General features: G+C 44.4%; 2 protein-coding genes across 3 annotated transcripts in view; both read right to left on the minus strand.

Moving 5' to 3' along the window:
• The window catches only part of col6a2 (collagen, type VI, alpha 2), a 16,888-nt gene extending 9,832 nt beyond the window's left edge, over positions 1–7,056 (minus strand). For both annotated transcript variants that reach the window (XM_077024811.1, XM_077024812.1), the window contains exons 1-5: positions 6,870–7,056; positions 3,900–3,988; positions 954–1,561; positions 733–753; positions 286–351 (exon numbers count right to left, since the gene is read on the minus strand). In XM_077024811.1, coding sequence (XP_076880926.1) covers positions 286–351; positions 733–753; positions 954–1,561; positions 3,900–3,975 — 771 coding nt within the window. In that variant the 5' untranslated portion in view covers positions 3,976–3,988; positions 6,870–7,056. The remainder of the gene's footprint in view (positions 1–285; positions 352–732; positions 754–953; positions 1,562–3,899; positions 3,989–6,869) is intronic.
• A 12,810-nt stretch (positions 7,057–19,866) lies between these two features.
• Positions 19,867–52,830, minus strand: col6a1 (collagen, type VI, alpha 1). The gene is made up of 35 exons (XM_077024816.1): positions 52,563–52,830; positions 51,210–51,339; positions 48,100–48,300; positions 47,597–47,756; positions 47,192–47,305; positions 46,774–46,794; positions 46,639–46,659; positions 46,486–46,530; positions 46,144–46,197; positions 44,495–44,539; positions 44,297–44,323; positions 44,163–44,189; positions 44,021–44,065; positions 43,300–43,353; positions 42,258–42,320; positions 41,942–42,004; positions 41,608–41,661; positions 41,026–41,061; positions 40,804–40,866; positions 40,372–40,434; positions 36,601–36,663; positions 36,435–36,497; positions 36,272–36,322; positions 36,090–36,125; positions 35,863–35,925; positions 26,748–26,813; positions 25,656–25,691; positions 24,888–24,924; positions 23,955–23,963; positions 23,646–23,779; positions 23,426–23,535; positions 23,141–23,327; positions 21,641–21,812; positions 21,470–21,499; positions 19,867–21,156 (listed from the first exon to the last, which is right to left on the minus strand). Exons 1-35 carry the CDS (start codon positions 52,654–52,656, stop codon positions 20,561–20,563), a joined length of 3,033 nt encoding a protein of 1,010 aa, XP_076880931.1. The 5' UTR covers positions 52,657–52,830; the 3' UTR covers positions 19,867–20,560.
• Positions 52,831–72,089: the final 19,259 nt, after the last annotated feature.

Consider the following 72,089-nt stretch of genomic DNA (forward strand, 5'->3'; position numbering starts at 1 on the left):
ATGTATAGTGGAGTATAATGTATATTAATGAAGTGTAATGGAATATTATGGAATATGGTGATGTATAGTGGAGTATAATGTAAATTAATGAAGTGTAATGGAATATAATGGAATATGGTGATGTATAGTGGAGTATAATGAATATTAAATAAGTGTAATGGAATATAATGGATTATGGTGATGTATAGTGGAGTATGATGGATATTAATGAAGTGTAATATAATGGAATATGGTGGTGTATAATGGAGTATAGTGGAGTTTAATGAAGTATGATGGAAGACTCACTTTTTGTCCTCTATATCCCTGAGGCCCCGGTGGTCCAGGAGTCTCCAAGCATCTCAGACTGTAGCACTGTCATTATAAACAAGAGCAAACACATTTTTTTCATAACCAGTTTCTTTACACTCATCCAATAAACTACTGTTCAAAGATATTGGTGGTGGGTGGTGTTCTCATTAACACGGGACCTGTGTTCTTACCCATCACTTAGTACAGCTCAACACCTAGTGGTCTAAAGTGTTATTTACACATATCTATCAAGATAACTACACTGGCTCCTACAGACATGAAAGCCCTCAATATGTAATCAAAGTATATTATCCATGTATGTATAATACTTTGAACATTTGTACTTTTGTATGATAATCCATTACTAATAAATACTCTTTGACACTATGAAGTGTTTTGCTGCTGTGAATGAGAGCATGAGAAATACTGTAGATTGGGTCTTACCTCTTGGTAAGCCAGATGAAGCTGGAGAGATAAAGACACACAGAGAACATCACACACTGTTCACACTAACAAAACAAAACATAAAACAAAAACACCAGCATGCTATGGTAGCTTAGAAGACCCCTTGATCTCAGCTCTGACCAGCTGCACTAACATTTCCCTTGAGCTTGCATGTTGGAAGAGCACGCTACAAAACCATGCTGTTCAGAGAATAACCTTACCATAGTGTCGTAGATGCGGTCAATAGTCTCGGTTAGAATGACAGGACGAGCTCCAGAGAGATCGACAGCCATGTATTTGCTGCGGTAAACCCCGGCTGGGGAATTCGCGATCTCTCTGAGGCCGGTTTCATCGAGGTTCATGGACGACGCCACTGAAAACAGCTTGATGGAGTTGTCCCGCGCCCGTTCTGCTGCCACCTTGATCCCGCCGCACGGGCTTCCTGTCACATGACCATCCGTGATGACGATGGCAAAGCGCTTGACGTTGGTCTTCGGCGGGGAGCTGAGCATCTCCTTGGTCATGTTGGTGATGGCGCAGTCTATGAAGGTGCCCTTGCCCAGGTACTTGATTGGTCTCAGTTTCTGGATGAAGTCATTCTTGTTGGTGACAGAGCTGATGATCTCTTGCTTCATGGAGAAGTGAAGACCACCCACTGACCAGCTGATCTTCACCAGCCCCCTGTAGTCCACATCCTCCAACTTCCGAGCGAAGGCGGTGGTGAATTCCTTGATGCTCTCTACCAGGCTACCTGGAGGGTTTTCCTGCAGAGCAATAGTCTCCGACGTATCGATGAGGAAGAACAGCTCGATCGGACACTCCGGCTTTTCTGAAGGACAGACAAACAGAGAAGAGATGATATTTGAAATGACACAAAATCCACAATGTCATGAAAAGGCATTTTTTGCTTATAGTACAGAATATTCGTATTTGCAGTACTGCAAATATTGTGTTTCAGTCCTTACTGCATGGAAAAATTACATTTTCATGTAATGTATGTCCTTCAGGCTGTACAAGTGTTTATAATATTATGAGATTACAGTCATTCCAGAATAGAGTGGAGTCAAAGCAATTAAAATATATTTTTCCTAAGACATCCTAATTTCACTGCCATAGTAATTTAAATAAATATCTTTAAGTGACAATAACCTGTTGCTGAACACCCAGAAGACAGTAGAGATTGCTGTGGACTTTAGGAAGCACACAGCCCCTCTCCCCTCCATCACCCTGACTGACACTCCCATCACCACAGTGAACTCTTTTTGCTTCCTGGGAACTACCATCACCCAGGACCTCAAGTGGAAGCCCACCATCACCTCTGTCCTCAAGAAGGCTCAGCAGAGGATATATTTCCTGCGGCAGCTGAAAAAATTCAACTTGCCAACTGGATCCACCACTAGGGACGAACTACGGCGCATTGTGTGCTCTGCCGAGAAGGTGAAGATGACCACCACCCTCCACAAACACTCATGACCCTATGGTTATGCACCTGCCATCTTCAATTATCTGACTACAGTTTACATATTATTTCTATGATCACTTATCATGTCACTTTAACATTCACCTGCTGGTTTATGCTTTGCACTAAATGTTTACAACTCATCTCAGTCAAACTGTCACTGAACAGCTCCGGACCCCTTCTTTTGGGCGTGTGTTTATGTCGTCTGCGTGTGGTTATGCCCGTGTATGTATTTCCGTGGGTGCGGTTGTGAGCGTGTTCATTGGTCTCACCTGTGGCTCGTCTCGTGAACACTTGGGGCTTATGTAGTTTGTCTATTTAATGTGCGTTCGCGCAATGTCCCGTTCTCGTCTTTGTTTGAAGCTTAAGGCGACGTCTGTGTATCGTTCAGTGTTATATGTTGCAGTGCGCTATTCGCGCAGACTCTATATGTTAATAAAAGTTGTGTATGTTTTCACAACGCACACGCCTCGTCCTGCCTGCCTCCCCAGCGTTACACAAACTACGCACTGTATATTTTGTAATAGTGTTATAGTGTCTTATTGAAGTATTATTCCTTTTTATTTTGTTTTTATTTTATTTTGTATTTATTACATGTTTTAACTTATTTATTTTTATGTTAGCACCAAGTACTGCAGCAATTTCCTAATGTTGTGAACCTGTTCACTTTTATGGCAATAAAAACCTTCTGATTCTAATTCTGATGGCATTGTTAAATGCCATTGTGGTAAATGCAAAAATTAAATTTCATATAAGGGTGCTACCATGAGATCTACAGTTGAATCTGTACGTGACATTTACATTTGCTAGTGTTATGCATCAGCTGAAGATCAAAAGAAGTGTTAAAGTCAGTAGAACACGCTATTACATGCCTCAACGTCCAAATAAACCAGTCAGACACACAGAAAAGTCCATAAATGTTTCACAAAATCATCTGCAGCTCAGGGACTGAGCTCACAGCAGTGGACGACTGGAAAACCATGAAAGAAAACCTATTTGCTCTTGTTCAGTAACAAGCAGTTTCAGGAGAACATCCAGGATGTGAACATAGACGTGTCAGAGAGCTTCATAAGGAGCAGGAACACATGAACATTACTTCACCAAGATGTAAACCAGCTGAACCCAGAGGTGGTTCTTCACCGTTCAGAAGCACAATGACACCAAATATAGTCCTTAGACAACTGGGGCTTTTCTGGACCAAAACGTGAGATGTTTAATGGAGCCCACTGTGAAGACCTTTCACTTGGTGAAGACAAGGTTCAATGTCTTGTCACAAGGTTCATTGTCACGTGACAAAACACAATTACTTGTGTTGCCCTGAAACTGGGAGGCAGTTTATAAAATATGTGATACCTGTTCGATTCAATATAAACTAACATCCTCGTATCAATGAATCCCAATACTGACATTCTGCACTTTAAGCATCCACAGGCTTTTCTTCTTCTCAAATCCAGTGTGCAGGAGTTCACTGTCAGTGTCCAATTACTTATTAATTCCACTGTATGATTTGTGTTGCAGATTACAGTCCTGTCACATTTTTCATGGTTCATGAGAATTTAATTAATGATTTAATATATTTCAGACAATATGTGTTCAGTAAGAGAACAGTTTCTTCTAAATGCTGTTAATGTAAACAGACTGAGCATATAAGAAACTAGCAATACTTCAAAAAGGCAGTGTAACTGTTAAAGAGGTGCAGTCCACTCACGATGGCAAGGGAGAACCTGGCCATGGACCGATGCTCCATACAGGAAGCACAGGAACAGAACTCCTGACAGCATCATCCTTCTCTTCCTCCTTTTGAAGAAAAACACAAGTTCAGTGACCATTCAAACCATTCTTTCAGAATGTTATAACCCCCAATCATCAAGAAGCCTTAAAATGATGGTGTCATACATTGTGCTAGGTTTTCTTATTCTCAAACCAGAAGCAAAAAAAAAAGATGTTTGATGAGAGGTTCATATTAATCATAATCATTTTTCCTTAATGCACCCTCATGTCAATTTCCTTTCAATTTAGTTTATTAATAGTTTAAAACCATTTTTGTCCTGGACACTGCTATTTTACCATTGATTGGTTTACCAAAGTAAAGGAGAGGTTTAATAAAATGGGCATTTTCTAAAGTTGTATAATGATCACTGATAATTATCAATTTACTTTACTCTACTAGACACTATTACATTGACATTAGTCAATATGTATTAGCTTATGTTTACTCTTTCCAGACATGAGTAAGAGACAACTAGTTTACGTTTGTAAAAGATCTAAGACAGATGAAATGCCTTTATTGGTCCATATATGCATATGGACATTAAATTGAAATACTTCTCTTCACATATATTTGCTTTTTTGAGCTGGGGTCAGAGCACAGGGTCAGCGACTGTACAGCACCCCTGGAGCAGAGAGGACCTTCCTCAAGGGCACAACAGCACCCCCTGGTGGAGTGAGGGTTAAGGGAATAACAATAGCTGAATGGCAGAGCTGGGATTTGAACCCAGAACCTTCTGACTGATGGCCACTAGGCTAACAAATCTCAAACTACAACAGAAAGAAAAATAATCACTAAGAATATTTAGCTGAATATTTAGCTGAATCTCTTTGCTGAAAGCCACACATTGCCCTGCATGCAGAGACAGAGGTCATAATGTGTCTCAGTTTGGAGCGCTTCTGCTGATTGGCCGACCAGTGGAAGAAGAGCAGAAAAAAGTAAAGAGGTAACCAGGTAACCATCCATTGGAAAACCAGCAGCACATCCAGTTGTATCCAGTAAGAGGTCACATGGCTGCAAATTTAATTCCCACCAAGGAGGCCAACAGATTAGAAATGTGGAATCGTGTGGAATCCATGAACACGTGAGCCTGTAAGATCTACAGTCCCGTAAGATCTACAGTCCCGTAAGATCTACAGTCCTGTAAGATCTATATTCCTGTAAGATCTACAGTCCCGTAAGATCTACAGTCCTGTACGATCTACAGTGGCCAGCTGACTTACATTTTCTGCCATCACCAAAGTTGTTGTAATTTCATTTTCAAGAGTGACGTAAGCCGTTTATTAATAATACTTTGTCCTTTAACAAGTTGTTAGCAAAAGGGAACCACGTGGTAGCTATTATTCCTGGCTATGAGTGCAGAAGCCCTCTCTCTCTCCTGGCAAAGAACTAGTTTATTCAACTAGAATGTATTGTCTAATCATGTTTCCCAAGTGCTCTATGTTTTCCTCTTGGTGTAGCAGTGGAGTTTGGCAACAGGGGGCAAGATGGTGTTTTCATGGTGTTATCACCTGATATGATATACACCTATATATCATATCACCTGATGTGGGGCACTTCCCAATACACCTATAAACACTTTATATTTTTTGAAGCTAATAAGTTTTGTGGTTGCAATTTATGGCTAGTGTGACATTGTTACTTGCAAAGGAGCTTATAACATAGGTTACCAGCATCAACCTATTTCTCTAAAGGTGGTTCACCAAAAGCATTACTTAACTTTTCCGTCTTGGACAGCTGCAATCCAAAGGCCTAATCTATGATCTCTTTTTTTGCTAGTGGGCCACCTACTTTGCTAAAAGCAAACTCAAGCCTTTGAACCCACGTTTCCATCATGCACAAGTCTACCGTGCTACTGAAAAACCTCAGGACTTTAAAATTAAAAATGAAACTGAACGTAATTATCTCACAGATGGCGCTGCTGTCCGTGCTGGAACTATTGGAAAATGTGCCGTAATGATGTTATATCACGGTGCACAGACTGGGTCGAACCCGGGATCGTCCTCTTCTCGCGATACACTTAAGGCCTGTGTGATTTTTACAAGACACTATTTGTGATCAGAATCATGATACCTTTAAGAATCAGACTGAAAATGAGTGGAATATTACTGTTCCGCTCACTTAATAAGAATAACCTCCGTACAGTCCACCGACATTCCGCCTCCTATCGGCAGCACCGTGAACTGCACCTCTGCTCACAGGCGTGTTTGAATTTGATGATAAACTCAAAATACTTGTAGTCACAAGTAGCTGAAATGATTAAGGCTTGTAGCTAGCTAACAGATCACTGCAAACGACTGCATGACTACTACGCCTATTTAATACATTTGTTTTAATACCATGAACAAACCATAAAAATATCCATAATACCATTCTTCTGTCTTATGATGTACCTAGTGCAAAGGGCATATTATAAGCTATATTTTACCCCTTTATAATGTGTATTTTAGGCTTTAGGCCTAACAGCTGGTTTTGATCATAAAATGCTGTTAGTATGTGTGCAGAAGTGAAGGAGCTGAATCTAAAGCGAAGGACGGAGCGAGGAGTGCAGGACTATATAACCATCACTCACAAGTCTAAGATTAGAGATCAGAGATTAGAGATTAGAGATCAGAGATTAGAGATTAGACTTGGAGCAGTAGGCCTGTAAGCTGTTTCCTATCACACGTACAGGGTGAAAACATCATTTTAGGTGCTTATTGATGTATTATTGATTATTTATATCACTCTGAATGATATAAATTTTGTGTTTGCAGCCAGAAAATCGCCTCTTTGTCAAAATCACCCGACTAACTGTGCAGATGAAAGCTGACAGACGCTCTGAATCCTCATAATCACAACTGCGCTGTCACACCGACTCCTGCACGCACACGGACGACCAAAGCCAAGTTTGACAAAGTTCCGACTTACCCCGGGAAATCTTCGGGATTTGACAGCTTAGTGTTGAATAGTTTGAAAGTACATCAAGCGTACATCCCGAAAAAAAGAAGCACGGGTGAGAAATAAGAGGATTATTTCCAGACAAAAGGAGTGTGTGAGGAGTCCGGCCGTGGGAGCAGGAGCCTCTGAGCGTCTCCTCTGCAGCTGGCTGGCTCGCGCGCCCCCGTGGTCCCTCCTCCGTGCGCGCGAGGAGCGCCTACTGCTTTAGCGCGCGCCAGCCGCTACTTCTTCTGACCGCGTGGCGACGCTGCGCATCTATACAGAGAGAGGATTTCCCCCCCCCCCTTACGATTCTGCAGCCGTTTGGGTTCGAGGAGTGGTGGTTGTGAGGAGGGCTGTCGTCGATGTTCGTGTTGTTGCGTATTTTTAAAAGTGTAGATACGCGTGTAAGGGTTTATTTGGAGAGTTTTAGACCATTTGTTCTGGACAGCAGCGTCCACCACGAAAGTGCAACGGACTTGGGTTGGCACTTGGGTTGGCACGAGCCAGCTGCTGCCATAAACGAGGATCCGTTTGGTTCAGCATTGCCAGCCACATCATTCCTGCTCTGAACAGCAGAACCGAAGCCTCGTTAGTATTCTGGGAACACGTGAAAAAACGAGATTACTCTTGTCTTGGTCATTATTTAGATAGCGCGCATTTTCCAGCATAGGTTGGACGGTGATTATAAAGCTGCTTTAAAACAAACGGTATAAACGGTAACGGCGATGACAACCTCATAATGTCAGTATGGTGAAATCAGTACAATGCATGTGTTCAATGCATGTGCTCTTTCAAATATCAAATATTCAGAAAGGTGTCACAACTGTAGAAGATATTGTTTTTCACTCTATTAGGGTTCACGCGTCACACATGATTAGAGAACTTGCCTAAATAGTCAGTGTTTGGGTTTTGTTGATGGATATGTCTTAGCAGGCCGTCACCATGGCACATACGACCATATGTTTCCATCACCGTTGCCATGGAGAACAGAAAAGCAGTGTGTATGCAGTGGGCGTTCCTTAGTCGGAGCTACAGTTCAACTAAAGTATTAAACAGTTAATAAATTAACAAATATTCAACAGATATAAAAAATAAGACTCTGCAGAGATTTTACATGCACTACAAAGACCTGGTTGCATCTGTTTAAGCACAAAAATGTCTATAGACCAAAAAATGTGTATATGCTGGATCCTAAAATTTGTGATGTCAGCAGGGACAGTAAACAGTGAAGTGTCTTACATTCAGCAGACCCTTTGTTAGGGGTCTGTCATCATACGCCTAAGGTTGTTCAAATAGTCCTAGCTGTCCTCTGCGTTTCTGGACGTTTGTACAGGATGTGTGTATAAGTTTCAGTGAAAAGATTAAATCGCTATAAAAGCTCTTCCATTTCATCCATGCGTAGAGGGTAGAAATTTCCTGGGAAATTCTTTGCAAAACCAATGAATGTGGAATAAAAGAATCTGAAGGTTTTTTTCTTCACACTGTTCTGTATTTGTGGAACAGTTTGAGACTCATAAGTGTAATACAGCAAATGCTGAACGTCCCCAGCCTATGTTCATTATCCAACATCTGCATCTACTTCATGTTGCTTTGACCGTGTGGGGGGAAATGCCCCAGTGTTGAAACTGAGGGGCCAGAGGGAAAGGGGGAGAGGGGTGGACAAGTTTCATATCCTCTCCTGGACCCAACTGGACCCCCATCACATCTGCTGTAGTCTTCTGGACCCGACTGGACCCCCATCACATCTGCTGTAGTCTTCTGGACCTGACTGGACCCCCATAACATCTGTCGTCTTCTGGACCCAACTGGACCCCCATCACATCTGCTGTTGTCTTCTGGACTCGACTGGACCCCCATCACATCTGCTGTAGTCTTCTGGACCCGACTGGACCCCCATCACATCTGCTGTAGTCTTCTGGACCCGACTGAAACTCCATCACATCTGCTGTAGTCTTCTGGACCCAACTGGACCCCCATAACATCTGCTGTAGTCTTCTGGACCCGACTGGACCCCCATCACATCTGCTGTAGTCTTCTGGACCCAACTGGACCCCCATAACATCTGCTGTAGTCTTCTGGACCCGACTGGACCCCCATCACATCTGCTGTAGTCTTCTGGACCCGACTGGACCCCCATCCCATCTGCTGTAGTCTTCTGGACCCGACTGGACCCCCATCACATCTGCTGTAGTCTTCTGGACCCGACTGGACCCCCATCACATCTGGAACCATCCATATTTGTTTCGTAGTGCCGACCTAATTAAATGCACTTAGCTGAAAGTGTTTGATTAGTGGTCTGAACAAAATAAAACATTGAAAGGCAAAGTGTGGATCTGTGGCCAGTGCTTATAACTGGATATGTGGCCAGTGCTTATAACTGTGGATCGGTGGCCAGTGCTTATAACTGAGGATTTGTGGCCAGTGCTTATAACTGTGGATCTGTGGCCAGTGCTTATAACTGGATATGTGGCCAGTGCTTATAACTGTGGATCTGTGGCCAGTGCTTATAACTGGATATGTGGCCAGTGCTTATAACTGGATATGTGGCCAGTTCTTATAACTGTGGATCTGTGGCCAGTGCTTATAACTGAGGATTTGTGGCCAGTGCTTATAACTGAGGATTTGTGGCCAGTGCTTATAACTGTGGATCTGTGGCCAGTGCTTATAACTGAGGATTTGTGGCCAGTGCTTATAACTGTGAATCTGTGGCCAGTGCTTATAACTGGATATGTGGCCAGTTCTTATAACTGTGGATCTGTGGCCAGTGCTTATAACTGGATATGTGGCCAGTTCTTAAAACTGTGGATCTGTGGCCAGTGCTTATAACCGTGGATCTGTGACCAGTGCTTATAATTGTGGATCTGTGGCCAGTGCTTATAACTCAGTGGTAGGTCTATTAGTTAACTAAACACAAGATGAACTAATCCAAACTGATCCTTATGACTCACACACAAAACCTAACACACTTTACTCCCTCTCTCCTACACCTTCAAACACTCACCCAGCTTCCGCACTGAACCCTTTCATAAATCCCCATAGCAATACGCACACACCATCACTGCCCAAACCACTGTGCAAAGTCAGTTAGACCATGGCCTCTATAATTCTAATATCTGACTGTGGTTTTCCCCTTTTTCAATGTGTCTGTGTTTTGCCCCTCAATGCAGCTGTCAGAAACATTCTTCATACCCCACACTAATACAGAAACTCTGTGTTGCTCTCTGAATTGCGGCCAACCATACATCACAGTAGTCTTCACTTTCTCAAAAAGAGGAAAAGGTCTGGCCAAACAGGTTCTGATAACATCTCCCTAAAGCAGAGCTGTGTACAGGAAGCTGTGTAGAGGAGTCTGTAGGGGAGGCTGTGTAGAGGAGTGTGTAGAGGATGTTGTATAGAGGAGTGTGTGTAGAGGAGGTTGTGTAGAGGAGTGTGTGTATAGGAGTGTTTGTAGAGGAGTGTGTAGTGGAGTGTGTGTAGCAGAGTGTGTGTAGTGGAGTGTGTAGAGGAGTGTGTGTAGAGGCCTGTTTGTAGAGGAGTGTGCAGAGGAGTGTGTGTAGAGGAGTGTGTAGAGGAGTGTGTAGCGGAGTGTTTTTAGAGGAGTGTGTGTAGAGGAGTGTGTGTAGCAGTGTGTGTAGCACAGTGTGTGTAGATGAGTGTGTAGCGGAATGTGTAGAGGAGTGTGTGTAGAAGAGTGTGTAGCGGAGTGTGTAGAGGAGTGTGTGTAGCGGAGTGTGTGTAGAGGAGTGTGTAGAGGAGTGTTTGTAGAGGAGTGTGTGTAGAGGAGTGTGTGTAGCGGAGTGTGTGTAGAGGAGTGTGTAGAGGAGTGTTTGTAGAGGAGTGTGTGTAGAGGAGTGTGTAGAGGAGTGTGTGTAGCGGAGTGTGTGTACAGAAGTTTGTGTACAGGAGTGTGTACAGAAGTGTGTGTAGAGGAGTGTGTAGAGGAGTGTTTGTAGAGGAGTGTGTGTAGCGGAGTGTGTGTACAGGAGTTTGTGTACAGGAGTGTGTACAGAAGTGTGTGTAGAGGAGTGTGTAGAGGAGTGTTTGTAGAGGAGTGTGTAGCGGAGTGTGTGTGGAGGAGTGTGTAGAGGAGTGTTTGTAGAGGAGTGTGTAGAGGAGTGTGTAGAGGAGCGTGTAGAGGAGTGTGTGTGGAGGAGTGTGTAGAGGAGTGTTTGTGGAGGAGTGTGTAGAGGAGCGTGTAGAGGAGTGTGTGTAGTGGAGTGTGTAGAGGAGTGTTTGTAGAGGAGTGTGTAGAGGAGTGTGTAGAGGAGCGTGTAGAGGAGTGTGTGTGGAGGAGTGTGTAGAGGAGTGTTTGTAGAGGAGTGTGTAGAGGAGCGTGTAGAGGAGCGTGTAGAGGAGTGTTTGTAGAGGAGTGTGTAGAGGAGTGTGTAGAGGAGTGTTTGTAGAGGAGTGTTTGTAGAGGAGTGTTTGTAGAGGAGTGTGTGTGGAGGAGTGTGTAGAGGAGTGTGTGTAGAGGAGTGTGTAGAGGAGTGTGTGTGGAGGAGTGTGTGTGGAGGAGTGTGTGGAGGAGTGTGTGTGGAGGAGTGTGTAGAGGAGTGTGTAGAGGAGTGTGTGTGGAGGAGTGTGTAGAGGAGTGTGTGTAGAGGAGTGTGTGTAGAGGAGTGTGTGTAGAGAAGTGTGTGTGGAGGAGTGTGTGTAGAGGAGTGTGTGTGGAGGAGTGTGTAGAGGAGTGTGTGTGGAGGAGTGTGTGTGGAGGAGTGTGTGTGGAGGAGTGTGTGTAGAGGAGTGGGTGTAGAGGAGTGTGTGTGGAGGAGTGTGTGTGGAGGAGTGGGTGTAGAGGAGTATGTGTGGAGGAGTGTGTGTGGAAGAGTGTGTGTGGAGGAGTGGGTGTAGAGGAGTGTGTGTGGAGGAGTGTGTGTGGAGGAGTGGGTGTAGAGGAGTGTGTGTGGAGGAGTGTGTAGAGGAGTGTGTAGAGGAGTGTGTGTGGAGGAGTGTGTGTGGAGGAGTGTGTAGAGGAGTGTGTGTAGAGGAGTGTGTAGAGGAGTGTGTGTAGAGGAGTGTGTGTAGAGAAGTGTGTGTGGAGGAGTGTGTGTAGAGGAGTGTGTGTGGAGGGGTGTGTAGAGGAGTGTGTGTGGAGGAGTGTGTGTGGAGGAGTGTGTGTAGAGGAGTGGGTGTAGAGGAGTGTGTGTGGAGGAGTGTGTGTAGAGGAGTGTGTGTGGAGGAGTGTGTGTAGAGGAGTGGGTGTAGAGGAGTGTGTGTGGAGGAGTGTGTGTGGAGGAGTGGGTGTAGAGGAGTATGTGTATAGGAGTGTGTGTGGAAGAGTGTGTGTGGAGGAGTGGGTGTAGAGGAGTGTGTGTGGAGGAGTGGGTGTAGAGGAGTGTGTGTGGAGGAGTGTGTGTGGAGGAGTGGGTGTAGAGGAGTGTGTGTGGAGGAGTGTGTAGAGGAGTGTGTGTGGAGGAGTGGGTGTAGAGGAGTGTGTGTGGAGGAGTGTGTAGAGGAGTGTGTGTAGAGGAGTGTGTGTAGAGGAGTGTGTGTGGAGGAGTGTGTGTAGAGGAGTGTGTGTAGAGGAGTGGGTGTAGAGGAGTGTGTGTAGAGGAGTGTGTGTGGAGGAGTATGTGGAGGAGTGTGTAGAGGAGTGTGTGTGGAGGAGTGTGTAGAGGAGTGTGTGTAGAGGAGTGTGTAGAGGAGTGTGTGTAGAGGAGTGTGTGTAGAGGAGTGTGTAGAGGAGTGTATGTGGAGGAGTGTGTGTGGAGGAGTGTGTAGAGGAGTGTGTGTGGAGGAGTGTGTGTAGAGGAGTGTGTGTGGAGGAGTGGGTGTAGAGGAGTGTGTGTAGAGGAGTGTGTAGAGGAGTGTATGTGGAGGAGTGTGTGTAGAGGAGTGTGTGTGGAGGAGTGTGTGTAGAGGATGTGCTGATAGCTTCCACTGCTCCAGTCCCTTCGTAGATAATGGACAGGAAAAGGCCGTGTGGCTTCAACAGTGGATGGAGAACCGTCCACAGTACATTTATACTTCTCCCTCTGTCTTGGCTAGGGGCTCATTATTTTCTTTAAAAGGAGAGAGAGAGAGAGGGAGAGGGAGAGAGAGAGAGAGGGGTGAAGGGCAGAGGAAGGGGGGAGGGAATATGTCTGCTCTGTCTCTAAGTCCCTGTATGACTCATTCTGTAGGAATGACTCCACACTTTCCCCCTCCGTGCTACAAATTCATGAGCTAAAATCCAACTGCAGACAAGAGCTTACTTTGTGATCCTACACACAAATGATCACCGCACAAATGATATCCAAACACCACACAAGCATTCTTCCACATAATCAAACAAAATATATTTAGACAAAGGCATTGTAAGTGATTATAACAGATTCTTTGTTAAAACATTTTTATACATATTTGCTTAATTAGAATTTCTATAAAATAAAGTAAGCCAGATAAAACATGAGCTTGCTTTGTTTAATGTGATAAAATTGACCAGTTTGGGTTTCAGTAGGCTGCTGTATTCTATGGTCAACCACTTCAGCCAGAGCCAGAAAGCTTAGTTAATAATCTTACAGCATGTCCAAAATGATAGACATTGCAACATGTCCAAATTGACAGATGTTTTTATGGACTATAAACAAGAAAACGTCTCACAATGTACCTTACTGAGAGAAATTAGTTATCAGAAATAGCTTGCATGTACAGTAAACAATATCAAACCTAAACTTGGGACACACATCAGTGATCATTTACATGCGTAAGATTCCATCAACCTGCTGCTTATCTTTGTAGTATTTCCATATTTCAAAGGGGCAGAAATCAAGTCACAACTCTTATGGTAATTCATTCATTTTATAACTGCTTAATATACAATATATTTTACAATGGTTTTAATAACTGCTTTAATCCTTCCATCCATCCATTGTCATCCGCTTATCCGGGTTCGGGTCGTGGGGGCAGTAGCCTAACCAAAGTGGTCCAGGTTTCCCTCTCCCTAGCCACCTCTTCTAGATTCTCTGGGAAGACACCGAGGCGTTCCCAGGACAGCCGAGAGATATAATCTCTAATCTAATTGCTTTAATGCATTTATCACAACGTTACCTTGTTCTCACCAAGAGTAGAAGCAGGTCTGGTTTCTAGCTCTCTGTCCACTCATGACACCATGTCTAAGGACACGGATGGCTGGGACAGGCAGAAGCAGAGATGTCGTAGACAAAGGTCACACACAGGTGTAGCAGCAGAGTCAGAGAACAGAACAGGCAAGGCCTGGCAGAGATTATTAATCAGGTAACTAAAGGCTGAACCAGGAAAGACAGAACAGCTTGGAAATGTTGGTATAACCGAGTAAAACCACAATGAACACGACAAACAAGGGGATTAATAAACACAGGTAACCCCAGACAACAGGTGAGCTCAAGACAAGGGGGTTTGGGACTGATCAGAAGAGTCCGAGGGTGTCGTGACAGGTGAGGTGGGCGAGGCACACGTGACTGCAAGGTGTTTCCTCATCAGCTTTGGAAAGCCAGAGATCAGGTCTAAGACCTGTACACACAAGAAATACAGGATTCCCTGCGAGATGCTACAGCCATTTTTGTTGTGTCACCAGACCTGCCATGATATCAAGTATAGTCATTTTGGTATTGGAGAAAATGAGTAATGAATATAGATTTTTTTTTTTACTTTTGAATGTGCAGAATATTTCTTTCTTCTCTGAGGTTCACCTGGGGAGTAACACTGCAGTTGGAGCCTACAATACAGTATCATCACTCCGACACGAAATGAAAACCTGGCGTTCATCACAAGACATTTACATTGACAATATCAACACCCAGAACTTTCATTCTAGTTCCCCTATACTTAGACTGATTGTGTGATTTGTTTGTAACTTGTGTATTCATCTGTATAATTTGTTTTTGTGTAATTTGTGTGTTAACGGGCCGCCCAATAGAGGATGGGTTCCCTTTTGAGTCTTGGTCCTCCCAAGGTTTCTTCCTATTCCCCACCATCTAGGGAGTTTTTCCTTGCCACTGTCACCTTTAGCTTGCTTATTAGGGATTCGGACCCATAGTATTGTTAACCTTGTAAATCCTGTAAAGAGCTTTGTGACAACATGTGTTGTGAAAAGCACTATACAAATATATTTGATTTGATTTGATTTGAATATTCTTCTGTTCAGTTTCGATGCCCAATTAAAAGGTGCTATCCAATTGGTGGCATGGCATTAGTTTCTGACCAACTGTGTGTGTTTGGAGAATTTTAGTAAAGTGAGCAGCAGAGTGTTGTGAGAAACATAGGTGAGATTGACTCAGGACTGAGACCTTAAATAATCAAGTCTGAGTCATTATTGAGACCAGAAGCCATTGTATACATTGAAAAACCTTTCCAATTAAGAAATAAATTGTTAATCACACAACATGACCAACATAAACTGACATTATATCTTGTCACTCCAAGCAGGCCGTGGTGTGTCTTCAAGGAGAGATGTCTACCTGGGCAGTCCACCATACAGGCCATTTATTTCTCATTTGTTTCTCTGCAAGGTTCTTCTGACCTCGTTGTTTAGACCTGCACCATTATGAGACCTTATATTGTCAAGCATTCATTTCCCAGTTATGTACAATAATGTCAGTGAGTCGTGGGTTGGCTCTGGTGATGATGTAGAAGCAGAAGGAACACTTGTGGAAGGAGAGAGGATGTTAAAGCTGAAACGTAAATGTCATGCCAAAAGGTCTGTGGTCTTAGGCAAATGTGATAATACAGTCTTCTATTTTTAATGCATTCACAAAAATCCCCAAAACTAAAAGCTTTGTCACTGTGAGTATTGTGGGTAGACAGAGGAAAGAAAATAGCTGAATGCAATTTCATATGAGCACCAGAACTTGAAAGTGTCTGAAATCTTTCCATATGCACATAACTGACCACACAACACACACACACACACACACACACACACACACATACACACACACACACACACACACACACACACACACACACACACACACACACACACACACACACACACACACACACTCTGAGAAACAGAAGTGTAGAACAGTGGGTCCATTTGAATTTGAGTCGTGCAGTCAGAGGGGAAAACATCACTCAGAGTGTAGAATGGAGCTGAGCGTGGTGAGGAGTCACTGTGTGACAGTGCAGTACCAGCAGTGTGAGAGGGGGCAAACACTGAAACACCCTTCCACCCAAACACACTGTGGTATGTCAGTTGGTCAGTTGACAGGTCCTCTCTTCCATGCCAATGAAAAGACAGGACGATCCTGACTGAGGCCTGTGGACGGGGGCGATGGCCGAGGGAAATTCTGTAGAGGAAAAGTAGTGAACAGTGCCTGAGGAGAAGGGTTGTTCCTGAGAAGCGATTAGCATGTTTTACCAGTAGTTTCCATGGAAATTCTCAGGGCTGCCATTTAAACTAGGTTTCTGTCAAGTAGTCTAGATAGAGTCTTTATCTGAATAACTGACTGTGTTATGAATAAACAACAGATTTTTTTTAATAGTCACTGCAGTCGTGTGTTGATGGAAGAAAGACAACTTTGGCCTTCAGTACTCCCACATTTCGCAGAAGGCTGGGGGAGTATTAAGCCTTTAACCTTCAGTCTGGATTCCTAATGTTGTTGCAGTTTGCAGAGACTCTCACCGAAGCATATTTGGGATATGTTGTGAGGTTGTGAGGTTGTACGGTGGTGCAGTTGTGAGGTTGTGAGGTTGTACGGTGGTGCAGTTGTGAGGTTGTGAGGTTGTACGGTGGTGCAGTTGTGAGGTTGTGAGGTTGTACGGTTGTGCAGTTGTGAGGTTGTGAGGTTGTACGGTATTGCAGTTGTGAGGTTGTGAGGTTGTACGGTGGTGCAGTTGTGAGGTTGTGAGGTTGTACGGTGGTGCAGTTGTACGGTGGTGCAGTTGTGAGGTTGTGAGGTTGTACGGTGGTGCAGTTGTGAGGTTGTGAGGTTGTACGGTGGTGCAGTTGTGAGGTTGTGAGGTTGTACGGTGGTGCAGTTGTGAGGTTGTGAGGTTGTGAGGTTGGCTGGTGTCCTGCTGGGTCAGGATGTTTTTACCTCCTACCACTGTCACATGCTTCTTTCTCCTTATCTCTCCCTCTATACTCACTCCCACTTAAATACTAGAGAAATGATTGCCAGTTACTAATAAATTGTAAATAATAAATCCTTCATTTCCTGTAGTAACATGTTATATAAACCCTTATTTAATCTTTTCTTCCTCTCTCCTTCATTGGCTGAGAGCAGAGGGCTTTTAGCTCCTTTCTGAAGGCTATATCTATTCTTCTCATGCTTAAAGCCCAGATTGTGCCAATGGCCTCTGTCCTGCCTTGTGGAGATCTTCTCCAGATGTTGGGTCTCGGTGCTCCAAGCTGAAGCAGCTGGGAGCTGTTAGACGTGTGTCTTCAGCCAAACCACCTCCCCCTTCCTCTGAAAACCACTCCCTCACCACCCGGGCCTCGTTTTCACAGCGCCAACAGCCCTCCTCTTGGAACCTCCGTGGAGTTGTAAGTGGGAGCATATGCCTGTATCTCTGCAGGGTTTTGGTCCAGACCATGCACATGAAAGGATATCTAAACTCTTTTGCCGTCACCATGATGTTAGCATTTGATATTTAACACAATGTCAAAACAAAACACGGAGATCCCAAAGTAAAGAAGTGTTAAACTCTGTCACGGTTGTAAACACTTTTTTTTTGTTGTTGTTGGTTTTTATGGTGTTGCTGTTGCTACGTAGGAATTCAGAGCCAAATAATTAAGGATAATTTAACTTACTAAGACCTTATCTGAACAAATCTGTGTGTCAGCAAATTACTATGCATCAAGACTGTGTTAGAATAAGATGAACATTTTTATAGTGAAGAAAGTGGACACACAGGACAGCAGTGTTCATTTGAGGGACTTCACAGGAAGGCAGGTCAGTGTTCATTTGAGGGACTTCACAGGAAGGCTGGTCAGTGTTCATTTCTCATGTGTAGTTACATTTGACTCAGCACTGGCCTATGGTGTAAGAGGGAAAGAGAGTTTCCAACTCTGCTGACTATAGAGCACTAAAAGTACTGGATGGACAGACCCATTTCATGGAAACTATGGTTCTGTACTGAATTGACAGGTCAGAGTTAACAGAAATAAGACTCATCTAGACCCTGCTGCTGTCACACCAACAATAAGGGGATGTTAGCTAGCTTTCCTGTCATAAATGTCAATACAGCTATATTTAACACATACTGCGGTATGCTCTGTAGGTGTATTACAAGAGGTAAAGCTTCATGACTAAAGATATTCTTCAGACTACTCTGATTACTGTGGTCATGAAAGACCTGCAAGCTTGCTAAAATCACCATGGCGTTAAACCGAGGAATTGATTCTTCATGGACATTGTGGATCTCTCCAGAAATACCCAGACCTTTCCTGAAGAACATGACTGAAGCAGATCTTTAATGTAAGCACAGATGTAAATTCTACAGTACAAACCACAAACCAGTGTTATAAACACTCATCTGTTTAGCAAAATGTCTGCTTATATTTGATCATCCAAAGATTATATGTTTCAGAGACTAAATATTTACACTTTATTTATGTGAATTAACAATTGTTCTCATAAGAGCAGAGGTCTTTATTTTTTCAGAAGTCAATTTTGTTAATTCCAGAGTGGTGGGGAGTTTGTGGGAAGCACTAAGTAGAGTGTTTCAAGGTTTCATTCACAATCCATGAACACAACTAGAGCTTGGGGCTTACACTGTAGTAAAGTCATGCTAGCCAAAGGCTAGACTCAAGCTGTGAACACTTGTTCTCACTCTCACGTCACTCTTCTGTTAAAGAAGCAACGTTTGATGGAGAACCACAAAAAGATTCATGCTATAGCACCAGTAATTTTCCACTAGTATAAAATAGCATATTCATTGAATTTATACACAAATGGCCATATTGATTAGACAATAAGGTCTACACTCAACATGATTTCTGTGTTGTATTTTTACAATACCCCTGTGCATATGCGGATGTTGCTTAGGTGTTTAACAGTCGTACTGACTTCTGGCTTGTTCAGTGTTGTTCCCTGTTGCTGTTTTGCTTATTCACGTGCAACAGGGTGTGTGTGTGGTGTCCCAGATCAGCCAAACTGTGATACACAAACTCATTTCATGTCCAAAATTGCAGTTTCCTGCTTCCTGAACTCGAGCGAAGATGCAAAGCCAAAATGGCATTTTTCCATTTTTCGAGGGCTTTAAAGTCCTATCGAGTGCTTTAAAGTACCCTGCCTTACAATGTTTTCATTCAGTGTTTACTAAAATAAACTACTAAGAATCAGTAGGAAAGATAAAATAGTAAAGTAAATAAATAAATATTGCACACCTTATTTCTTCTTGTTACTAAGCAGTTTTTGTTGGATGTCATTACTTGACTGCTGGTCATTTTCAAATAAAATGCATTTCTTGAAGTACTGATTATGACTATGATACGCAATGAAAATATTGTTATCCCAAAATGTATCATGAAAACAATAATCATACATATCCAATCACCAATCAATGTCCAAATCAGCATAGAAGGGTCCACAGCTGGGGTGAACCCTAACCCTAACCCACCCTAACTCTAACCCTTACCCACCCTAACCCTAACCCACCTTAACTCTAACCCTTACCCACCCTAACCCTAACCCACCTTAACTCTAACACGGTGAGCCTCATCAGTAATGATGATGAGGATTTTTCATCCATATGTGATTTTTGTAACTTAAGTGAAATATTTGACAGAACTTGTGATCACCTGTTTCATAGGTTGGAGCAAGCACACCATTCGTGAGTAACACCAAACGCACCTTACTCATAAACTCTGTGAGTTCCAGTTACAAACACAACCCCATCCTACCCATAAAACCCATTACGTAAAACACTAGATACTATACATGTAGGGCATCCGCATTTCAGCAGGACTCCAAAGGACAAATCACCTTGCTTTGTAAACGTTTGATCAATATACACTAAGAGTCATAGGTTTCTAAATCTGTTCTGTGGTTTTAAAATTGTGCTACATCAGACACAGTAATACTGGGGTGAAGCATTCTTTATTGAAAATACTTCAACTGGTTTCAAATACAGTTATGACACATATAAATTTTTACACAGTCCAAGTGGTAAAAAATATTTTGGATAAAAACACAAACATAATTTGAAACAACAGCTTTCGTATTTAAGTGAACAGAGGAGCCTGAGTGTATACCATTAGCACCAAATTAATGTTCAAGTGACATATTGTGGAGTCTGAAACTGGGATGAAGGAGAAAATTCAAGATGGTTTTATCCAGTCTTCAGAAAGACAATGTGAACATGGACACGACTTTTAAAAGGCTCTTCACCAGCAAACATAAATCTTATCAGTACATAAACCTATGGACAAATTCTTCAACAAAAGCTCAGTTTTAGGTTTTCAAATGGTCATAATGTCTGAAGGATTCAATACAAACTAAGGGGTCAACCAAATGCACTTTGAAATATGGTCTGATTGTGAGAATACATTCATTAATCTTTTTACCTTCCTAAGACATCCATACTTGATAGATCCACTGTCTGTCTCAAAGATAATTCTGAACTATAACCCTAAGTTATGCAAATTGAGATATGAAAAAAAAAGCCTGTGTTCTAGTGCCCCGCCCACTCTGAACTTCTCAATGTGCCACTCCCTTTAGTCCCTCCCACTTCCTGGTTGGCTCTTTCTTAGCCCCTATGACATGCCCCGTCACTCAGACCAGTGAAATCTTTCGGGACACAGTTTGGTAAAAGACACCCCTGAGCATGGTGCGGTAGTCAGAGGCCTTGAAGAGATGGCGGGAGGCGTAGGTGTTGTCGTACAGCCGTCCTCGACTCACCAGTGTGCGCAGGTTGGCTTCGTTCACCTGAGTCCCGACTGCCAGGACGTAAAGCTCGATGCCACCGGTTTGCATCTGCTCCACGGCCTTCTCTATCTGCTGAGTGTTAATGCCCTGTGAGCGGCCATCCGAAAACAGCAACAGTTTCTTCTTCCTGGTCCTGCCGCCCCGGAAGCGGTCGCTGGCGAATTTGAGTGCTTCCGTCACCTGCGTTCCCGCGTTCTGAAACTGCGCCGCCTGGATCTGGGCAGCTACCTCAGTGGCGTTGGTAGAGAAGTCGGTTTCCAGCTTGGCTGTGTTGCTGTACTGGCCGACGGCAACACGGACCTGTGCGTTCCCTTTCCTCTCTGCGGACAGGAAGCGATTGGCCAGCCTCTCCGTGAAGTCTTGCGTGAGCTTGAAGTTCTTTGCACCCACGCTAGCTGAGCTGTCCATCATAATGAGGACATCTGTGGGTTCACTGAAGGAAACTGGAACAGACATGTTTTTCTTTACAAAGTTTGAAGTTCATTTATTTTTCAACATTGTAAAGACATCCTTTACAGCTTTCTCAAGTGTGTCCATGCATTAAACTGGGGTTAGAATTTTTACTAGAACTCTGTCAGTTCTCTCAAAAATAGTTTTCAAATTTCTAAATTTTGAACACAAAAGGGTGTCTGGAAGCTCAAATAGTTCTGTGGAAAATGTTTAGAAAGATGTTTGTGTATTAGCAAGTTAAAGGACTGCTGAAATATCCAGAGAAAAGTTAGTGCAGAACATCATGAGATAATGGGAAACACTTACTTGGGCATGTGTAAGTGGGACACTTCTTGTCTGTGAAGAAAACAAGCAAGCACACAGAAACGCACCTTCAAAGTCAGTTTTAAGCCTTATCAGAATAATTTGCTGTCCAAAGCCATGTCTAAGACCATCTGCTCCCTACAGATTAACTCTTGGCCATGATGACTTCCTTACCCTCACACATTCGTTCGGTCAGGTTCTGCAGGAAGCTGTCATCCAGCAGTATGCCGAAGTTGTCAAGGACAAAGGAGAATCCCTGCCTGGGGTCGTCCATACACACCACCTCATCCAGCTGCTCCGACTTGGGCTGCCGGCCTGCGTAGTCTACAACACCTACACCGCCCACCTGCCACAGACACGCCATACACCAACATTTTCATTTCTAAGATTAAAATGTATTGTATAAAAACTAAACCCATGTGATATATTACTCTCATATACATAAGTCATGATAGAACCATCTGGCGCAAGTCTACTACCAATAATCTATTACTTCATAATTAATCTAAAAAAATACTAATTTAATATAAGAACATATTACTGTAAACCTAAACATATATACACTACTTACAAAACGTTAGGGATATTTGGGGGTTGGATAAAATGACAGGATGAATTAAAGTCAGGACTGCCCTACACTTTGTGACAAGCCCATACTACTTGAATGGCATCATTAATGCAGTCATTGTGCCTCTGCATGAACAACACAAGCGTAATTTCATTTTCATGGCTCCAGCTCATGGAAGTTGCAGGACACGTTGTGGTCAAGCTGTAACTGATGCTCAAGAGAACATGACAAGTTATGGAGTTTCTGACATTTGTTGGGGTGAACACACCACTGTTGTTGGGTTTTGTTTAAATAAATAGCTTGGGATGAGGAGATCACCATTGCTTGCTTCTACTTAAATGCCTTACTTTCATGATATAATATCACTTTTACCTTTTCCATTAATTTCACCATTCATTTCATATACCTTGTAACTTTTTGTGAGTAGTGCATGTATTTGTTTGAGAAATACGTGCATATTTTTGGAACATAATTTGCTTCGATTTTAAGCTATTAAAACTATTTTGATGCATTTCATTCCAGTGGTAGCAGATGTATGTACCTAATTCAATGATTCAAGGAGGTTTATTTGTCCATAGATAAATAAATCAATAGAAATACATAGTTTGTTGTCCTATTCTAATGACTACAGCAGGTGTTGACCATGTACTAGGGTATGTGCATTTTCAGCGTAGCTGCTAGTATTTTAAGTCTAAAACAAGACATCTGCTGAAAAGCTGTTTGCAACAACATCAAAAGGGCTTTGTGTAGCGGCTAACGGGTGAGTTATTCTGCCCGAGTGCTCCGGTCCCGTGAAGAGTGCTTCAGTTCTTAGCCAATTTTTGGATAATACTGTATAAGGCGTGTGTATCTGTGTGTGTGGAGAGGATACACAAATGCTGGTAGACAGTTTCTGAAGAAACAGGATGTTTCATGAGAAGATTCGTCAGCTGTCCAAGCAAAGCAGCTGCACGTCTGAAGAAGGTTCTGCGTGCTCTACCGCACCAATGACTGCACCAAAGTTTCTTTTCCATAAATATTTACACACTTATACATATGTTGACAGTATGTGGAAATAATGCTATTGTTGCCAACATGTCTGATACGAATGTCGTTCCCTCTTGTACCTTGAGCCCTTTACCACACAGCACGTTCAGAGGAATCTTGTCTCTTCTGGTGTCTGAACGGCCGTCGGTCAGGACGATCACCACGCTCTTCTCCTTCACAAGTCGGTTGATCATGTTATTCAGGGAATACTGCAACGCTTCTCCCGTGTACGTGGCCTCGGCAATCCAGCGCAGTTCTTTCACAGCCCTGACAGGGACAAGACGCACAGGCGTGAGCACAGACACACAGGTGAGCAGAGGGAGCAGGTGCGTGGGGTTCTGCGGTGGTGCAAATGCTCCTCGTACTGCTTCAGTTCCGTCAGGGTATGGATGTTGGGGTCACCGAGTCTCACGACCTCTTGAGCACTGGCCCCACTGTACTGGACGACGCCAACGCGGGATTCATTCGCACCAAACTGCAAAAATGAGAGAAGCATGTAGAGGGTCGTCACAGCATCAGAAGTGCCTGTTTATGACTGACGCTAACATGACGTGAGACCGGGACCTCATGGCGAAACACACGTACCTTCACTTGCTGATCCTTAATCAGCCTGTCGATGACCGTTACGATGAAGTCCTTAGCAATGGCGAAGTTAGAAGCGCCGATACTCTCAGAACTGTCCACGATAAACGCGATGTCCAAGGGTCCACACTTACACTCTAAACAAGCAGAAATGAGTAAAGCCACAATTCCCATCACAATCATTTCAATCTGCGGTGAGTTGGAGCACATGGGAATAAGCGATAACATGTACGAATCCAAACCAAATACAGTTTGTTTGAAGACATTTCCTCTTCAACACACTTCAAAGCCAAAGAAGAAAAGGGCGCTCACCACAACAAGCTGAAAGAGAAGAGAAAACCCACAGGTATTTGAAATTTCCACTGGACTGTGTGAAAGGAAATAATAAAAATGGGGTTTACACAAGGGATCAAATCAACACAAGGCAGATCCCCATTAGCACAGAAGCATCGGACGTTGTCAAATGAAGGCATGGCCTGAGAATGGGTTTGTGCTGTCTGGATAAGGGCAACAGTAGTCATTTGTTTCACAACTGTTCGGTTATAACCCGTACAGAGCTACTGACCTGGGAGAGTTACCAAGCACAAAAATGACTCATACCTTCTCAAATGCACTGCTGCTATGTCATGCACTCATTATAGTGTTTATTTTTAATCAGCAATAAGTCCTCAATGAACAAGAAAATGTTGACATAGATTTAGAATTGTTTAAAAGCCTAAAGAGTTGTGTTTATACTAATAAACTTTTCCCTTCAGCTGGTTTTTATAACCTTAAAAACAATTCTCCATTTTAGAGCTCTGAAATCAATTCTTATAATAGAAATTTGGAAAACAGGCTGTCTGCATATTCTGCTGGATCTGTGGCCAAGAGGAACAGTTTGTCTGTCCTGCACTATTGTGCCTTGTCTTCTTTGACTTGCATGCTGTCTAAGTCTCTGATATGGTCTTAGCTCAGCATGTGCTAAATGGTGACTGTAGATGTAGATGGAGATGAAGATGTTGATGTAGATGTATGTAGATGTGGTTGTAGATGTAGATGTGTGTAGATGTAGACCTAGATGATGATGTAGATGTACATGTATGTGGACGTGGTGGTAGATGTAGATGGAGATGAAGATGTTGATGTAGATGTATGTAGATGTGGTTGTAGATGTAGATGTGTGTAGATGTAGACCTAGATGGTGATGTAGATGTACATGTATGTGGACGTGGTGGTAGATGTAGATGTTGAGTCATATCTACTCACAGCACATCTTCATGATGATATCCAGGATCTCACAGTCCTACACCCAGAGAGACACAGGACAGTGAGGAGTCTTGCCACATCTGCTTGGATGTCCATTTTCCATAACAACAAGGAGCCTCCAAAACCATCCCATCTTGTTTTAATTACAAGAGATTCTGCACCACAGTCTGTGTAACTGTCCTCAAAGACATGTAATGGCTGCAGGAACCTGCCCATCTCCTAAAGCCTGCAGGAACCTGCCCATCTCCTAAAGCCTGCAGGAACCTGCCCATCTCCTAAAGCCTGCAGGAACCTGCCCATCTCCTAAAGCCTATATGCTTCCATAGGCTGAAGAATAACTGCAATAACATGCATCATGCTAATAACCTATTTTCGCCTTAAATATCACTGTGCCTCTGGTTTTAGTAGTAGAAATTATCATTAGAACAATTATTATTTATACTATTATTACTATTGTTACTATTAGCAATGTTTCTGCATATGGAGTATTGATTTGGGCCTGGTCATACATTCTTGCAGTATTTGAATGAAGGTTTGATTGCCTGGGCCTCATACTGACAGCCATTTATCAGTATCTTCATTAACTAGTCAGAACAATCAGGTGACTGATAGACACAGGTGTGCTGGTATACATAGACACAGGTGTGCTGGTATACATAGACATATACATTTTATTCTGCCTGGACTGATTACAATATGGAGTAGAGCAATGTCTGGTCTTGACAGACGTAAACAACAAGAAAGTGGGGGCTTTAAAGACCTACTTACATCTGCTCCTGGAGGCCCAGGAGGTCCCGGGGGTCCCTGGGGAGTAGGAAAGACAAGAGGATAACAGTGACATACATCACCCTGTCTCACACTAATGGAGTGCAACTAATGCAAATCCAACTCACTTTCCCCTGTGAGGTGATCAGGACAGAAAATAGCAGATAGGCCACTGTTATCTTACCCAGGACTACACAGGAACTCTGTGAGAACAAAGTCCACACTCCAGCTCCAAAAAAGAACATTTTTGAGGCTGAGGAGTCTCCTCCCTACTGGACATCGTCCAACGGCAGAGATGTGCTCGCTGGAGTAACCGAGAGTGGTAGGACACTCCGACCACACTCGTAACTCATGGACAGCACTGATCTCCAGTGCAGGAAAAATGTGCAAAGGTTCACTCCTTACTGCCTTCACACCATGCAGCAGTATCAGCGGGCCACTCCCTGATAACGAGAACGGCTGCAGCCTTCCCGATGCTTATGGGATTAGTGTTGGAGTTACACACCATGTCCTGTCTGTGCTGATCAACTCTTTATCGCACAGGTCAAACATGGTCAGGTTTGTTGTGCATGCGATCTTGAAGCCACAAAACCCTTTTTCTGTTCTGCTTTTTATGTGACACTCATGAAATATGTGGGCAAGATTTGTGGACTAAACTTTGCTGTGTTCATCTCAACACATGGTTTGGAAGAGAATTTACTCATTCAGAACTCTGTGTTCATCCAAAGCAGTATAATTCTACAGTGTTTTGTTCCAAACGTTTTTTTTTAGAAATCTATTTCACAGTATGACAGTAATTTAACTGCAATTAAGGCTGTTTATATTTTACTGATGTATGAATAAATGTACATAAAGGCATATAAATTGAAACATAGTTCATATTTCATCAATTTTCACCTTCCAGAACAGTGTAATTACAGAAACCATTAATTTCTCTTTCCCACTACTGTGGGGTTACACTTTTAAATAAGATTTAACTTGTGGACATATGGCACGGTGTGGAGAAAAATGAACAAGGACTGTGGAGAAGGCACGGGCAGCTATCTGAGGGAAAGTGTTCTGGTTCTGGTCTCTGTGTTCTGGTTCTGTACTCACAGGTCTTCCTTCGGAGCCTCGGTACCCTTTGGCTCCTTTTGGGCCGGTCTGTCCTGGTTCGTTGTTCTGTTAATCACAAGATGCCTTCAATCAGTCTCAAGTTCATAACCAGTTCAGCATCTATGTTTGTTTGATAGTGCATGAAAACCATGCTGAGAATACTTAATCATTGAACAGTGTAGTCTCAGAATGTAAATATAATGCATTACAATGGTGCAGTGTAATCTCAGTATGTACATATAATCTATTACAGTGGAGAAGTGTAATCTCAGTATGTACATACAATCTATTACAGTGGAGCAGTGTAATCTCAGTATGTACATATAATCTATTACAGTGGAGCAGTGTAATCTCAGTATGTACATATAATCTATTACAGTGGAGAAGTGTAATCTCAGTATGTACATATAATCTATTACAGTGGAGCAGTGTAATCTCAGTATGTACATATAATCTATTACAGTGGAGCAGTGTAATCTCAGTATGTACATATAATCTATTACAGTGGAGCAGTGTAATCTCAGTATGTACATACAATCTATTACAGTGGTGAAGTGTAATCTCAGTATGTACATACAATCTATTACAGTGGAGCAGTGTAATCTCAGTATGTACATATAATCTATTACAGTGGAGCAGTGTAATCTCAGTATGTACATATAATCTATTACAGTGGAGCAGTGTAATCTCAGTATGTACATACAATCTATTACACTGGAGCAGTGTAATCTCAGTATGTACATACAATCTATTACAGTGGAGCAGTGTAATCTCAGTATGTACATACAATCTATTACAGTGGAGCAGTGTAATCTCAGTATGTACATACAATCTATTACAGTGGAGCAGTGTAATCTCATTATGTACATATAATCTATTACAGTGGAGCAGTGTAATCTCAGTATGTACATATAATCTATTACAGTGGAGCAGTGTAATCTCAGTATGTACATATAATCTATTACAGTGGAGCAGTGTAATCTCAGTATGTACATATAATCTATTACAGTGGAGAAGTGTAATCTCAGTATGTACTGTGGTGGAAATTTGGTGATTTCCATGTATGTCAGGCTTTCTTAGTATACAATAAACACATTAGGGATAGGTGTTAGAGATCTTTTACATATACGTGTGTTGATCAGGGCACTGAAGCCATTCTCGTGACTTCAGTAGGCCTCAGATGTGTGTGTGTGTGTTCTCTGGCCTCGGCTGAGGCCTAATCTGATGTTCCTCTGGTGTTCCTAAACTGACCTCGCTGGAAGACGCCTAATCTCTACTTGGAAGGGACTACGGCGACACTCAGGCTGTCATGACATCACGAGGATGCTGAGCGTGGAGGGGACACGCATCATATGCATCTGTCAAATCAGAGTTAATCACTCCTTACTTTGTCCAATCATATTTAGTTAATAACCGCGTGTTCACCTCATGGACACCGTGTGTATTGATGATCAAGGGTATAAAGGATGAGAGTTCGGAATGGGGAATTAGCTCTCTCTGTGACTGACACGTGGGTGTTTGTAACGGAGATCTCAAGGGTTTAATCTATGTCTATGTTTTAATAAATCATTGTACTTATTATCTAACCCAACTGCTTCTGACTTATTTTGTACTCACCATTGAAGGGTTTCAGAATTTCTAAGACAGTACATATAATCTATTACAGTGGAGCAGTGTAATCTCAGTATGTACATATAATCTATTACAGTGGAGCAGTGTAATCTCAGTATGTACATATAATCTATTACAGTGGAGCAGTGTAATCTCAGTATGTACATATAATCTATTACAGTGGAGCAGTGTAATCTCAGTATGTACATATAATCTATTAAAGTGGAGCAGTGTAATCTCAGTATGTACATATAATCTATTAAAGTGGAGCAGTGTAATCTCAGTATGTACATATAATCTATTACAGTGGAGCAGTGTAATCTCAGTATGTACATATAATCTATTACAGTGGAGCAGTGTAATCTCAGTATGTACATATAATCTATTACAGTGGAGCAGTGTAATCTCAGTATGTACATATAATCTATTACAGTGGAGCAGTGTAATCTCAGTATGTACATATAATCTATTACAGTGGAGCAGTGTAATCTCAGTATGTACATATAATCTATTACAGTGGAGAAGTGCTTCCAGATTCTTGGCCTGGGTTGAATTATCCACAAACTCCTTCCATTCTTAACTAATGAAGATTTCATATGCAACAATTCGAGAAAACAAAATAACATTTTTACAAATTATTTTACAGGATAAAAACATAAAAACGGACCCAAACAAGACCGATAACCTTTCCTTCAGATATCCTGGCATGCGTTTGTGTGGCATGTAGAGTCACGAGAGTGGCAATGTCGGTACCACTTGAGAAAACACAACAAGTCAACAAAATGTTTCCAGCTTTTCATTATTATAGCTCGTCACCACTAAATTCGATGCATGTGTTTCAAATTTAGTGCATTTAGATTTCCTGAAATTCAGTCCCATATTTTCTTGAATTACAACCAATACTCCCCTTATTTGCAGATTTACTACACACAGATTTGACTGAACATGATCCCATGTTAACACTCACTGTGTTCAAATTATTGTATGATCTGATCAGAGCATTTAGCTGTGAAAACATGCCCCCCAAAAGGCAAAGGGTTCTCAAAAACACCAAGGCTGGCATCAGGTAACCCTCCCCAACACGACAAGCACACATAATGGGCTTAATTTAAGCAATGCATCCTGAGCATTCTCAGGATGCACTGTAGTGGTAGTCTCTACCATCTACCCATGAATACTGAGGGTATCTGCTTTCTGCAGTGCACAATACAAGGTGCATCTCTCTGCACAGGTTTCTGCTGAAATTGGGTCATGGTCAGAGTGGTAAGGTGATTCCAGCTCTCTCATGTCTGTTCTTTCACCTCCAAACTTCACACTTCAAAGCCGACCAGTGCAACAGTGTCACTGCAACATCTACGAGTGAGGACGTGTAGGCCTGATATTGTCTGGTGGACGTGTGCTTCGGCTGGCTGTAATTAACTTGACAGATATCAGTACACGTGGGGCCCCTTGGGCCAGGGAGAGAAGATGGCCCCTTGGGCCAGGGAGAGGCAGCAGAAGATGTTTATAAGCACACCAAAACATTTCCAAATAGTCCTCAGAAGCCAGAATACAGGGCCCCTTAAAGAGAAACTCCAGATCCAGAAGGACTATGCACATTCATGAGCGACAGAGTGCAGACATTAAAAAGACGCTCAGATTCAGAACATTTCACAAAAGAGACAGGCAACACGGATTCTTGGGTGGCGAAGGAGCAGGGATGTCAACAACAAGGTGAAGCATCTCGTTCTTATTAACGAGTTACGTTTATCTGCTCTGCATCGTGGACTGCAGAAGCACATTTGCCATTACCATCTTTGGGACAGACAAGGCTAGGAGTGAGGAAATTTTAGACGGGGCCGAGTGGAACAGATGTTGCAGTGAAACATGGTTTGAAAAAGAAAAGAGAACCGTGGCCTGATTTTGTGTCCCACAGACATGATGAGTGAGAGAGCCAGACACTCTTTTACAAGAGATCCAGGAGGGATCACAGTGAGATATGCAGACTCCCTGTTTTATTTGAAGTGGGTAGATGGATGCTGAAAAGCAGTTTTCTGCATTTATCTATAATCTTGTTATATCCAGCACCAGGGCTGCTTGTGTAGCTGAGAAAGTCCGAGGGTCCAAACAGAATCCAGGTAGATTTGAGCATCCTGGACCTTTGGACCAGCATCCTGGAATCTGGGAAGATGATTAATCTGAAACTTTCAGCAGCTGGATCTGGTTCACATTTCCAATTACTGCAGTTTATCTTTGCTTTACAATGTTTGTTTTAATTCCATTGTCAGCCAGTTTGACAGGAGAGCTGCACAGAGGCCTTCACCTCACCTCACCTCCCTCACCTCACCTCCCTTCACCTCCCTCACCTCACCTCCCTTCACCTCCCCTCACCTCCCTCACCTCACCTCCCTTCACCTCCCTCACCTCACCTCCCTTCACCTCCCTCACCTCACCTCCCTTCACTTCTCTCACCTCCCTCACCTCACCTCCCTTCACTTCCCTCACCTCCCTCACCTCACCTCCCTCACCTCACCTCTCTTCACTTCCCTCACCTCACCTCCCTCACCTCACCTCCCTCACTTCCCTCACCTCACCTCCCTCACCTCCCCTCCCTCACCTCCCCTCACCTCTTTCACCTCACCTCCCTCACCTCACCTCCCTTCACTTCCCTCACCTCCCTTCACTTCCCTCACCTCCCTCACTTCCCTCACCTCCCTCACCTTACCTCCCTTCACTTCCCTCACCTCCCTCACTTCCCTCACCTCCCTTCACTTCCCTCACCTCCCTCACTTCCCTCACCTCCCTCACCTCACCTCCCTCACTTCCCTCACCTCCCTCACCTTACCTCCCTTTACTTCCCTCACCTCCCTCACCTCACCTCCCTCACTTCCCTCACCTCCCTCACCTTACCTCCCTTTACTTCCCTCACCTCACCTCCCCTCACTTCCCTCACCTCCCTCACCTCCCCTCCCTTCACCTCCCCTCACCTCCCTCACCTCACCTCCCTTCACTTCCCTCACCTCCCTTTACTTCCCTCACCTCCCTCACCTCACTTCCCTCACCTCCCTCACCTCACCTCCCTTCACTTCCCTCACCTCACCTCCCTCACTTCCCTCACCTCCCTCACCTCACTTCCCTCACCTCACCTCCCTTCACTTCCCTCACCTCCCTCACCTCACCTCCCTTCACTTCCCTCACCTCCCTCACTTCCCTCACCTCACTTCCCTCACCTCCCTCACCTCACCTCCCTTTACTTCCCTCACCTCCCTCACCTCACCTCCCCTCACTTCCCTCACCTCCCTCACCTCACTTCCCTCACCTCCCTCACCTCACCTCCCTCACCTCACCTCACCTCCCTTCACCTCCCCTCACCTCCCTCACCTCACCTCCCTCATATCCCTCACCTCACCTCCCTTCACCTCCCCTCACCTCCCTCACCTTACCTCCCCTCACCTCCCCTCACCTCCCTCACCTCCCTCACCATCATTTACTACTAAAGGCCTTTGGCAGACTAAAGATCCGTGTAAACATACACTGTAAAAATTTAACTTACAGTACATTCAGTGAAGAGACAATTTGTCCTTGTAATGCTGAGCTAAAGGACACTGATATGCATTTTAGCACATCACATGATGTTATGGGAAACATCTGGACTGTTGTGAATGCCCCCACCCCCAAAACCGCTCCGTCACTCCCCAACCTGCACCCGCCACCCCACAAACTGCTCCGTCACTCCCCAACACACTCACCATCCAGCTCAAACTTCTTTGCTTTTTCAGTGCTCTCTATTCTTCACTTGGTTTTACCGTTAACTACCACAACATTCCTTGTTCTATACTGGGCCAAAGGTTCCATGATCCTTCTGATGTCATATGGTTTTATTTTGTTCTGTCAAAAACCAGTGTGGCTCAGCCCACAAGCCATGGAGACACACAGATGTGGGAAAGAGGAAGCAGAACCCAACAAAGCGTGACCCTCCGTCAGCTGAAGACCGAGCACAAAGACTAAAACCGGACAAGCGAACTTTGGGATTGGGCCTAAGCCGTGAATGAGATAACCCCCAGGCTCACACATCTGCCCTCTACACACTCAGGAATTTGAGGTCATTGAGGACACTTCAATAATGTTCAAAATATAAACTGCTCTAGGGACTTAAGACATGTCTTCAAAATGTAGTGCAGATGACAAAGTAAAAAAGAACTTGCATTGCATCACTTCTGTGTTTAAAGAGCAACTAAAAACGTATGCAGATTTCCACAGGGTATCAAAAGAGTTTTATTTTATGAGCTAGTTCATCAAAGCCAGATTTGTGTCTCAAAACGTAGAGACTAACAGGGCCGGGACACTGTCTGGATCAGTTCCTTTCATTAAACCATGAAAACATGGTCTGGGTTCCAGGTGCAAGTCAGGTTTCTGTGATGTCACAATGGAAGAGAATCCGAATCCATGACATCACTAAAGCAGGTTGTTTGGTTGCTTGGGGAAGCCTAAGAACAACCATACTTCCTGTTACATCTTCATAGGGAAGCTGAGAACAACCCCACACCACCAACACGCCCTGTTACATCTTCATAGGGAGCTGAGAACAACCCCACACCACCAACACGCCCTGTTACATCTTCATAGGGAGCTGAGAACAACCATACACCAGCAACACGCCCTGTTACATCTTCATAGGGAGCTGAGAACAACCATACACCAGCAACACACCCTGTTACATCTTCATAGGGAGCTGAGAACAACCATACACCAGCAACACACCCTGTTACATCTTCATAGGGAGCTGAGAACAACAATACACCAGCAACACACCCTGTTACATCTTCATAGGGAGCTGAGAACAACCATACACCAGCAACACACCCTGTTACATCTTCATAGGGAGCTGAGAACAACCCCACACCACCAACACGCCCTGTTACATCTTCATAGGGAGCTGAGAACAACCATACACCAGCAACACACCCTGTTACATCTTCATAGGGAAGCTGAGAACAACCCTACACCAGCAACACACCCTGTTACATCTTCATAGGGAGCTGAGAACAACCCCACACCACCAACACGCCCTGTTACATCTTCATAGGGAGCTGAGAACAACCATACACCAGCAACACACCCTGTTACATCTTCATAGGGAGCTGAGAACAACCCTACACCAGCAACACGACCTGTTAAATGCTCTGTTACATGCCCTGTTACAGAACACTAGCACTGGCTGATAGGAAGGTGGTAACACAAAACATCTGTCTTGCACAAGCAGACAAATTGCCAGACTAAAAGGTAAAAGCCAAACCTTGAATAATGCATGTAATTAAACATCACCTTAGGGAACCAATGTACAACATGCAAACAACATATATTTGACAACAATCCCATGTGGCCACCCTTTGAGTATAAGACTGCTCAGGAACAACCCTTCAACTCAGTCTCTCTGGGAATAAGCACAGCTTTGCTAGGCTGAACTAAACTGCTTTCAGTGGTTTGAGGAGCTTTTCCTGAGGGATGGTCCTGTTTATTCACTGGACTAAATCCTTCATTTTTCCAATCTTGTAAACACTGACATACAGAATGCCCATGACTTAGTTCTGTTTAATCGAGTGTTTATTCTTTTCCGAAGGCAATTATGAGCCTGCCCCCTCTAAACACAACTCCTAAAGAGGAAAGAATCTGAGCAGCCCAGCTTTGAAGAGGTCATGTGGTGCGCACGCAGTGAATCATGTCTGAGATGAAGGTTCAGGGCCTGAACTTCTGAACAGGCGAGCAGATGCAAACGCCATGACACACCCGGGCCTGAGCCAGGTGGTTCGTTATGTTCTTTTTCTGTATATTGTAGCTATATTCCATTTTATATTAGACTAGAAACTAGAGTATGATAAGGATCTATTGTAATTATATGGCTATGCACAGTAATTGCAACATACTCAAAACACAACGGTGAACCCTTGAGGAGAAAAAAAATGTAAAAAACATGAACATGTTTTTTATGTTCACTGTATAAATGTGAGCAAGCAAAACAGGCAGAAAACGTATGATTGGTTGGGAGCTCACAGCACACATGGAGGACTCATTTGCATATTGTAGCATATTGCAATATAATTGTTGCAGTTATGTTTAACAAATGATTACAAATATCTGCTAGAAACAAGGATATTCAGTAATTATGATTTCTTGGGTTCTAATTTTCTGTGTGTGTTTAATGTTCTGTGTATGTGTCTAACTTCCTACTGTTCTCAGTGTGTGTCCAGGGAACTTTCTTGGCTTAATGTCTTTTCTTCAGAGTTTTGGAGGGGAATTTTTACTACCAGAATGACTCATGACTTCTGCCATCATCTTACGTCCTTTCTTCCATTTTCAGTTTCAGTCAGTTGCTAAATCAGCTCAGTGCCAGACCTGTGGAAGCCAAAGAAGGACAACACTCCCCACCGGCACCACAACCCCTGAACTCCTCCTCCACGTCCACAGCTACGGCAGCCCTGCAGTGGTGTGCAGCACGCCCAGTCTGCTCTGACAGCAGGCCTGAACTCCTGCAGCCTGGGCTAAACACACTAATACAACCAGTTCAATCAGACAGCTTCCTGCCTCACAGCAGCACTGCAGGCCGAATAACACTGCAGCGTCTCCAAAGTCCACTGGACGTAGATGATTTGTTTTGAGAAGCCCAAGGATCCATCTGTCAGACACTAAGTGAACTGGAGGCGTTACAGGCTGCAGTGCAGCTGAGGCGTTTGGCCTGAGAGCTGTGCGTTCTTGGCTAAAAGGTAGACTTTCCACAAGTTGTGGAGGACACACTAAAACCTGCTAAACCCTCTAAACATAGCTGCAATTAATAATGCTGCTTTAGTTGAAATATTAAAAGCTTTTTAAAGCTTAGATTCGCACTTTCTGCGTATTAGTATGTGGTGGTTGTTTAATGAAGGCTACTGTACAGAGGGTTCCTTATATGTTCATACATCATCAAAAGGTTTCCTTTCAAATCACAGCAATGTAAGTCCAGTGCGGCTAATAAAAAACACTGCCCTTCACGTAAAAAAAAAAAAAACCTTTCCACTTTCTGTGCTTTTCTGTGTCCATGACAACAACACACACACAGCTGTTGGAGCTCATAGGAGGAGTGAACAGACCGTTATCACACAGGCAGGCTGAGAAACAGCCTCAGAGACACACACAGCCATGTGTCACCAGACACGAGAGACAGGCGGAGACAGACGGAGACAGACTGCAGGAATGAGAAGCAGATGACAGCAGAAGTCAAGGTGAGGGGAAATAAGAAGGCGGAGCTGAGTGGGAGGGCGGGGCTGAGTGGGAGGTTGGGGCTGATTGGGAGGGCGGGGCTGAATGGGAGGGCAGAGCTAAGTGGGAGGGCGGGGCTGAGAGGGAGGGCGGAGCTAAGCGGGAGGGCGGAGCTGAGAGGGAGGGCGGTTGAAAGGGTAGTGTGAGGATAGAGAGGAATGTGGAAGAAAAAAGAGTGATCGACTATAGCTCCATTGGAATAGCTGGACTTGTGTATAAAATAAGGACTCACATCTGGTCCAGGGTCTCCTGCTTCTCCATCGTCTCCTTTCGGCCCTGGGGTTCCTCTGCTTCCCTGAAAATGGGAGAAAAGGACACAACCAAGGTCTTATCTTGTCTCATCATGGACCTCAGGGACAAACCCATGGACCTTTCCTCAGGGTCACAAACACCTACTGAAAAGCACTAAATGAATCATATTTTAAAAATGAAGTTTTATATTGGCTAGCGGGTGCTTACAGGTTCTCCGGAATCTCCCCTGGGACCAGGATAACCCTGAAACAGAGGGAGAACCAACATCAGTCCACAAACAGTAAAATAATGTTTATAATCTACAATCATATATATTTTGTGATTTAACACCCCTCTTAGAGGCCCTCTTATCACCCCATTCCAAAATGCCTTAGAGAATACTGTAATACCTGGAAACCATGGCAACCCTCGGATCCATTCCCTGGGGCTCCGTCTACTCCCTAGGGAGTGAACATCAACACTACATCAATTTGGTAAAAATCCCTTTGCCTTCATGTTAGATAAATTAGGTTTTTAGGTCGTGGGTGTGAACAGTGAACCTGAGTAACTAACCCTCTCTCCAATCAGGCCTCTGTCTCCAGGGGCCCCTTTAATCCCTCTGGGACCTTTTGGGCCCTAAGACAGAGAGAGAGGTTACACGGGACCATATCTGTCATCAGCAACACAGGAGCCATCATTTAACAGACCTGCCAGTCTTCAGCAATTACTGAACTCTCACCTCTGGGCCTGGAGGCCCCTCATCTCCACGGTAACCTGGAGACCCAGCCTTTCCTGGCTCACCCTAAAGTGTGGATTAAACAGACGTTATTGCGCAATAGTTCAACAAATCATACTCAACATGTTCGGGAAGTACCGACATCTCTAGAGCTCATTTGTTTGGTGTTCACAGAGTTCATAGAACAACATAAAAATGTTGATCTTTGGTCAAAACTATTCATAACTATTCATAATTAATACAAGTAATTATTAATCACCAAAGAACAATTATTTGACTTAACTTGCATTCTCATAGAATAATTTCTAACTAAAGAGTAGATTATTTATAGCCGCACAAAAACATGGTGGAAGTTGCATTTTTTTAAAACAGCATTGTCAGATAGCCTCTGAAAGCAATAGTAGATATTTAAACAAATCCCAACACAAGTCCTGTGTGTTGACACCGTCTCTGTGAAACCAGAGAGCAGACAAAGAACTTCGACATTCACACAGAACCTGTGAGCGTTGGAGTTATCCGTACTGCAGCTCTGTGATGGCCAACAGAACATTCTGACTCATACACCAAAAATATACTTATGGTAAATGACTCAGTAATAATGACACTATTGTTTATTTTTATGTGCAGTATTAATCTCTTCAAGGAGAATCTTGAAACATGGAAGAATTAAATCAGCAAAGTGGAGGATTTGGAAAGAGCAGGAGATTTTAGTCATGGGCTAAGAAACACGCCCATGTTTACATCTCCTCGGAGGTCTGATGTTTCCCACTCACTCCTACTGGAAAAGATTCCTCTGCCAGTGAATTTAGTAAAAAAAAAAAGATCGTTTCTCATTCAGCTGGTACCAGTCTCCATAAAACAGGATCTGAACCTGTGAGACGATGGTGAGAGAACTCTACACACACCATTCAAAAGCCCAACTTACAGGATGTGGCCTAATCTCAGAAAGACAGAAACACAACAGCTGGACAGTATAGACTCTCTGCCACACACACAAACACACACACACACACACCCAAAAATACCCAAACGCGTGCACACACACACACACACACACACACACACACACACACACACACACACACACACACACACCCACACGCACATACAAGCACACACACACACACACACACACACACACACACACACACACACACACACACACACACACACACCCACACGCACATACACACACACACACACACACACACACACACACACACACACACACACACACACATGCACGCACTGCAATGTCACATGTTTAGAGAAAGCGGGATCCCAAAGGAAACATGTTTACTTTGTGTTTATTTCAGACTGACAGACTCTCAGGTGGATTTATAGTTCAGCATGGTGGAGACATGGTGTGTGCGGAGAGCTGTTTAGAGTGTTCATACACACTCGCTGGACTACCACTAAACATTCGTTTGGAAAAACCCCCGCATTATTATTACTCTGAATGCAATAATTATATTAGAGATTAGTCATTACCATGCATGATATAATATTCTCCAGAGATTGGTCAAGAGCATGCATGATCTAATACTCTCCAGAGATTGGTTAGGACCACATATGTTCTAATACTCTCCAGAGATTGGTCAGGACCACGCGTGATCTAATACTCTCCAGAGATTGGTATGGACCACCCGTGATCTAATACTCTCCAGAGATTGGTCTGGACCACGCGTGATCTAATACTCTCCAGAGATTGGTCTGGACCATGCATGATATAATATTACTCTCCAGAGATTGGTCTGGACCATGCGTGATCTAATACTCTCCAGAGATTGGTTAGGACCACATATGTTCTAATACTCTCCAGAGATTGGTCAGGACCACGCGTGATCTAATACTCTTCAGAGATTGGTCTGGACCACGCGTGATCTAATACTCTCCAGAGATTGGTCTGGACCCCCCCCCCCCCCCCCCCCCCCCCCCCCTCCAGAGATTGGTCTGGACCATGCATGATATAATATTACTCTCCAGAGATTAGTCTGGACCATGCGTGATCTAATACTCTCCAGAGATTGGTCTGGACCACGCGTGATCTAATACTCTCCAGAGATTGGTCTGGACCATGCATGATATAATATTACTCTCCAGAGATTGGTCTGGACCATGCGTGATCTAATACTCTCCAGAGATTGGTCTGGACCACGCGTGATCTAATACTTTCCAGAGATTGGTCTGGACCATGCATGATCTAATATTACTCTCCAGAGATTGGTCAGGACCATGCGTGATCTATTACTCTCCAGATATTAGTATGGACCATGCATGATCTATTACTCTCCAGAGATTGGTCTGGACCATGCATGATCTATTACTCTCCAGAGATTGGTCAGGACCAAGCATGATCTAGAATTCATCTCAAAGCCTCAGCACATGTGGACCACCACCTCACTGCTAATTAATCAGCCCTCTAGCAGTTTTAACATGGTGAGAAGGTGCTAGAGTTCAGTAAACTGCACGATCTGATCATTCTATTAGTTTTCATGAATCCAAGCTGTGGTTTAAGCAAATAAAATTTAAATCTTTTTGAAGGCTCTTCTCTGCTTGTGTTTTCAATATTTCATTCCAATTTCTTCAGCCCAGAACATTTTTTCACTTGGCTAACTTCATACAATAAATAAATCACACTGCGCAACACCATCTTTTCACAATCAAGAGTTTCATGGTAAAGAAGTTAAACTGATCCATACTGTTTCGGCACTAGATGGAATCTCTAAATTAATCAGCCTGATTCCATCTGCCCTGCTTTTTGGTAAGAAGGTCTCCTAACTTGTGTTTTATAGAGATTTGTAGGTGGTAGATTATGTTTGTGTGTAGTTTGAAATGAATTATATTCAAATCAGAATAACTAATATGGTTGTGGCCTACATCTAAATAAGAACTAAAGAGGATGAATGACTTACTGACCACTGACCAATTTTAGCTGTGATCTCTCTACAAACTTGCTGTTAGATATAGCCCTTGATTAAAACCTTGCTCAAATTCAACTTTTATTGTGCAGGCAGGATCTGCCAAAGCAAACATTCTGCACCAATTAAACTCACATTAAAAATGCTGAACCTGAACCAAATGAACAATAACTAGGGAGCATTCAGTAAGATAAATGAAGTGGAGAAATTATCCACGATTCATGTATCAAAATATCCATTTAATTCAAGACACAAGTCTGAGATACACACATCCATCTGGGGTCCTTCTGCAAGACTGGAGAAATCCATCCGTTTGAAACCCTGCTGGTTCTTTCTCCCCCTTCCCCAACCACTTCTCAGTTCATCTAGAACAGACTCTAATTCCTCCATCAGGATATACTCCTTTGTTCTCTGGCTAGCCTGAAACACAGCTCTCTGATGTGTGTGACCTTCAGGAACGGAGGGGCCCTTGCAAAATGCCTGAGATGTGAGGTCAGCTTCAAGCTTTCATCCCCCTCATGTATCATATGGCGAACCAAGAGAACAGGGTCTGTACACACTGGCCCACGCCGACAACAATTTGCTGCTTCATTCACTTGGGCCTCAGAACATTGTTTTTACATTGTTAAGTATTCTGGAGAAATACTCTCCTCGTCAAGGAGAAATATCAATTCCAGTGTCAATATTTTATGATTTTCTGTCTTAGGCATGTCCAGAAAAGTTCATTTATGTAGGAGGTTCATGCGCAACAGGAATTCAAAGTGCTGAGAAGCAGAACGGCATTATGTGTCTAGTGAAGGACTTTGAAAGAGGAGTGATGGTATTTGAACTGACTGCAGTTAGGGTCACTCACCGGTTCACCATTAGGTCCTCCAGATCCCTCACGACCCTGCTCGCCCCGAGGACCTGGGTCGCCCTACAGAGGTCAAAGGTTATCACTCATAAGGTTGTGGAATGTAGAAATCCACCGATTCAGAATCGTGCTTCACCTTAGATGTTCTCTAAATCTGTCACAGTTAGTGATAAATAAACAGGTAAACAACTGTGGCTTATATCTCTACCTATGCACAACTTTAATATTTAGCTTTTCCATTTTATTTGAAGGCTTACGTCATGCTGAAGATGAGAGGCGGGTTTTGAACATGCATCTGTTGAACATCAGCCTATCAGCTGGAGGTCAACACTGAAAGCATGACTAGCCTGCACTCAGCTCCAGAGGTCCCAGACACCTGAAGAATGTGTGTACTGGTTTATCACAAGCCTGATGAAGTTGGAGGACACTTACAGGCTCTCCTCTGGGTCCTCTGTTCCCACGCGACCCCTGTTCGCCCTTCTCACCGGCTGTACCCTACAGATGGGTTGAAGTACAAACCGTTTGATTCCATTAACACAGCATACGGACACGCAGAACACGTTCACTCATCAGACTATTGATCAGACAGCACAAAATAGCCCAACAGGAGTCGAATGTGTGTGACAAACACATTAGAATGTAAATATTACTTACTCTGTCACCTCTAGTGCCATCTGGTCCTGGTAGGCCCTGTAAAACAGAGAATGCACTATAATATGTACTTACAGAAACATGAGGGAATAAAACACCCATCAGAGGGAACATCCTGATAACACAGTAATGTTTTAACATATAAGTCATTCCACAAACTTTCCTGGAGCAGAAAGATTTGATTACAGTATACGAGGGCATGTGAATCATGCAATGTCCATAATTATTATGGAAACCAATCTACAAAAAATTACACCCATAAACTTGATAGGTGTTGGGTCAAGTGTTGGGGTTCAGTGTTGGGTGATTGGTGCTGACACAAACAGCTGTCCAGTTTCCTGTCTGCCCATGGCCAGCTGTAAACGTGGGCCTCCATGTTTTTCAGAAAACAGCTATATTATTGAGATTCTTCATTCGTTTTCTTGTTCAGAATCAAGTAGATACTGGCACATGCATGAGTGACTGCACACATACACACACACAGTTCTTCTTTTAGCAGTTTCCTCTTAGGAACCCATGTGCAGAACACACTGTGCAGAAAGCATTTATTACTGACAGAGGAAAAAGAGGGGGTAAACCACTTACATCATCCCCTCTCTCTCCTTTGTCCCCGTTGGATCCTCTGGGCCCTCTGTCGCCCTATTAAAACAATCACAGGAGATGTGTAGAAGGGGGCGGGATTTAAGGACATCTTATTTATGAGTGCTGGTGATACTCAGCACCTGGCAAGGATCATGCCACTTCCAAACACCTCCAGCTGTAGCTTCATTCAGATATTCAAACATTTAAGCTGTTCAGAGGCATCTAAGAGATCTCTGAAACCGTCGAACCGACACTTTGCAGCAGGAGATAAACAACACGGGGGGATGAAGTCAACACCACAAGCTTTTTAGCTCGACCAAAAGGAGGATGAATTCACCTTCCCTCCAGGGGGTCCATAGTTTCCGGGTCTTCCAGGGCTTCCATCTGGACCAGGTTCACCCTAGAACAGAGACACCTGGCTCAACACACTAGCAGAGACAACTCCCGATGTCTGGGGACTGTGCTCGGGGGCTTCAACTATCCACACAGGAGACGGGTGACAGAACCAGCCAATGTTGGCCAGCGGCTCCCTCAGTGCAACAGAGCGACTGTAAACAATGAAATGTAACGGGAACGGTTCCAGTGACAATGCACAACCATCCAGGGTCCCAAACATGGCGCTGTGATGAGTGAGGTGCACAAGAGCCACGTACTCGATCTCCTTTAGGTCCATAAGGACCAGGGTCTCCTTTTGGCCCAGATTCTCCTTGCGAGCCCTGTGACAAGAGAACCAAACAAACAATCAAAGAAAGAAAGAAGCCTGTAGGACCGAGCACCTAAATGTATTTCACAGGTTGTGAAAGCCCAGTCTCCTTTGCTAGAAGACTTATTACAGAATGTAAATGGAGCCCAGGCAGCCCTCCGAGTCTGAGTCCAGAGGGCGTCCTGCGGGTCAGGTTCGCTGAATGCTTGGCTCCTTGAGAGGCAAACATCCTCCGTCCTGGACACCAGATACAAGCTGAGCAGAAACAGCTGTCTCATGAAGCTTTAATGACAGATGGTAAAGCCAATCAGCTGAGTTGAGAGGAAGGACAGTCATGGTTCTCAGCCAATCATCTATGGCTGCACAAAGTAGACCGCCCCTTCTTAACCAATCAATGCCTGCTGAAGCAGAGGATTAATGGCTATTCCTTATCCAGTAGCAGGTGTTTGAAAGAGAACGAATCAATAATATTTGGTCTTCAGTATTAATCAGAGGTGGAAATACCCATTCAAAATATTGTCATATTACCATGGAGACACTGCAACAGAATATATTTAGTATCGTAGTGGATTAGTGAAACATTAGGTACAGAGCAGGAACGTCATGCTGCCTCACAGAGGAGAGAAAACCAGACCATGAACGTCACAACCTGCTCCATTAACCACCAGCCAATACACTCACACCAACCCACACCCATACACACTGACACAAACACACACACCCAAACAAACACACACCCCACACAGACCCATCCACCCCACATGTGCAAATATACCCACTGACCCACATTCTTGCACACACACAGTAACACACACACACACACACACACACACACACACACACACACACACACACACACACACACACACACGTGTGCAGATATACACCCACACGCATGTATACTTGCACATACACACTGACATACACAAATAAGGACAGAACGCACTTTTGCACAGTCTCACTTACACCTGGAGATATAAGTTTAGACTTACGTCTGGCCCTGGGGATCCTTTGCAACCTGGCAGGCCAGCAAATCCTGGTTCACCCTGCAAGATAATACACAGGCAGCGTAAGAACACTGAGCTCCCAGGGAGTATGAGGACCTTTAAATGCGGAATATATCGTAACAAGGAGTGAGTAAAACAAGGAGAGAGACTTCAGCTACACTGACAGGACAGAAAGACCGAGAAGATCCAGGCAAGAAGATGCACAACACTCACAATCACAATGACCAAAAACTACCAGACGTGAAAGAACTGTGAGAGAAAATGGATGGAATTCAGACAACATGTAGCCCTGTGACTCAGATCCGCCAACCGGGTCACGGCACCACCTGTTTTCAGACTCCAGTCAGCAAGTTATCAAGCACTTCATGAGTCATCTTCACTGGAACTGGGAAGACTGTAGCTTCAACACAGCCGTGGTCCTTTAGGACCCAGAGCAGCGGGAGGAGGCAGAGAGCAGGGGCCATGTGCCCAAAACACAGGAGCACATCACAAAGAAGAAACGTGGTTCAGGCAGAGCAGAAAGGAGCATGTGCTGTTCATCAGGATGGATCATCAGCAAAGATGACCATGCAGAAAGCATCAAAAATGCACAGGATAAAACACAATCAGCTTCCTTGGGTCTACTGCTTAATGTTTCTCAAACATCTAGAGATGTTCTGGAGCTCCATGCACTCGTTCCACTTTACAAGAGCCAACCACCACTCACCTTACGCCCATCCTCTCCATCTCTCCCAGGATGCCCTTTGTCTCCCTGGTAAAAATAAGAGGAAACACAGTCTTACAGCACTGGCTAAATAACTGAAGGTAAGAAAGTAAGACAAAGTTCACCATTCAGTGACTGGACTTACCTTGAAGCCCTTGTGACCTCTCTCTCCCTGTTGAAGCACAGAGGGAGATTAGTAACCAGTGTGACCACCAGCACACAGAAACAGGAAAGAGCTCCATAGTTTGCATGTTCTCGACAGTTCTTTGGCTGTCTTACCTTGCCACCTCTTTCTCCCATGTCTCCCTGAAAGACACAATTAGGAGAGAGAGAGAGAGAGAGAGAGAGAGAGAGAGAGAGAGAGAGAGAGAGAGAGAGATGCTTCAGACATCACTCCAGTGAGAGAATGTGTGTCACATCCAAAACAGAAGCAAATCAAGATATTTCTTATTTAGGACAATAATATAAATAACGAACCTTCATGCCCTGGTAACCAACTGGACCAGGATCGCCAGCATGGCCCTGTCAGGAGGAAAAAATTTGAACTTTAAACTTCTGAAAAAATACTAGTGACAGTAGTGACAAAAAGATCTGCTCAGGGCTTACAAACACACGCATATACCAAAAGCTAATGGGTGTCTGACATGCAAGTTAACTGTCTGAGCAATAATGAACTCACACAGCTGCATACACCTCACTGGTTCTGCAGTCTTGTTCAGTTAGCTCATAGTCCACAGTAGCACGTAACTCTTCTCCAGACAAGCTTCCCCCCGCCTGCACTCTACACTACAGACGCACCTCTTCTAACAACTTTATAATACGTATGACGTGTGTACACGACTATAAACACTCACATTCAAATAATGGAATTGCTGGCGTGCTAAACATACACTGTCTAATGGGATATCTGGTCCTGCTCCAGAATACTGTGGTCTTATTATTTTGTGTGTATGTGCATGTATGTGTGTGTGTATGTACTGTATGTATGTGTATATATTAGGGGTGGGAATTTAACGCATTAATTTGATTAATTAATTACCGGGAAAATAACAAAAACAAAAAAATTACACATTTTAAGGCATTTAACGCACTTTTGCACCGTGGAATGTTTCTCAGTGCACAAGTTCCAGGCATACAGATTATATGGACGCACAATAAGGTGAGCTTGATGGAGATGACTGAAGAGGCTACGCTGGTGGATGGGAAATTTAAATATAAGAAACTTCCAGATAGAAGTACAAACAAAATAAGTGTTATTTGCACTTTATACAGGAAGGAGTTTGCTTATCACAGGAGCACTTCCACCCTTCGTTACCACCTCAACGCAAAACATGTTGGGGCTAACGCGCAAGTCAGTAAGGATAACTTAGCTGCTAAATGTATTCCTAGTATGAGCAAACAGTGTCACTAGTCAACACTCGACCACATGTTGGGGTTTAAATTAAGAAACAAAATGTCAAAGTCCACATCAGAAAAATTGACCAACGCTAAGACATACATACAGATATTCATGCTAAGAATATCATACACACTGAGAGATACAGATGTTGGCTATAATGTGTGCTCTGGTATAACGTCTGCTCTGGCTATAATGTGTGCTCTGGTATAGCATGTGCTCTGGTATAACGTGTGCTCTGGTATAACGTCTGCTCTGACTATAACGTGTGCTCTGGTATAACGTGTGCTCTGGTATAACGTGTGCTCTGGGTATAACGTGTGCTCTGACTATAACGTGTGCTCTGGTATAGCATGTGCTCTGGTATAACGTATGCTCTGGGTATAACGTGTGCTCTGACTATAACGTGTGCTCTGGTATAACGTATGCTCTGGTATAGCGTGTGCTCTGGCTACAATGTGTGCTCTGGCTATAATGTGTGCTCTGGCTATAACGTGTGCTCTGGTTATAACGTGTGCTCTGGCTACAATGTGTGCTCTGGCTATAACGTGTGCTCTGGTTACAACGTGTGCTCTGACTATAACGTGTGCTCTGGTATAACGTGTGCAATGGCTACAACGTGTGCTCTGGTATAACGTGTGCAATGGCTACAACGTGTGCTCTGGTATAACGTGTGCAATGGCTATAACGTGTGCTCTGCTTCCAATGGGGAATGCCCACAGCTACTCACCACAGGTCCTGTGTCTCCTTTCTCTCCTGGCATCCCTGGTCTGCCTGTCTCGCCCTGTAGAGTCAGAAAAGAAAGATCAGGCACACCAGCAATACTGAACAGTCTTGTGCCGATTAGCCATATGTACATACCCAAAACTAAAGGCATTTCTGGGAGCAAAGTTAATGACCTAATTAACTATAGAGGGCTGGACATATCAACCATGGATGGAATGATAGTTGGAGAATGAATTCAGACGTAATCTGTTTGTAACACATACTCTTAACGAATAACTTCAACTGTAATCTGTTAGTAACACTTACACTGAATGAATGAATTCACCGTAATGTTAGTTACACTTACTCTGTGACCCGTGTCCCCAGGAAGTCCAGGTGGACCTGAAGCCGCCTGTCAAAACATCACATAAATCAGTTAACAATGCTGTAAAATGAATCTCATCTGGGCTTTGGACAGTCTAAGGGATGTGATGAGGAATTATCCAGTGATGGTACTCACAGTGCAGTCAAAGGAGCAGCACTGCAGGAGAAGAGAGGGAAGACAGTGAGCACACGGCAGGCCTTACCAGACACAAACACCTACACCTTTCATATGTGGATCACCAAGAGGGCAAAGCAAGCAAAAGCAACATACCATAACCTTCGATTCATTCGTCTGAAAGAGAGAAGAAAGAGAGTGAGAGTTAGCAAAGGCTTCAAAACACACAAGGATCACAAAGGCTTCAAAACACACAAGGATCACAAAGGCTTCAAAACACACAAGGATCACAAAGGCTTCAAAACACAAGATATGAATCCACAGTTCAGCCTAGCGGTCACTGTACAAGGTGCTCGTCTCCAAGATCCTGGTTTTATGATCACACCACTGTATGAGTAGAGCACTCGTGGTCACTTTTCACAGAGACAGAAGGATATTTCTCATGGACCCAAGTATCCACAGACATTCAGAGGGAGGGGCTGTTTAGGGTCAGAGGGAGGGGCTGTTTAGGGTCAGAGGGAGGGGCTGTTTAGGGTCAGAGGGAAGGTTTGATCAAGACTGTGGGTAGACTCACGATAATGTCGATGATGGTGTGGATGGTGTTCATCTGGCTTGAGTGGACATTGTCTGCAGCGGTGAAGTTCTGCCTATAAGTCATATCGGTAGCGATGACTGACAGCCTGGTGTCCTGCAGGGGAGACAGCAGATATGATGCATTTACATGACTTCATGTGATAACATCTCTCCCTCCCTCCCTCTCTCATCTCTGTGGAGACCGAACACCAGAGCCTGAATCTGGCATGCGTATAAACACAGGTCTGCAAAGACACATCACTGAAAGAGCAGAGAAAGAGAGATGACATGTGACCCACTAGTGGTCCTGCTAGACAGGCCTTGACTGAAATAAGACTTGGTGATGTTAATGCTGCTCAGGTTCTGGGAGTGGCGGCAGGTGACAGGGGCGTTTTGCGTGACGCACCTCCTGGTCCGGGGTGATGGCCACGGCGAACACTTTGATGCCATGTTGCCTGGCTTCATTAGCCGCCTCTTGGATCCCACCGCAGGGTTCTTTGTACCCGGTGACAGGGTGGCCATCTGTCACAACCACGATGTACTTATTCTCATGGTAGTGTGAGCCCCTGTAAACAGTCATAATACATACAATTAACAGCAGAGTGGTTCATTAAATCAGCCCTGGAGTCAGCAAAGTAACCTCCGCAGACAGTGGGCTTCTGCAGCGTCTTTATAACTGCTGTGTGTGTGTGGTCTGCTGTAACCTTCACAAGACTAAAGTCCATGTATGTGTGACACAAATCTCTTATGTTTTTACGTGCATTAGCCTCTGACCCTATAAAGACGCACTAAAAGTTGCATGTGTGTGAGAGTGAATGTGTGTGTGTGTGTGTGTGTGTGTGTGTGTGTGTGTGTGTGTGTGTGTGTGTGTGTGTGTGTGTGTGTGTGTGTGTGAGTGTCTTTACATACGCCCTCAGCAGCTCTGCGATGCCCTCTTTGATGGCACAGTCGGTGTAGGTGCCCTTGCCGATGTATTTGATGGTGTCTATGGCCTGTTTGAGCTCAGCACGCCTGGTGTTCAGCTCCACCAGACCTTTGATCAGCTGCACTTCATCACTGTAGTGCAGAGCTCCTGAGTTCCATGTTACAAAGCGATCGCACGGCTGGCGTCTGTGGAGGAGCAGGAACACGTTATCAATATCACACGCTGCACAGGCAAACCGGAGCCTAAACACCCCACACAAACCTGCATTCTGAGAGAGAGAGAGAGAGAGAGAGAGAGAGTAACACCACATCGTGTTTTCTCTGTACACCTGTCTAGACGTTTGTCGTTCCTCCTAACAGATCAGTGGGGATCACCTGGGCATGAACTCAACAAGATCCTGGAGCTGGATGCCTCCATCTGAGCATGGATAAACTGCAGCCATGATGGGATGTGATTGAGTAAAGAATGCAATGTGGAGTACAGCGGTACAGCTCATTCAAGACAAAGATCAAGCACTCTAACTTCTTGGCTGTGCTGCGACATTAAAGTAGACCAACACTACATTCATTGCCACTTGGTTATTTGGTGAACAGAAAAAATCATGCCTGTGACAAGGTGGGAGGAGTCAGGGTGAAAGGGGCGGGGCCTTTAGCGACATTCGCTAGGAGCCCATATAAGGAAAAAAATACAAAAACAATGGTCTATTAACAATTTAAAAGTCTAATAACAATCAAATAGGGAGTGTGACATATTTCATTGAAAATTTGATTATTAAAATAATGAGTTATGTCATTATTATGTAAATAGTAACTGAGATAAAAAATAGCAACTTTATTCTTAATTAACAACAATAATGTGTATTATCATAATTAGTTTTGATATTGCCAACCATTATTATCTGCTTCAAGTGCCAAATGTTCTGGCGCCGGCCCTGATGCCCACACACAGTCCCGCAGAACCACAGTCAGTGTGCTTGCACAGGGTCCTGAGTGTACCTGCAGTGGAGTGTACCTGCAGTAGAGTGTACCTGCAGTAGAGTGTACCTGCAGTAGAGTGTACCTGCAGTAGAGTGTACCTGCAGTAGAGTGTACCTGCAGTGGAGTGTACCTGCAGTAGAGTGTACCTGCAGTAGAGTGTACCTGCAGTAGAGTGTACCTGCAGTAGAGTGTACCTGCAGTGGAGTGTACCTGCAGTAGAGTGTACCTGTTCTGTAGTGTACCTGCAGTAGAGTGTACCTGCAGTAGAGTGTACCTGCAGTAGAGTGTACCTGCAGTGGAGTGTACCTGCAGTAGAGTGTACCTGCAGTGGAGTGTACCTGCAGTAGAGTGTACCTGCAGTGGAGTGTACTTGCTGTGGAGTGTACCTGCAGTAGAGTGTACTTGCAGTGGAGTGTACCTGCAGTAGAGTGTACTTGCTGTGGAGTGTACCTGCAGTGGAGTGTACTTGCTGTGGAGTGTACCTGCAGTGGAGTGTACCTGCAGTGGAGTGTACCTGCAGTGGAGTGTACCTGCAGTGGAGTGTACTTGCTGTGGAGTGTACCTGCAGTGGAGTGTACCTGCAGTGGAGTGTACTTGCTGTGGAGTGTACCTGCAGTGGAGTGTACTTGCTGTGGAGTGTACCTGCAGTGGAGTGTACTTGCTGTGGAGTGTACCTGCAGTAGAGTGTACCTGTTCAGGAGTGTACCTGCAGTGGAGTGTACCTGTTCAGGAGTGTACCTGCAGTGGAGTGTACCTGCAGTGGAGTGTACCTGTTCTGGAGTGTACCTGCAGTGGAGTGTACCTGTTCTGTAATGTACCTGCAGTGGAGTGTAACTGTTCTGTAGTGTACCTGCAGTGGAGTGTACCTGTTCTGTAATGTACCTGCAGTGGAGTGTAACTGTTCTGTAGTGTACCTGCAGTGGAGTGTACTTTCTGTGGAGTGTACCTGTTCTGTAGTGTACCTGCAGTGGAGTGTACCTGTTCTGTAGTGTACCTGTTCTGTAGTGTACCTGCAGTGGAGTGTACTTTCTGTGGACTGTACCTGTTCTGGAGTGTACCTGCAGTGGAGTGTACCTGTTCTGTAATGTACCTGCAGTGGAGTGTACTTTCTGTGGAGTGTACCTGTTCTGTAGTGTACCTGCAGTGGAGTGTACCTGTTCTGTAGTGTACCTGTTCTGTAGTGTACCTGCAGTGGAGTGTACTTTCTGTGGACTGTACCTGTTCTGGAGTGTACCTGCAGTGGAGTGTACCTGTTCTGTAGTGTACCTGCAGTGGAGTGTACCTGTTCTGTAGTGTACCTGCAGTGGAGTGTACCTGTTCTGTAGTGTACCTGCAGTGGAGTGTACTTTCTGTGGACTGTACCTGTTCTGGAGTGTACCTGCAGTGGAGTGTACCTGCAGTGGCGTGTACTTGCTGTGGAGTGTACCTGCAGTGGAGTGTACCTGCAGTGGCGTGTACTTGCTGTGGAGTGTACCTGTTCTGGAGTGTGAATTCAGATATGATTCTGGGTGCACGAAATAGTTATTGGAGAGTTTAGATTCACAGCCATAAATGATGCAACCCACATGTTGACCACTTTCAGAGTCACTAGGCCACTAGTTTTGTCCATTCTAAGCATTCTAACTGAAGACTAACTGTTGGTACAAGTGCTGGTCTGTCTGCCCTATATCACACATTGCAGACATGTCACGTATGACTGTATGTACAGGTGGGCATATATATCAACACACAACTCAGGGCAACTTTAGCAGGGGTAAGGACAAGAACATACTCTGAACATCTCAGAGTGGACACATGGACTTCACATGTACATCAAATATCTGCTCATCTGGTACAGTGATATTCAGTTCACTGACTTATTAGGTCTGTGCTATGTTGTTTTTGGGAAATTCCCTCAGCAACAGTCCTCTTAGTTAAACTTTGGTCAACAAAATCTTAGAACATTACAAATAGAACTTAACACATTTTAATTATGAATAAAATTGTTTTGCTAAATGAGTGCTTTGGCATCATGAAATGTAAATGTGACAACTAACTCAGTGTGGCAAAGTGTCACTGGAGTGTGTGTGCGTGTCACTGGAGTGTGTGTGCGTGTCACCATCGTGCGCATCCCTTACGTGTCCTTCAGCTCATCGATGAACACAGTGGTGAACCTCTTGATCTGGTCGATGTAGAAGTCGGGAGGCTTGGCTCTGAGGGCCACACTCTCAGACGTGTCCAACACGAAGAACAGATCCACAGGGCATTCTGCACAAGGAGGAAGAATAACACTCATCCTCACACACTACTGACACCAGAGGCACCTGCTCACACCTTAACACACACACGCACTCACCACTTTGTCCTTTATATAGTGTGGATATTGTGTTTCCAGAGCATGATAATAAACCTGAAATACTTTTCTGAAATACAATACTTATGTTTGTGACAAAAGGTAACTATAAGTACAAATAAATATGTGCATATTCATGTCTCACACCCGTTAAGTGTGAAATCTAACAGAAATAAAATATTATTTGTATGAATAAAAACTGATAACCCATCCTGTCCACCTGTTAATAGAAGTGTGATTTGTTATTATGTGATTTGGTCACATGACTATGCAGGTACAAATGAAACAATGCAGCAGGATAAAAGAAAAAAAACTCCATTGTGTCATTGCGCGTATAATCAGTCAGTATAATCAGTCTTTCTGAACACAATCTCCATTATCGCTGTAGATGCTTATTTTTATTCTAGTGGACTTCTATGGGTCTTTCCCCCCTTCTGTACAACATCATACAGTCGTAGCCACAGGCCTGCTGGTGGGCCGTAGGCACTTCACCCCGATCCCAGACTGGACTCTTTACAACAGCGCTACGCCTGATCGGAACCATGCCCCATGTAATATAAACCATCTCACCCTTTTCATTTATTTGGTAACCCAACTAACATGCATCCCAAACGCGCCGCTCACACCCTGGTAGGAACCTACCAATTCCTTAAGATATGCGTGAAACGCGAGCATTTCCAATAGTCATGCACAAGACTGAAGTTGTCCTTTCTTTACACTTTCCAGCTTAATCAAGACAGCGCAATGCAAAAGTGGTGCAGTTGATGCGCCTCGGAGCGCGAGACCATAGCAGGCGGCGCGCGACCATAGCAGTCAGCGCGCGAGCTCTCCAAAGCCCTCACCGATCACCCTCCCTCTCAGCGCGCTGCTCTTTACAAACTTTACATGTGCAATATAAACGTGACAAATGACTTTATCGCTTGGTAGTATGATATTAATGCAATGGAAATAAATGACAACGAATACTGCCATACTATAAAATACGTTTCAACATCACAAGAATACTTTCCGTTACGAACGCATTACGCGCAGACCTGCCTGGCCGTAGAAAGGCGCGATATTTGGAATAAACGACACCGCACTGTTATAAACACAACACCCAACAACAAGATACTGAGAGAAATTAATAGCAAATTACCTCTGAATCTGTTTTTTAACGCGTCCTGAGCCAACAGCTCTGCGCACACTGAGCAGAGAAGAAGACCCGTTAAAACGAATCCACCCAACGTCATGATCCCTCAAAAAGTCCTTGCACGTTGGCCGTGCAAGCTGGCGACGGTGATGGACTCAGTAAAATCGGGTTTTGGTGATATTAGTTCCCGTACGGCACCACAGAACAGGGTCTGGTGGAGGGCAGTCGCGTCCGCTCAGCGCGCAGATGTGGACGGAACGCCTTAAAGCTACGACAGCGGAGGAGGAGTTGGCCCGGAGCACCAGCACCCTCCACTCAGACCCTGGGAGCAACGGCCATGACACAGGAGCAAGTCATTTTGTAGAAAATAAAATGAAGCATTTGCTCTGATGCAAAAAATCTGGTTTAACTAGAAATAAAGACCAGCGACTTTCTAGACTTTTCAGCAGGAACATGTGTTTTGAGGCAACATCATTATAGCATAGTCTAGTGGCCCTGAGCAGCTTCACTGGTGTCATTTACAACCCCAAACTGATCAGAAGAAAGCTAAGGGCAGGTGTGTTCTACATTATCGATGCCGGACCACGTCTTCTACTGCTCATTAAGAACATTTTCTCTTTGACGTTCTGCCAACACTGTGTGACAGGCTCTGCTCTTTAGGAGAAACGGGCGTTTAAGTGCCTGTGGTCCTGTTGCATGGTGGAGTTGTAAGAAGGAATGTATGGTGGGATATGCATGTGTGTAGAAGGACACGTGCTGGGCAGTTTAAATGCTGAAATCTCATGTTAGAATATCAACAGAGTTAGAGTACTAAAGATACATAGATTGTAGAGAGGAAAGGAGAGAGAGAGTGATAGAGGAAGGAAAGGAGAGAGGAGGAGAGAGGGAGGGAGGGAGAGGGGGAGCGAGAACATCTGAAGTTCAACCACACTGGTGCAGACCAAGTGGAGGACGGAGTTCTCCAAACATCTGCATCTCATCATCTGCATCTCACCAGACTACCATATTCTGACCTCACTGTCAGCCAGAGAAGGGGACTTGGCTGGCTGTGCATGAGAAACCCGCCCTCACACACATCTCCCCGTGCACGAGAAACCTGCCCTCACGCCCCTCTCCTTGTGTGAAAGAGAAACAGCGCCACCAGTGTGCAGCTCTGCTCAACTGTCATTACACTAAACTGCTGAGGTGCTTTCTAGAGACTCAGCCATGTTTTGTGCTTGTTGAATGTTTTGCGTGTACCGCCATGTAACCTCGTTCCCACCTCAGACCTGCCTTAGCTCTCACAGTTACTTCTTCAATTTCGTGGTGGGTACAGTGCTGTTATGGTGAGTGTGGTAGCAGCTAAGCTGGAGTTAGAAATCACTTTAGGTCCATGAGGGATTTATGACATTTCTCATTTTTTTCTGAAGCAAGCGGGGATGTGGTTATTCATGTCAGTGTGGAATTTTGTGGTTAAATTTATACTCTAATCACGACATCCCCTCATAACTTTAACCTTGACCCTCCCACTCACACATTCACATTACGATAACACGGGCAAATTAAAGACAATCAGGAAAGGCTGATGAAAAGTAGTGGGAACCCCCTGTCTCATGAGCAGATGTGTAAAGAGTGAGAGAAAATAATGGCTGCAGACACTAGACCCACTGTCAACACTGCAGACACTAGACCCACTGTAAACACCGCAGACACTAGACCCACTGAAAACACTGCAGACACTAGACCCACTGTAAACACCGCAGACACTAGACCCACTGTCAACACTGCAGACACTAGACCCACTGCAAACACCGCAGACACTAGACCCACTGTAAACACCACAGACACTAGACCCACTGTAAACACCACAGACACTAGACCCACAGTAAACACTGCAGACACTAGACCCACTGAAAACACCACAGACAATAGACCCACTGTAAACCCCGCAGACATTAGACCCACTGTAAACACCGCAGACACTAGACCCACTGTAAACACCACAGACACTAGATCCACTGTAAACACCGCAGACACCAGACCCACTGCAAACACAGCAGACACTAGACCCACAGTAAACACCGCAGACACTAGACCCACTGAAAACACCACAGACAATAGACCCACTGCAAACACCGCAGACACTAGACCCACTGCAAACACCGCAGACACTAGACCCACTGAAAACACTGCAGACACTAGATCCACTGTAAACACCGCAGACACTAGACCCACTGCAAACACAGCAGACACTAGACCCACTGTAAACACCACAGACACTAGACCCACTACAAACACTGCAGACACTAGACCCACTGCAAACACCGCAGACACTAGACCCACTGTAAACACTGCAGACACTAGACCCACTGTAAACACTGCAGACACTAGACCCACTGCAAACACTAGACCCACTGCAATCACTAGTCCAGATGGTAGACCCACTGCAAACACCGCAGATACTAGACCCACTGCAAACACAGCAGACACTAGACCCACTGTAAACACCGCAGACACTAGACCCACTGTCAACACTGCAGACACTAGACCCACTGTAAACACCGCAGACACTAGACCCACTGCAAACACAGCAGACACTAGACCCACTGTAAACACCGCAGACACTAGACCCACTGTCAACACTGCAGACACTAGACCCACTGTAAACACCGCAGACACTAGACCCACTGAAAACACTGCAGACACTAGACCCACTGTAAACACTGCAGACACTAGACCCACTGCAAACACTGCAGACACTAGACCCACTGTAAACACTGCAGACACTAGACCCACTGCAAACACTGCAGACACTAGACCCACTGCAAACAGTGCAGACACTAGACCCACTGCAAACACCGCAGACACTAGACCCACTGTAAACACTGCAGACACTAGACCCACTGTAAACACTGCAGACACTAGACCCACTGCAAACACCGCAGACACTAGACCCACTACAAACACCGCAGATACTAGACACACTGTAAACACCGCAGACACTAGACCCACTGTAAACACTGCAGACACTAGACCCACTGTAAACACTGCAGACACTAGATCCACTGCAAACACTGCAGACACTAGACCCACTGTAAACACCGCAGACACTAGACCCACTGTCAACACTGCAGACACTAGACCCACTGTAAACACCGCAGATACTAGACCCACTGCAAACACAGCAGACACTAGACCCACTGTAAACACCGCAGACACTAGACCCACTGTCAACACTGCAGACACTAGACCCACTGTAAACACCGCAGACACTAGACCCACTGAAAACACTGCAGACACTAGACCCACTGTAAACACTGCAGACACTAGACACACTGCAAACACTGCAGACACTAGACCCACTGTAAACACTGCAGACACTAGACCCACTGCAAACACTGCAGACACTAGACCCACTGCAAACAGTGCAGACACTAGACCCACTGCAAACACCGCAGACACTAGACCCACTGTAAACACTGCAGACACTAGACCCACTGTAAACACTGCAGACACTAGACCCACTGCAAACACCGCAGACACTAGACCCACTACAAACACCGCAGATACTAGACACACTGTAAACACCGCAGACACTAGACCCACAGTAAACACTGCAGACACTAGACCCACTGTAAACACTGCAGACACTAGATCCACTGCAAACACTGCAGACACTAGACCCACTGTAAACACCGCAGACACTAGACCCACTGTAAACACTGCAGACACTAGACCCACTGTAAACACTGCAGACACTAGACCCACTGCAAACACCGCAGACACTAGACCCACTACAAACACCGCAGATACTAGACACACTGTAAACACTGCAGACACTAGACCCACTGTAAACACTGCAGAAACTAGATCCACTGCAAACACTGCAGACACTAGACCCACTGTAAACACCGCATACACTAGACCCACTGTAAACACTGCAGACACTAGACCCACTGTAAACACCACAGACACTAGACCCACTTTAAACACAGCAGACACTAGACCCACTGCAAACACTGCAGACACTAGACCCACTGTAAACACTGCAAACACTAGACCCACTGCAAACACTAGACTCACTGCAATCACTGCAGACACTAGTCCAGATGGTAGACCCACTGTAAACACCGCAGACACTAGACCCACTGTAAACACTGCAGACACTAGATCCACTGTAAACACAGCAGACACTAGACCCACTGCAAACACCGCAGACACTAGACCCACTGTAAACACTGCAGACACTAGACCCACTGTAAACACTGGAGACACTAGACCCACTGTAAACACTGCAGACACTAGATCCACTGCAAACACAGCAAACACTAGACCCACTGTAAACACCGCATACACCGCATACACCGCATACACTGTAAACACTGCAGACACTAGACCCACTGTAAACACCACAGACACTAGACCCACTTTAAACACAGCAGACACTAGACCCACTGCAAACACTAGACCCACTGTAAACACTGCAAACACTAGACCCACTGCAAACACTAGACTCACTGCAATCACTGCAGACACTAGTCCAGATGGTAGACCCACTGTAAACACCGCAGACACTAGACCCACTGTAAACACTGCAGACACTAGATCCACTGTAATCACAGCAGACACTAGACCAACTACAAACACCGCAGATACTAGACCTACTGAAAACACTGCAGACACTAGACCCACTGTAAACACTGCAGACACTAGACCCACTGCAAGCACCGCAGACACTAGACCCACTACAAACACCGCAGATACTAGACACACTGTAAACACTGCAGACACTAGACCCACTGTAAACACTGGAGGGTTCAATGTTAACAGAAGGAGGAAAAAAAGCAAATAACAGAATTCTGTGGGAAAGACTCTACTCCCCCGCCTGAATCAGCCAGTTTGGAGTCCAGGGAGATGTATGGGAGCAGGCAGGCACAATCATGAGCTTCAGAGGAAGCATTAGTGCTCTACAACAGAAGACTAGTGATTGATAGGAGCTGTGTGTGTGTGTGTGTGTGTGTGTGTGTGTGTGATGTGCACCACCTGTTCATATTTGGTGTGTATATGTCTGTATTCTTCAGCGTACTAATTTGTGCGCACTATTTGTAATTGTGTCAGTTTGTGTATTTCAGTCTTTGCCAGTGTGTATATGTGTATTATGTGTTGGTGAATGTCTGTGTATAATTTTGCACGTGCATGTGTGTGTCTAATGTTTTTGTTTGGTGTAAACACAGTTGCCTGGGTGGTGAAGTGGAGCTAATGGTCCTGGTTTCCTCCCCTGAAGCGAGAGGTTTGGGCTTAAGCGCCCGTCACGAGGGTCCACATTTGGCCCACTGTGAACACTTTCCCCAGCTCTTACTCCAGTTTTTTCCACTGATCTCATACGTCCGTCCAACTGCCTTCTCTTTCTTCCAGAAAGCAGAAAAAAAGAAATCATTCCGAACACCAAGTCTAAGAGCAGAGCAGGCAGAGCGCAAAGCCGTGTGTTACTAATCAGCGATTTATGGGGGAGGATCACGGTAAATCTGGGGGGTTCAGGCAGCTGAAGGCTGTGTCCCCTGGGGGGTGAACATGCGTGTGCGCTGGGCAGAGGTCAGAAAGATCATGGATGCCACCCCGTGACCTCAGATGCCAGTGAGATAGGCAAGGATATAATAATCTCAAACAAGATTTATATGCCATTATACTGACAAAGTACTGAGACACTCATCAAAACAGGCAGTGTAGCATTTAAATGGCAGGTAGAGGCAGTGTGGTATTAAAGAGTCAAGTAGCTGTAAGAAAAAGGGAGAACGCCAACACCATTAGAACTGAGGCCTAACAACAAGACTCCAGCTGACTGGATGATCCCAGGGCAGGGAGATCCAGGGGAGGGAGATCCAGGGGAGGGAGATCCAGGGCAGGGAGATCCAGGGCAGGGAGATCCAGGGCAGGGAGATCCAGGGGAGGGAGAACCAGGGCAGGGAGAGCCAGGGGAGGGAGATCTAGGGCAGGGAGATCCAGGGCAGGGAGATCCAGGGCAGGAAGATCCAGGGCAGGGAGAGCCAGGGCAGGAAGAGCCAGGGGAGGGAGATCCAGGGCAGGGAGAACCAGGGGAGGGAGATCCAGGGCAGGGAGAGCCAGGGGAGGGAGATCTAGGGCAGGGAGATCCAGGGCAGGGAGATCCAGGGGAGGGAGATCTAGGGCAGGGAGATCCAGGGCAGGGAGATTCTGGGGAGGGAGATTCTGGGGAGGGAGACCTCAGCGTTGGGGAGGAAGCAAAGCTCTTTTTAGTTACAGTTGCTCCCAGGACAGAAGATAATGTAAACTGTCAGAGTCTGGTCTCCAGAGGAGAGAAAAACAAACCATCAACTGTTGACTCTCCACAGGCCTGAATAAACCACCCAGCGGGGGTCTGGAAGCACAGGCATCACCCAGCAGGGCAGCTGTACTTGCACTGCATACACACATACATAAACATATGTGAGGCACACACACATACATATAGTATATACGGGACCAAGTAAACACCAGGTTTAGTCTTTGAGCTGCAGCAGACCGCCCTGCGTGTTAGTGGACCGGCTGAGAACAGCAGAGAAGCAATGACTGAGGTCTCTCCTCAGGGCAGAGCAAACAAACAGAAAATCATGCCCCTTTTTTCCTCTTCTGCTAAAATTTGGTGGAAGTGGAAAAAAAGTTTCATTACATTTTGTTTGCAAGGGCGAAGACACTGGAGTACACGAAACCTCCTGGAAACGAAATGTTCCAGTGGAACCACTTGAGAAAGAAGTTCCTAAGAACTGCTCGGATATGAGTAAATGTAACGGAATATAGCGCAGGTTAAATAAAAAAGAAATGAAAGATCATGGAAAAACACTATCACGTTTATCTGACGCTGACACTAGATCAGGTCCAAATTATATGATGTACAGATGGCGCTTATGAGCTTTCGAGCAGTGCTCATAGATCTGGGAGCACGAGGGGAGATTCGTAGCTCGTTAGGTTGAGTCTGGGAGCACAAGGGGAGATTCGTAGCTCGTTAGGTTGAGTCTGGGAGCACAAGGGGAGATTCGTAGCTCGTTAGGTTGAGTCTGGGAGCACCAGGGGAGATTCGTAGCTCGGTAGGTTGAGTCTGGGAGCACCAGGGGAGATTCGTAGCTCGTTAGGTTGAGTCTGGGAGCACCAGGGGAGATTCGTAGCTCGGTAGGTTGAGTCTGGGAGCACCAGGGGAGATTCGTAGCTCGGTAGGTTGAGTCTGGGAGCACCAGGGGAGATTCGTAGCTCGTTAGGTTGAGTCTGGGAGCACCAGGGGAGATTCGTAGCTCGTTAGGTTGAGTCTGGGAGCACAAGGGGAGATTCGTAGCTCGTTAGGTTGAGTCTGGGAGCACCAGGGGAGATTCGTAGCTCGTTAGGTTGAGTCTGGGAGCACCAGGGGAGATTCGTAGCTCGTTAGGTTGAGTCTGGGAGCACCAGGGGAGATTCGTAGCTCGTTAGGTTGAGTCTGGGAGCACAAGGGGAGATTCGTAGCTCGTTAGGTTGAGTCTGCCACCCAGATGGACAGAAGTGTGGTTCCTTCCTGGCCCACCTGCTTGGGGAGCAGCTCAGCATGGTGCAGCTTCCACTCCACACTGGGAGATCCTGCAGTGAAGGCCCAGAAATAAATAAAACTACAGCTGGAAAAATCCACAGAGCAGCAGTAGGAAAATGTGTGTAGCAGAGAGTGGTGGTGGTGGTGGTGGTGGTGGGGGGGGGGGGCGACAATGGCACCCTGTGAAAAACGAGGCCTTGTGATTTAGTCTTTAGTCCAAAGACCTCTTACATCGCCACCAAGAGCCTTCATTCCTACACATTCCCATCTTGCAGAAGACTGTGCTCATTTTACACATGGATCTGCGTAACACATTCCATCTGTGCAGCTTCAGGGTGATGAAACAGTCTGCAGCTGTTCGCAACAAAGATATTTAACAGAACAAGAGGGCCAAAATTAGACATATTACTTTGAGATTCTGCAAAGCAGACGGCAACTTCTTGAATAAGTGTTGAATAAGTCTTATTTATGACTTCAAGAGACATTGTAGGGTTGGAATAAAGTCCCAAATCTGTGCCAGATTAAAATGCTGTAACTGGAACAATAGGTGATATTCCTATGACATTAACTGGAGAATTAGGTAAGAATTTCATTTTCACTACTACAAATTGTCTGTGGAAAATGAAACAAACGATTATTGGATGGGAAGGCAGTCATGTTGTCCTATTGGATGTGAATTATTCTAGGGGATTCATTCAAGGTCATAAAGGCATTTCATAGGAATAACATTAATGTTTGGCAGTGATAAGCAACACACGGCATCACTCAGCATTTAGGAGGAATGTGTGGCGAATGACCATATGAACAGCAACACTAGAGGGCGCTAGCACACACTTCACTCAGGCAAAGACATTTTATTTAACCAAGTAAAAATTGCTTGCTTTGGTTTTCTAACGTGTTAAAAATGAGGTTAATATTCCAGATAGTCAGTCCCGTGGACAGAGAACTGTAGGAGGGGACAGCAGAGAATCGTTACTGTATTTGAAAGACTAGCAGGAAAGTCTGAAAATGTTCTTATTTAAGAATAAAGTGGTGGAGAATCTTCTCCACTGCCAGCAAAGAAACAGGAAGAGTTTTTTTCTACCACAGGTGGCTTATGTCCATGGGTGGGCTGGAGGGAGCGAGACACAGGCTTTCTGTGCTCCATTTTCATTGGAAATGCTGTAGATGATTTAACAGCTTTGGCAGAAAGAATAAACTTCACTTCCAGCATTTGAGTTCAGCAGAAGCCAACCCCCATATCCCCGCCCCCAGTTCATATGCCACACCTCCTCCTTTCAGCCCTGCTCTGCCCCCCCCCAGTTCACCTGCAACACTGCAGCTTACAGGATCTTGACTGTCCTGGGATCTGGGGGCCTTGTTTTTAAGTTCCCAGGGTTTGGGCTGTGACTCATTAAACTGAAGTGTGATTACTGGGGAGTAATGGAAAGAAGGTAGTGAGTAAGATCATAAACAGTGGGTATTTAACGAACACCTGGGCATGTCATTGTGAGGGACATGGAGAATGTATGAATGTGTGTGTGTGTGTGTGTGTGTGTGTGTTTTTGCATGAGAAAGATGGAGGAGAAAGATGGAGAGAACTGAGACGTGTAGGAAGAATGTGGGTGGAGCATACAGTGAGAGAGGAAGATGGAGAGACCGAGAAAGATTGAGTGGGAAAAACAGTGAAAACAAGAATGATTGCGTTAGTAAGAGAGAGAGAGTGAGAGAAAGAGGGAGAGAGAGAGAGGAGAGGAAGAGAGGGGGGGTGAAATACAGAGTGTTGTAGTCAGTCTGGGCCTCTCAGAACACATTTAGAGCAGTAATCAAGAGACGCACTTAATGGCGTTGCAGCTGATGGAAGACAGACCTTTACAATGTTCCTGTGTGGATGAATCTGGTGATGGATCCATTCTTTTCTGGGATCTGTGTGCCCACCACATGGACACAAGTGAAACAGGAGCCCTGCACCCTAGCCCAGCTCCCTCCTACCCTGCCCTGGGAACAGGCTCACGAACGCTGGGCCAGTACTAGAGCTTTCTGCAAAACATACAGCATGTTTTTCACAGGAACACAGGAAGCAGCGTGACCTGGGAGCAGAGGCAGCAGCTAGAGTAGATTCAAAGATGATTAATAGTCACAAAGAGTTCAGATACCTTGGAGCAAAACGGGATGCTGGGTAAAAAATTCTGTACTTCTGGCTTTTCCAGAGAAGTCTCATCATTGCCAAAGAGAGATAAGTGTTACAGCATACAACAAAAATAAAATGTTTCTGACCCGTTAACTCCTCGAGACTTTCAACAGAACCAGAAGTTTGCATTAGAAACACAAGGAGCGGCGCAGGTACGACTCTGGCCGTGAGACGCACGTTTAGACTCTGCTCTGCTGTCTCCAGGATCAGCGGCTGCTGATGTTGACTGCCACTGATTAGGGACAACCACAGGAAGCATGGGCAGGATGTGCTAATTAGCTTGCATATAAAGACGTAAGACCCGAGTATGGGAACCGGACATGCTCTAGATAGGAGCTCAGCTCTAATCAAACATGCCGCCCAAGACTATGGCTTGATTCCTGCAGCACTTTGTCTTATGGCAAATATACTCGTGCAAACACTACACAGATGCAAATACACTGCCCCCTACTGGACAATTGTAATACTGACTCGGGAAGGGGGGGGGTAGTTTGCATTATCATCAGATTCAAGTCTAGGAAAACTATTCAACCATCAACAATTTAACTATTTTTGCACTGATGACGTATGACATGGTGACTGCATGTGCTTGAGGGACAGGTTGGGTACTGACATTAAGAATGACATCACCTAGCTGTATTGAGTATGTAGTGTTTAAGGTGTTCTTTGATCTGATTATTTAAGACAGTCCCTCCCTCTGTGAAGCAGTCAGATCATAATGCATCAAGGTTAACCAAACTGTCAGCGGCAGGGACTGACCTGCAGAGGGTGACATTCAGGACCACCTTGCAGAGAGCTTAATGTAAGAAGTCTAAGTGCACGACAGAGTTGACAAACAGAACCAGACATATTTGTGTTGTGGCTTCAACCTCATACAAATCTCCCTGAGTGTCCCAACTGCTGAGGAGAGACAGTGATCTGGGAGAGAGTCAGAGCGCTGTGGGTGATCTGGGAGAGAGTCAGAGCGCTGTGGGTGATCTGGGAGAGAGTCAGAGCGCTGTGGGTGATCTGGGAGAGTGTTGGAGTGCTGTGGGTGATCTGGGAGAGAGTCAGAGCGCTGTGGGTGATCTGGGAGAGTGTCGGAGTGCTGTGGGTGATCTGGGAGAGAGTCAGAGCGCTGTGATGATGAAGATGATAATGTGGGTGATCTGGGAGAGAGTCAGAGCGCTGTGATGATGATGATAATGTGGGTGATCTATGAGACAGTCAGAGTACTGTGGGTGATCTGGGAGAGTGTTGGAGTGCTGTGGGTGATCTGGGAGAGAGTCAGAGTGCTGTGGGTGATCTGGGAGAATCTTGAAGTGCTCTTGGTGAAGGCCCCCACACAAGAGGACTGCCAATCTCTCACGTCCTCTCGTTTGGATCTCAGAGAAAATCAACTCAATACGAACTTCGAAGACACTGCAGTGAATTCTGTTTCATACTGCACTGGCTCCAGAATGAAATGACATTATCTCTGTAACATTGTTATTTTTTAATGTCTAATTTAATCTGAAAGTTAACCTTTTAGGGTAGACTGACCGTAAATCATCCAAACCAAGGCAGTTTCATGACGTGTTTATTTGTGATACATTTGCATCTAAAACATTTTCTAGTATGATTTCCTGCCTTTTGGTCTTTCAAGTAAATAAGAGTTTTTAAATTACTAATGTGTTATTAAATACTACACCATCACATTTAATGTATAAAATATTAAGAATAAAGAATGGAAATACCACACTGAAATCCACCGTTAATGAAAGTGTAGCTGTTGTATTTCCTGGCTGAGTTTACTAAAAGAATTATACACAGACACTCTAGGCCTGTATTTGTAAACATGCATTTTCAAGACACTACATTCCCATGGTCCCAGACGTGTCTTGTTGATGTTGGTTTTTGTAGGAGTGCTTGTATGTGTTCCTGTGGGGGATGCAGGATCTGGTGTTCCTCCATAAAACCATGGGGGGCAACAAATGGTGGTTTACCTCAAGAGATTCCCATACCAATGGGATAAAACTGACCATTTGTATTTTGGTTATATCAGGGTTTGTGTGGCATGTTTAGTCTCATTTTGCAGCTTGTTGTGTGCTGGGAAAGGTTATGCTAACAAGGTAAGAGTTCCATCACGCCCTGAGAAGGTTTGTAGACTTCACCCCAAAGGTGGCAGTCCTGTGAGGAAATGTACTCTGTATGAAAATGTACTCTGTTGTTTTTACCAGCAACCTTGATTCCCATTGGTTAACCTGGTTTTTGTGACTGCTGTCCCTTTGAGATGCCGGGGGGGGGGTCTCTTTCTTCCTTTTCTGGGCTCTTCCTCTTCTGTTCTTCTTCTCCGTGAGACAGCCTGCACCAGTCGGTCTCTCTGTTTCCATTAGGTATTATTCTTGTTACTTTAATCTAGTATGGTTATGTTATTGTTTTATATTTTGTTGGTTATTGAATAAATCGGGTTCATTGTGTAGCCACGGTCTTCCTTGATTATAGCTATACTGGGCCAGATGAGCTCATTATTAGTATCAGTTAAAAGGTAAATCAGTGCTAATACCAATTCCCTCTAAAGTATCCCATCTGCTACGCATGTTTATGATAAACCTCTGACAAAGCAGGCTATTGTTTATAGCAAGGTACTTTATAAATTTGGTTAGGTATATTCTATAACCTGTACTGATCTATCTGAGAAGTGAGTTCTTTTAGATTCTTACCAACTATAATTTGGAGTCAGATATTTTCTAAGTTTTATGCACGTCAATCCTTCTTCTGCACCTATTTCCGTCCTTGGTTGTAGGCAAGCAGGTAGGTTAGTTAAATCTCATAACTAAAACCCCTACATTTTGTATGCCTCTGGTTCTGGGTGAGTATACAGCTGTTATCCAGCACCCGGACCAGGATCAAAGATGCTCTTTTGTATACCTCGGTTGTAACGACTGGTTAATTGAGTTACTGTTGCTGTTCTATCAGCTTGAACCAGTCTGGCCATTCTCCTCTGACCTCTGGCATCAACAAGGCATTTCATCCTAGGTAGTACGGATAGGCCAGAATTCAAGATATCCTTGAGTCAGACTACTACTAAACTACAGGAGTCAACGTCATTACCTAGTGTTTTGCAAGTTAAACGTTTACCAAGAAGCATAAATAACCATAGACAGACATACAATTTATGAACAACAGCAGTGCTATCTGCTGAGTTAGTGCTGTTAAGAACTCAAACAGGTGAGTCTTCAGTCTACGCTTGAAGACAGCAACAGACTCTGCAGTCCGAGCAGCTAATGGAAGATCATTCCACCACCTTGGAGTCAGGACGGAGAATAGTCTGGAGCTTCATCTTCCATGAGACTTTAAGCGTGGAGTTTCCAGTCGAGCCAAGCTTGAGGTTCTGAGTGCTTGCAGTATGGATCGGCTTTTGACCATGGACATCATGTAGGTAGGGTCTAGTCCGTTTTTGGCTTTGTAAGCAAGCATCAAGGTTTTATATCTGATGCGTGCTGCTACTGGAAGCCAGTGAAGAGAGTGCAGCAGAGGAGTCACATGTGAGAACTTGGAGTGATTGAAGACCAGTGTTTAAGGGAGTACGGGAGTACCATGTTCAAAGTTCCACCTTGCTCCCCCAGTCTGATGCTCAGTTTGAAGTGCAACAGATCGTCTTGGCCATGTCTACATGCCTAAATGCACTGAGTTGCTGCCATGTAATTGGCTGATTTGACATTTGCCTTAATGAGCAGTTGGACAGGTGTACCTAATAAAGTGGCCGGTGAATGTATATAAAATATATATACTATATATACTCTGTAATGAACAATATCTGCTGGGGTCAGATCCAGAGCTCAGTTACTATTCACTGCTGCAGGAGGGGCTGGAGGTGTAGGAGCTGGCATGCCCTGCGATCCAGCATTGGAAACCATGCCTGCAGGACCAGGTTGAACCAACCGACGCTTTGTACTAATCACTAGAGAGTCACTAGAGTGCATCCTCTCACCTTAAGGCAGTTTACTAATTTGTTTCTTGATTTACTGATTGACAATACATGCTAAAAGATCTGTGCAACTCCTGTGGCATGTGACTTGGACCTAACTTAGGTGAAATTGTGGATCACAATTAATACTTAAGAGAATCTATCCCAACAGCTCATGAGGAATCTCCAGAGGAACGTTACCTCCACAGGCTGGAGTAGTGTAGGCCGGTCTGAGTAAAGTTTCTCTCTCCTGCTCGAGGATGCTTCACCTATAGAGGTGATGGTTGTATAGAGCCCTCAAATGATCATATTTTTATCTGCCATGCTGATCTTTTGCTCCAGAAGATGGAATTGAAGATGCTGGACCCCTGAAGCAGAGAACAAGTACTCCCTTAAACACACACACACACACACACACACATACACCTTTATACTGCACAAACAAAGGTTTAGTCAACCAGTCTAAATCCAAAGAGAAAGAATTAAGCCCACAACTCCCAGACCTAAAATATACTGTTGTTTTTTTCCACACTCAGACACAGAATGTCTTTGGTTTTAAAATATGTTTCAGATAAACATCCCATGATGGCAGCTATGTAGACAAACTTTAACCATGTGTGGTCCAGTTACTGTCTCTGTTAACATATGGCTCTCTCTGTATACTTTATGAATACTGTTTTAGTTACCATGGGATTACAACATACTTTCTCACTGAGCTGATAAAGTGAACAGAGTTAAAACCAACCACCACACCGAACCTTTCATTGGTTTATGGGTAGTCCAGTTAACGTTTGACTTTGTTGGGTCACCTAAAGTCGAAGGCAGTCATGGTCTCCAGCACGCCAACCACCTGAAATGTGAAATTGTGGTTGGTGCACATGTGTAGAAGTGTGCAGACTGCACCATGGTGATCACAAAGTCAGACCTATGTGAGCTCCCAGATAACCAGTTTAAACCATAACTCAAACGCTGGAGAGAAAAAGAACCTGGGAAAAGGTGGTTTAAATAATCGAGTTAAAGTAACCAGATCAGCACATGAAGAACCCGAGTATGTGACAGAAGCAAAAAACGTGAACTACCTTGACAAGTAACGACAAACAGATTTTCACCATGGATTGTGCTGTGTCTTGAGTTCACTCTGCAATACCTGGGCAATAAGAACTTTCTCCAGCTGAGAGTAGGATGAAAAACTAAAAACAATCTGAGCCTTTGGGAATTTTGTGCACAAATATATGACAAAAGTGTCGTTCTGCTACAAATACAAATAATGTAAATAGTTCTTGTGGAATCTTGCATGTTGTCCATCTTTATCAGAGTCTTTCTCTGTTCATGGTTTTCCAGTGTGATTTACCTGTAGGAGTTCTCCACTCACTGCCCCATTGCTGCAGGCCTTCACGCTTCTGTCAGACCACGTCTGTCACCGCGTTTGGGCTTAAATCTAACTTCAAGACCAATACCCATACACTATTATAGATGAGGAAAATATGTTTTTTTAATTTTCTTACTCCTTGTAAATCATTTGATAACTAAAAGAAAGGTTTAGCTCAGAAATGGTATAGGCACATTTGCCTATACAGGAACATTCTCATTTTCTTATCTGTGAGTAACCCTGTCAAGAAACGACAATGGTTAGCCCCTCAATTGTGAGAACAGCGATTCAGAAAAGAGAGGTCCAATACCAGCTGGGGTCTGACCGGCCTCACCCACATGAGTGACAACATCTCTCATTAGGGGTGTTCTGTGCATCAGTCGCTGGTGTTTAACTGCTTATTAATGACAAGAGAAATAAAACACATGGGTTACATTCCATAGGATCATTCCCATTAAAATCTTGTTGCTAAAACATCTATGTTTAATTTGGCCATCTCCCACCCACAAATAAATGAACAATTAAAGTTGCAACTTGTTTTTACTCATTTATTTCAACAATACTTACTGCAATATTACAATTTTTAAAATCTGCATCAGTTTTAATTCAGTGGCTGAATTTAATCAGTTGCTTAGTGCTGCAGGGGTAATTCTGCACAGCTGTTGTGCTTTAGAAAAAGCTGTAACCCAGCAATTATGCTTATATCTGCATAGGAATCACATAATTGAAAAGTTCCAATCTGCATTTAGGCCCCACCAAAGTACTGAAACAGCCCTAGTTAAAGTAACAAATGATCTCCTTCTTGCCTCAGATCAAGGCTATGTATCTCTGTTAGTGCTTCTGGACAGCCCCGTCGACGGGGGGACAACCGGGTCTGTTGTCCCGGGCCCCAGGGCCAGGGGGGCCCATCAAAGAGCCCAGCAATTTATTTTTTATTTAAAGTCTTTAATTAAAAAAAAATCTTGAAATCTTTCATTAATATAAAATTCTGTACTCAAAATAAGCTCAATGGCTAAAATATATATGTTTTTTACCTATCTGCATATTTTCCATTAAGTGCATACACCCCCACCTCCCACTGAAAAATGGTTTGATCCAGCGACCCGGCTGGTACCCGCCCAACAGCGGGAAATACAGTGGTGGATAGTTAAAGTAAATACAGAAATCTGGAGGCCAGAAAAGAAAGGAAAAACATTTACCTGACGAATTTTAAAGTTGCATTGTGTTCCAGGTTTGAAAAGTGCTGGAATTTAGGCTAAAGTACTTGAAAATGCTTGAAATTGTAACTACTTTGTTTCACAACAAATATCTGTCTGACTGAACAGTTCTTTTGTATTACGTTGCAGGATGATGGGGGGTTGGGGCACATGAAACGTTCTTGTCCCGGGCCCCAGCAAGTGTGAAATATGGAGTCCTGCAAGGCTCCATCTTAGGACCACTATTACTTACATTATATATGCTACCATTGGGAATAGTTATAAACAAACATGGTGTCAACATTCACTGCTATGCAGATGACACTCAACTTTACATATCAGCCAAACATTATGACAAACACAGTTTAGGAAAAATTGAGGTCTGCATAAGAGATGTTAAATGCTGGATGTCTCTAAACGTCCTCCAACTTAATGAGGACAAAACGGAAGTTCTCCTTCTGGGCCCGAAGGCCGCAAGACAGAAAATACCAGATCTAATGTTTAATCTCGCAAACTACCCCATAACACCTAGCACACAAGCCAAAAATCTTGTCATCATACTCGTCTCTGACCTATCATTTAATAAATACATAGATAATACTACTAGGATAGCTTTTCTACATCTCTGCAACATTGCCAAGTTAAGAAATGCATTATCACAGCATGATGCAGAAAAATTGGTACACACTGGTTTTAACTCCAGACTAGACTACTGTAACTCATTACTGTCAGGATGCTCAAATAAGAATCTAAATAAACTTCATGTAGTTCAAATGCCACAGTCACAGTTCTGACTAGAACTATAAAAATTTGATCATTTCAGACCAGTCCTATCAGCCCTGCATTGGTTCCCAGTTAAATTCTGTATTGATTTTAAAATTCTTCTATTGACTAATAAAGCACTGCACAGGATTGCTCCTGATTACCTCCAGGAACTTATTTCCTATTATGAACCACCACGTCCACTAAGATCACAGGCTGCTGGCCTCTTATTAGTTCCAATAATTAATAAGGTAACAGCAGGGGAAGAGCCTTTTCTTATAAGGCCCCCCAACTATGGAATAACTTCCCAGAATGTGTCTGGGACTCTGACAGTCACAATCTTTAAGTCTAGGTTGAAAAGTTGTTTAGTTTAGCGTTCGATAACTAACGTGCCCCCTTGGATAAAGGTACAGATCCAGAGGTTCACGGGCGAAGGGTTTTATGGTAAACTGGGGCGCTGGTGCTGTCATCCTGTCACTGCATGTGGCCACTCAAGTTTTTTGACAGTGCAGTGGATGGATGCCAATGTCTCAGAATGCTCCCATGTCTGTGTAACCTTCTGGTTCTTTTTAGCTAGGCTGTAATAATTTAATTTAATGCCCGAGTTGCTGCCACACTCAAGAAATGTTTAAATATCATCTGTCCTGCATATGATTCCATACAGAGCTAATTTACCTATTTATTTTTCCATATGGCTGCACGCCTACGCGAGAAAAACTGAGATGAGTGGAGATGAGCCTTTCCAGAGATCCATCCTGGGCCAGCCACCTCCTGCCTAACCAGATATGATGGAGGATAAACCCACTGCCCTGCCCAACCAATGTGGATGGAGGATCAACCCACTGCCCTGACTAACCAGTGTGGATGGAGGATCAACCCACTGCCCTGACTAACCAGTGTGGATGGAGGATAAACCCACTGCCCTGACTAACCAGTGTGGATGGAGGATCAACCCACTGCCCTGACTAACCAGTGTGGATGGAGGATCAACCCACTGCCCTGACTAACCAGTGTGGATGGAGGATCAACCCACTGCCCTGACTAACCAGTGTGGATGGAGGATAAACCCACTGCCCCCGGACCCTCTCACTGCCCCATTCTCCTTGATACCAATCAAGACGTTTAGGACTGAGTAGGAAATACACAGAGAACTCATGTATATAAATACACACCAAGATGAGATTTATTTATCCTTCTCATCTTTTCTTTGTTTTTTTATCTCTTTAATTGTTGCTATGGTGACCAGCGTCAGCCAAAGGACGATGGGTTTCCCCGAGTCTTGGTTTCTCTCAAGGTTTCTTCCTCTTGCCACTGTTGTCCTTGGCTTGCTCAATGAGGGCTTGAACTCGGACACTTGTAAAACTGCTTTGTGACAACAACTGTTGTAAAAAGCGCTATAAACAAATTTTGATTGATTGATTGGTGTCATCCAGCACAGGGCGTAAGAAAGTGAACAGCAACATCAAGCAAATCCTCTTATTTTAATAACAAAAATAATAATCAAGGTGAAATGTACAATTATCAACTTTATCATAAAAAGAACTCTAAATAAATGCAAATAAAAATAAATAGAAAATTAATTACAGATGATAAAAAGGTATAATTTACAATTTCCTTATAAAGGTTTTTTGTTTTAATTTTTAAAAAATGAATTTGGATTTCCGCTGGTTATGGATCATAAATTCTGAAATGCAAAAGCTTCTGAAATATAGGTGATGCCCAGGACACTGGCCCGTTACAGGAAAAACAGGACACTGGCCCTTAATTCTGACACTATTTACTGAGCATTAATCATTTATTTATAGCAAATATGAACATTTTCCCTGAGGAAATGAAATCACTTCATCTTCGTAGTAGTAGTAGTAGTAGTAGTAATAACCATAGTACAAAGCTAATCTTTGAAGCATGTCCAAATGTTCATGTATAATACAAGAAATCTAAACAGAGACAGACAGACAGAAGTTGTGTTGAGGAGAGCTGCTGCCTTTTTTAACACTGTCTCTATGGGAGCAGACATGATGGACCACGGTCCATCTCTATGGGAGCAGACATGATGGACCACAGTCCGTCTGTCTCTACGGGAGCAGACATGATGGACCACAGTCCATCTCTATGGGAGCAGACATGATGGACCACGGTCCATCTCTATGGGAGCAGACATGATGGACCACAGTCCGTCTGTCTCTATGGGAGCAGACATGCTGGACCACAGTCCGTCTGTCTCTACGGGAGCAGACATGCTGGACCACGTTCCATCTCTATGGGAGCAGACATGCTGGACCACGGTCCATCTCTATGGGAGCAGAAATGATGGACCACAGTCCGTCTGTCTCTACGGGAGCAAACATGCTGGACCACGGTCCATCTCTATGGGAGCAGAAATGATGGACCACAGTCCGTCTGTCTCTACGGGAGCAGACATGCTGGACCACAGTCCATCTCTATGGGAGCAGAAATGATGGACCACAGTCCGTCTGTCTCTACGGGAGCAAACATGCTGGACCACAGTCCATCCATCTCTATGGGAGCAGAAATGGTGGACCACAGTCCGTCTGTCTCTAC

This window comes from Brachyhypopomus gauderio, chromosome 12 (genome assembly GCF_052324685.1).
Source record: "Brachyhypopomus gauderio isolate BG-103 chromosome 12, BGAUD_0.2, whole genome shotgun sequence".
Classification (NCBI taxonomy): Eukaryota; Metazoa; Chordata; class Actinopteri; order Gymnotiformes; family Hypopomidae; genus Brachyhypopomus; species Brachyhypopomus gauderio.

Excerpts from the sequence above, each read along its gene's own strand:
- col6a1 (XM_077024816.1), bottom strand. The coding sequence starts at position 52,656 with ATGACGTTGGGTGGATTCGTTTTAACGGGTCTTCTTCTCTGCTCAGTG. Across the intron at positions 44,190-44,296 it reads TGGGAGAAAGAGGTGGCAAG|GGAGAGAGAGGTCACAAGGG; the intron begins GTAAGACAGCCA and ends GTGCTTCAACAG. Across the intron at positions 36,126-36,271 it reads AGGGTTGCCATGGTTTCCAG|GGTTATCCTGGTCCCAGGGG; the intron begins GTATTACAGTAT and ends CCTCTGTTTCAG.